This window comes from Nicotiana sylvestris, chromosome 5 (genome assembly GCF_000393655.2).
Source record: "Nicotiana sylvestris chromosome 5, ASM39365v2, whole genome shotgun sequence".
Lineage (NCBI taxonomy): Eukaryota > Viridiplantae > Streptophyta > Magnoliopsida > Solanales > Solanaceae > Nicotiana > Nicotiana sylvestris.
The window spans coordinates 66904382-66976470 of NC_091061.1; the positions used below are offsets into that span (position 1 = coordinate 66904382).

Below are 72089 nucleotides of genomic sequence, written 5' to 3' on the forward strand. Positions count from 1 at the left end.
GACTTAGGGTTTCGTTTAGTTTCTGAGAGGTAAAGGGTTGAGAGAGACGAATGAGATAGGGAGGTAGGTTTCCGACACTTAAATATTACAATTGAGTCAGTTCCGGACCGTTTGATCAACTGAGATCAACGGTCCAGATCAAAATGAATGAAATGGTGTCGTTTGGTCTTTGGACGGGGGCTGACCGGATTGGGGCGGGTCTGGGCCAAAAAATTGGGTGGGTTTCAGGGCAAGAATGTTTGGGCCTGGGGTTTGCAGCCCAAGCCAACCTCTTTATTTGTTTTCTTTTCTTTTCTTTCCTTTTTTTTTCCTTTTTTTTCAATTTTCTTTTAGTTTCCTTTTAAATCAAAATTAAAAATAATCCTAAATTAATCACTAATCAAATTATCCTATTACATTAATTAACTCTAAATAACATTTACCACAAATAATTAACAACCAAATTCAAAGAAAAACTACCAAAATTCGAAATTAAAAATTAAAAGTGCAAAATAAACTATATTTTTGTTATTTTTCCCATTTTTATAAAACAAACTAATTTGCTAATTAATCCTAAAATGTAGAATTAAATCCTAAATGCAAATGCAACATATTTTTGTATTTTTCGTTAATTAAAAAAATAAAATGCCACGAAAACCCACAAAATTGCAAACACTGAAAGAAATTATTTTGTTTTGAATTTCTGGGAGTAATTCATATAGGGCAAAAATCACGTGCTCACAGAGAGTCACTCATTTGACCATATTTCTGTTGATGATGCCAATGTAGAGAAAAGTGCAATAAAGTCATGTGAAGAAACATAAAGTATTATATTTTAAGACTTTAGTGTGTGTATATATAAAGTTGTAAATAGCAAGGCAATTCTAGAGTTGGGACGCATTGGCCCGAATTTTAAATATTTTTCAATATTATATGTGAATGATGTCATAGAAATTGAGCCAATCGAGCCTTTGAAGAAGTCAACTAACGAGGAACATGGTTCTTACATTCTTGAATTTGTCGTGCTAGAGAGATAGAATTACATACCTAATCTGAAGGTCAAGAAGTGCAGAATACTATATTGGTTACTTATCCCAATTAGATTTGTTACATCCACCATTAGAGCATAACGGAAAGATTGAAGCTAAATCTCGAGTTCAATTCATAAGTTCAAGGTAGAGGCAAAAAGTAGTTCAAATCGTGACGTAAAATCATGCGCTTATTGGGAGGCAATCCACCTTTACTGCTTTCTTTTATTTTTGTTTAATTACTTTTTATTGTGTTATTTTTGTAGTATTTATTTTTATTTTACAGGAATATGAGTATGGGAAGAAAAGCCACAGAAAGTGTGCAAAAGTGAGCCAGATAGTTGGAACTAAGTGCAGGGTACCCACACAAAGGAACCTGCCTAGGAGAAGTCTGAGTACCCCATGAGCTGCTAATGCTTCGGCCTTTGGCCTTTCAGGTGATTTTTTTACCATTTTAATTTTTATTTATGTATATTGTGGATACTGTACTCTTTAAATATTGTTATGACCCAGAATTCCCACCCTCGGGACCGCGATGACACCTAATATTTTACTTGCTAGGCAAGCCAATGTTAGATATAATTATTAATTATTTTTAACAATCCAAATCAATTTACCACAATAAAGTTGAATAGTCTGAAATAAGGTAAAAAATTAATAAACGACGAAATCCAAATACAATCCCAGAACTATTGTCACGAATATATGAGCGTCTAGAGTACTACAAATAATAGTCTGAATAAAAACATAACTGTCTGAATCAAAATAAACAACTGAGATGGTATAGAAGGGGACTTCAGGGCTACGAACGTCGTGCAACTATACCTTAAGTCTCCGCCAGTAGCTAGATCCGGACAACCTCACTGAACGCTACCGGGACCAACTCTGGTATTTGCACAAGAAGTGCAGAGTGTAGTATGTATACAATCGACCCCATGTACTCTGTAAGTACCGAGTCTAACCTCGACGAAGTAGTGACGAGACTAAAGCGGCCACTTACAATAACTTGTACGCAGTAATAATAATAATAATAATAATAATAATAATAATAATAATAATAATAATAATAATAATAATAATAATAATAATAATAATAATAATAATAATAATAATAACAGGGAAAGAAAATAGGAAATGAAAGTAGAGCAGTTAGTTTATGAAAATGAATTCAAACCTCACTATCAGAAAGTCCAGAATAACAACCTCGTAACCTCATATAAAAATACTGAAACTAACACAACAACAACAAGTACAATACACACAACCCGCTACGGCGCAACCCGATCCCACTGGAATATCCTTTATCAATATCTAGCATAACGTAAATAATCCGTTGTCGCGCGCAACCCGATCCCAGCATATCATCAATTACCAATATCATAATCCTCCCTTATTCCACCATTTCAATTTATTATCCTCCAATTTTTGTTGCGGCGTGCAACCCAATCCACAAACAATTTCAATAAACATAAACAATCCAATAACTCAATTTATAGGAATTTCTACAATCAAAGGGTATGAGTGCAAGGCAATAAAGGAACCACGTAATAATCAAAGGAATGTAACAAATATTATAAAAACAACAGGACAAGTAAAGCACGTAACAATTAAGGTGTGCAAGTAAAACAGTTAAGGCAAGTAGCAAATAAGCACGGAGTCATGTAAGGGATGAACAATTCAAAACAAAAATAACTAAATGACGAATAACAAATTACGGCATAGAAAGCAATTACAACATGTAACAATTAAGGCCTGAAATAACGAGAAACTATGGAAACAAATATTTTGTATATACACTCGGCACCTCGCATATATGCCATTTTTACAAATAATCCACACAACACATAGTTCACAAATTCCTAATTCCCTCAAGTCAAGGTTAGATCCAACACTTACCTCACTCTGCAATCAAATCAAAGCTCAACCGGGGCCTGTCCTCTAAAATTCGCCTCCAAACCAATCAAATCTAACCAAATATAGTTCAAACAATTCAAAATAAGCTTTAGAAACTACCAACGAGTGAAAAAGATTCAATCGTTAATGATCTTGGAAAAAGCCAACCTCGGGTTTGCTTAGTCAAAACTTGAGATTCGGACCAAAAGCCAATTACTCATTCACCCCCGAGCTCGATTATGTGATTAGTTTTGAAATCCGACCTCAACTTGAGGTCTAAATCTCAATTTCTCAAAATTCCTAATTTCTACCTAAATCCCTAATTTCTACCATGAAAAAACATGGATTAAAGGTTAGAAATCAATGGGTGTTGATGGAAATAGAAGAAAACAAGTTAAAATCTACTAACATATGAAGTTGTGATGAAATTTCTCTTCAAAATCGCCTCTAGGCCGAGCTCAAACTTGGAAATGGTAAAATGAAGAAAATCTCGACTTTGGAACTGTTTAAAACCTGGGTGTCAGGTGTTCTTCGCGTTCGCGAAGCACCTGACGCGTTCGCGAAGAGCACTGGCCAAATGGCCATCGCGATCGCGATCAACGCTTCGCGTTATCGAAGGCTTAGCCCCCCTAGCCTTCGCGTTTGCGAGCCCAACCCCGCATTCACGTAGGGTTACTGACCAGCCTACCCCCAGATCCCATAACTCATCGCGTTCGCGAGGGAACAACCGCGTTCGCGAAGGGTGAACCCCCGATACTTCACGAACCCGCGTTCGCGTAGAGGAAATTCCTCCCCAACCCCATTTATCCTTCGCGATCGCGAGAGTAGTTTCGCAATCGTGAAGCACAAAGCACTAGACATCAGTAAATAGCTAAAACCAGTAACTTCCTAAGTCCGAAATAGTCCGTAACCTATCCAAAACTCACCCCGAGCCCCTAGGGTTCCAAACCAAACATGCACACAAGTGTAATAACATCATATGAAACTCTTTTGTGCGATCAAAACACTAAAATAACACCCAGAACAACGAATCGAACATCAAAATGTATGAAATTTTCAATAAAACTCAAGAACTTTCAAGTTTACAACCGGACGTCCGAATCATGTCAAATTAACTCCGTTTTGCATCAAATTTTGCAGACAAGTCATAAACAGTAATATAGACCTATACCATATTCCGGAACCAAAATCCAAATCGGTTAGCAACAAAGTCAACCTACAGTCAAACTTAGGAATTCTTTAAACCTTCAATTTACTAGTTTTCAACAAATCACATTAAATCAAGTTAGGGACTTCCGAATGCAATTCCGGGCATACGCCCAATTATCAAATCACGACGCAGACCCACCGGGATCATCAAAATACTAATCCAGGTCCGTTTACTCAAAATATTGACCGTAGTCAACTCAAATCATTTTAAGGCAAAAGTTCACATTTTTTTAATTTTTCACATAAAAACTTTTCGGAACAAGATACAGACTGCGCACGCACATCGATAAATGCTAAATGGAGCTAATCAAAGTTTCAAAATACGAAAATAAAGCTAAATCCAAAACGACCTATCGGGTCATCACAAATATGGGGTGGGAGACTTTCTTCGGCTAGTTAGTTAGTAGTAGGAATATTGTTAACTTGTTTTTTTAGTAGAGTATTTTAGGAGTAGTTTTAGTATCTTTAGTAGATTAATTTTTTTAAAAAAATCAAAAATAGAAAAATCAGAAATAGAATATTAGATTTTTCTGACGAAGGATCTCTTAGACAGTTTTCTTGAGAGATTAAAGCCTAAACAAAAATATAAAAAACATCTTTTTATTTTTTTAGGTAATAATAATCCCCCTTGATTTTTCTTCGTGCCTCGATTCTTTTGCAAGGGACGCAACTTGAACCAGGTGACTTTTTTATTTTTGTTTTTAGAGGAGATTAAGACTTAAGAAATAAAATGGAGGAAGAACGCTGAGACTCCTAGGCGCCTTTGACTTGTTTGATATATAGTAGCATATTTTAGCCTTGGTATGAGTATTACCTTCCCTATATTTAGAAACTTTTGATGATGCTTTAATAAATTGGATAGCATGCTTTATGACGTATATGGTTCGTATTCTTGAATCATATTTATTTTATACTTTATGCTTAATATTTCTTGTCTCTATGAATACTTGCTTTGATTTGATAGGTGACCCCGATCATCCTTGGTAAGTCATGTGATGATATGTGAAGTGAGTATTTGTGTAGTTAATATTTTACGTCTGAGTCTTGAACTTGCCTGTTATGTGAGTTGGAGCGAAATCCTAGGTTTGCTTGGTTTGAAAACTAATTTTAGGCATTCTTTGATCTTTTTATGTTTTATTGCTTATCACAAATAAAATCATCCTTAGTCAACCTTTTTGAGCTTATATACCTTTTTATTTAGCCCCCGTATTATGATGGTAGGCTATAACCCCGTATTTTAGTCACTTATTGCACTCTAATTTATTGAACTTTACTTGTGTTGAGCTTTAATAAGTAGTGTTTTGTACTGATTGTGTGTTTTATGCTCTGTAGGAGAAGATGCCGAGTTAAGAAGATGTTTTGGAGATAAATCGAATAATTGGAGATTTCAAGTCTGAGTAAAAGCTAAGAAATTAAACCGGGATCGCGTCCGGGGCTCGTGGACCGTCGTTGCATATGAAAGTTGGAAGAAAGAGCAAGGGCTAGAGCAAAAAAGTACTAGTGCGTCGCATAAGGCATGGCATTAAGTGTCGCATTAGTACAAAATTTTGTCAGAAGTTTGAGAAGTTCAGAGACTTGGAGTTTTTGGGTCTAATAGAAAAATACACTAATGTTAGGCAATTGCATGGCATTGTGCGTAGCATCAGTACAAAATTTTGCCAGACAAGCTAAGTTTAGAGAGTTTACAGCCAAGCAAATTGCACTAATGCTACGCACCCTGCGTAGCATAGTGCGACGCATGAAGTGTAAAACGTTTGTAGGTTTTTTCATTTCGGCTCAAAGAGGATAGTTTCATCCATATTCATTTTTACTTTGTGTAAATAAACTTGAAACATGTTTTCGAGAGTACTTTTGATATACTTTCGCCCTAAGGACGCTAAGGAGGAGTGGGAAGAACACAAGAACAAGGATTTCATCATTCCTTCCTCACTCAAGACCCCAGTTTGGATCGAATTTATGTTTTCCTATACTTTAATTATATTTGTGATGAACTTCTCCATATCTATGGAGTAGTTCCCTTTAGGGTTTGATGGATTTGATGTATTGATGATTGTTTGTAGATTATAACTTTAGTTTTATGTATTGAATCGTTTTGGAAGATTTAATTATTGTATATATATTCACTAATTTATGTAATCGAGAGAGGCACAACTTCTGATATCTTTGCATTATATTGTTGGTTGAGTTCATAGATTCTTCTAAGTAATTGAAATAGGATAGTTGAATTATTGATTAAACCTAATTAGGAGAATAATCGAAAGAGGTTTTCCTATAGACCAATCCACTACACATTCTTGCATATCTTTACGTGCTTAAAATTGGTTCATCTCGTGAGGTTAAGACTTAATTGAGAGAGGAGTTTTTGTTGAAGATTTGAACTAATAATTGAGTGAATTCGAGAGACTCACTTAAACATTAGAAGTGAATTATCTAGAGTTAGATCTTGAACAATTATCTTGCACCTATCCTGTTAAAACCTTATCTTCCCCATCGATAAACTTATTTGCTTATTCCTTGTCTCGATAGTCACTAGTCAGTAGCTTTAGATTCTTAGTTAACTTTTATTATTAATCATATAAATCTCAACTGTTGATCCTCTGGATAGAAATCAAGCTAGAAACTACGGGAATGCTATTTAAATCCAATCCTGTGGATACGATATTATACTATACTATCTTTGATTAGAGAGCATAATTTAAGTATGTGTTTTGCGTTCGTCATATTATAAACCCGTACTCTTTTGTTCTTAGTTGAATTATTTTGATCCGTTTACCTTTTAAAGCACTTGAATTGTAAAAGTGAGTAGTAGAAAAAGTAATGAGGAAACTTAGGTAGTGGTTGAGTGGAACCAATAAAAGAAAAAAATGTGCACTTGTATTTTAAGAAAAATACCACTAGCGGGGAGTGCAAAGTACAAAAATAATTATAGGAATTGATTCGATCTTCTACAAAGGAATTGATTCTATACAACCCAGAGGTAGAAAAAAGATTGCTACAACTGAGGAAGGAAAGTGATCTCATCGAGACATTAGAAAAGGTTGGGCAATCCTTAACCCAAGAAATTATGGCCGGAAATGGTGATGAAGAGGTAGACTTGGATGCAAGAGAGGTAGCCCAACGATGAGAACAAGCTGCACGAGAAGCTGAGGAAGCAGCTACTAGAGCTGCAGAGAATGTCTATGAAGAAGAGAGGGGTCACAGAATTAATCAACATCAACCCTTGGTTGCAGACCAGTTTGGAAATATAACTCCCAGGTCTGGGAGATCACTTGGCAATTATGTTAGACCAGTCTACAATCAAGTATTATACAGTGTTAGACCACCTCCAATAGTAGCAAACAATTTCGAGTTGAAGCAAGGGTTGCTTCAAACCATTCAGAATTAATGTGTCTTCAGAGGGAAGATGAACGAAAATCCAAACATATATCTAATGGAATTCGAGGAGATTATGAGCACACAATTGGGTGTCACAAGATGCAGTGTAATTCTGCCAGAAAGAGACTGAGTCTGTTTCTGAAGCATGTGGGAGGTTTAAGGAGATAGTTAGAAAGTGTCACCATAGTGGAATTGAACTCTGGATGCAACTCCAGGACTTTTGGGAAGGATTGACACCAGCCTCTCGTAGAACATTGAGCAATGCAGTTGGAGGCCTTTTGATGAAGAATACTCCAGAGGAGATAGTCACAATTCTTGATGAGTTATTTGAAGATGCCATTCAGTGGCCCTTTGAGAGTGCTGATAGAAGAAGATCAACTGGTATTCACCAAGTTGATACTAATATATATGTGCAGGTACAACTTGATGCTATGGCTAAAGAAATACGAAAGCTGACCTTAGCCACGATACAAAATGAGCCTCACACAGCTTGTGATATATGTGGAAAAGACACCCTACTCATGAGTGTCAAGCCTCAACTGAGGAAGTGAATGTTGTGGGAACTATAATTTTAATGCAATGGGTCAGAGACACCCCGATTTTTCATGGAGTTCACCTGGGGGTACTGCAAATGCATGGAAACAAAACAACCCCAGATTTCATGGACAAGGAGCTCCTTGTTTTATGAATCAGTCGAGGCAGTAGTTTCAGCCTCAATAGCCCAATTAGTCTGGCCTAGAAGATCTCATAAAGGCCTTCATTATGAAAACTGATGAAAGATTTGAAATACAAGGGGCAGCAATTCGAAATTTAGAGAAGCAAGTGGGACAGATTGCAACGATATTATCTGAGAGGGTTATAGGAACTTTCCCTGCTGATACTGAAAGAAATTCCAAAGAAACGGTGAATGTTATAACTTTGAGAAGTGGGAAATTGTTGAAATATCTCACCCCAATACAAAAAGATATGAGACTTGAAAAAAAAATGGGGAGCAGCTGAAAAGAGATATTGATAAGAAGAAGAAAGGCCAGATGGAAATCGAGAAAAAAAGAAGGAAGAAAACTCGAGAAGGGAGGAACCTGAGGAGAGCAAGCATATGCCTGCTCTACCTTTCCCCCAAAAGCTAAGCAGAGAAAATCTAGACAAGCAGTTTGAGAGATTTCTGGATGTGCTGAAGCAGGTTCATGTAAACTTACCATTCACATAAGCACTCTCACAGATGCCTGCTTATGATAAATTCTTGAAAGAGATCCTTACAAAGAAGAGGAAAATAGAGGAGACCTCAGTGGTGAAGCTCACAGAGCATTGCAGCGCGATATTGCAAAATAAACTCCCACAAAAGTGTGGAGATCTAGGGAGTTTTACTATACCTTGCACTTTAGGAACTATTAATTTTGATAAATCCTTATGTGATTCTAGTGCCTCAATTAATTTAATACCCTTATCTATCTATAGGAAATTGGAGAAGAAGATTGGAGAGATAATGTCTGAACCCATATCTTTGCAGCTGGCAGACCAAACAACTATAATACTCGAGGGGATAGTAGAAGATGTGTTAGTTCGGGTAGATAAGTTCGTATTTCCTATGAATTTTATAGTGGTAAATATGGAGGAAAACAAGGAGGTCCCCCTCATCCTAGGAAGACCATTCTTAATGATGGGTAGAGCTATATTAGATATACACTAGAGAAAACTCATGCTTAGAGTGGGTGAGGAGACTGTGACTTTTAACATGGATGTAGAAAAGGGGGCACAAAAGGACAAACCAGCTGTGTGTGTTGAGTGGAAAGTAAATGGCTCGAAAGAGAAGGCTCCGGTGAACGAGAAAGATAAGTGTGGGGTGTATCCAAAGAAGACTGAGAAGAAGTTGTCTGCATGGATGTGTGCATTAATTCGGGCGCGAGGAATGGAGCCCGACTTCGACTCAGACCCCGACTAGATGTTCAGGAAAGTTTTCTTTACCTTATGATTTTTAATTGTGTCATGGGGACATGCCACAACTTAAAGTGTGGGGTGGGGGATATTTTTATGTATGTATGAATGTATATTAGTTTTCTTTTTGTTAGTTGTAGGAGTTAGAGATAGAAAAAGTTTGGAAAAATAAAAAGAATTTTTTTTTAAGTTTTCGATTTTTCCCGATGATGGATATCATCCACATGTTTCTTGAGGGATTAAAGTCGAAGGGAAAAGACAAAAATATTTTCTTTTGTTAGGTAGTGTAACAAGTCCCCCTTGTTTTTTTGTGCCGCAGTTCTTTTCTAAGGGTTTTATTTGAACCGGGTGTAGTTAGTCTTTTTAGGAGTAGGAACCCTTGTGCTATAATTTGAATTGAAGGAAATATCTCTTGACTTTATTATACCTTGAGAATAGTGAGTGCTTTAGTTGTGACGCTTAGGCTCAATTTTTGACTCTTGCATAAATACCTTAAATTCTATGATCTTAACTTTGCTTAACTGCTTTGACTAGAGTGTCTTGATGAATCCGATCCTGAGTGAGTTATGTTCCAGGTGTGTGTGTTTTGTGTTATTCTGTGCATTAAATTTGATTTTTAGAACTTGCCCCGTGTGTTTGCAAAGCGAAATAGTAGTTTTATTCAGTCTTGGAAGTGATATAGGCGTTTCTTTGTTGAGCTAGTTATATGCTTTTACCCACCTACTTGTTATGTATCTTAGTTAATCCCTTTGACCCTGTAAGCTTGTTTCATTGGCAGTCACATTACAAGCCTTACTCATTTGTTTGAATTGACCATCTATTTGAACCTTTAACCTCTCGTGAGCACTTGAATTTTTTATGAACTTACTAAAAGTTAAAGTTTGGGGTGTTAGTTTGGCTTTTGAGTGAAACTATTGAAATAGGAGAAAGGTGCATTATTTTGAAAAAGTAAGAGCCACTTGAATTGAAAAAGAAAAGGAAAAAAAGTAGTTGTCTTGTTTCTAAAAATATTCCTTGATAGTGGTAATTCTTGATGTATTTGTGCTTAAAGAAGTTGGGAGTAGATGTGTATTGATGTGAGGGTGGAGTTATGGTTTGATAGAAGTGTGAGGTTTTGAATGGTTAATTGTATGTATTAAAGTTCTTAGGGATGTGTAGTCACTCTTATATCCAAATGCTCCTACCTATCACGCAGTTTACATTACAACCAAATAAAGTCCTACTTGATTCTTGACTGAATGAGATCAATTAGAAGAGTAGTACACTACAGGCAAGCCTATGGTACGTCTTTTGTGGCACATGAATGTTGCTTCTGAGAGTGCACGAATTCTTTCTATTTTGAGTTCCTAATTGCTCTTACATTTTATTATGTGTGGAACTACTCTCTATTGTTGTTTGAGGGCACTTGATTCACGAAGCAAAGGTAATGTTATTGACCTCTGTGTCAGAGTAAGTGAGAGGGTGATAAAAAATATGTGGTGCTTTTGAGTCAAATCTTGAGGTGAGGATGTTACGGTATTGTACTTAATCTGTTTTAAATATTCTTGGTGTGATGAGTTAGGAGAGTTGTTTAACAAAAGGTCATGTCTATGTGAAGTGTAGTTTGATTGCTCGAGGACGAGCAATGATATAAGTGTGGAGTGTTGATGGTAGGCTATAATCCCGTATTTTAGTCGCTTATTGCACTCTAATTCATTGCACTTTACTTGTGTTGAGCTTTAATAGGTAGTGTTTTGTACTAATTGTGTGTTTTATGCTTTGTAGGAAATGATGCCGAGTTAAGAAGATGTTCTGGAGCTAATGAAATAACTGGAGCTTTGAAGTCTGAGTAAAAGCCAAGAAATTAAACCAGGATCACGTCCGGGGCTCGTGGACCGGCATTGCATACGAAAGTTGGAAGAAAGAGCAAGGGCTAGAGCAAAAAAGTACTAGTGCGTTGCATAAGGCGTGGCATTAAGTGTCACATTAGTACAAAATTTCATTAGAAGCTTGAGAAGTTCATATACTTAGTGTTTTTGTGTCTAACCGAAAAATACAATAATTCTAGGCATAGTGCGTGGCATTGTGCGTAGCATCAATACAAAATTTTGTCAGACAAGCTAAGTTTAGAGAGATTACAACCGAGCAAATTACACTAATGCTAAGCACCCTGCGTAGCATAGTACGACGCATGAAGTGTAAAAAGTTTGTAGGTTTTTCTGCTTCGGCTCAAAGAGGGTAGTTTTGTCCGGGTTCATTCCTACTTGGTATAAATACACTAGAAACACGTTTTTGAGAGAACTTTTGATATACTTTCGACCTAAGGACGCTAAGGAAGAGGGGAAAGAACACAAGAACAAGGATTTCATTATTCCTTCCTCACTCAAGACCCGAGTTTGGATCGAATTTATGTTTTCCTATACTTTAATTATATTTGTGATGAATTTTTCCATATCTATGGAGTAGTTCCCTTTAGGGTTTGATGGATTTGGTGTATTGATGATTGTTTGTGGATTATAACTTTAGTTTTATGTATTGAATCATTTTGGAAGATTTAATTATTGCATATATATTCACTAGTTCATATAATCAAGAGAGACATAATTTGTGATATCTTTGCATTATATTGTTGGTTGAGTTCATAGATTCTTCTAAGTAATCGAAAGAGGCTAGTTGAATCATTGATTAAACCTAGTTAAGAGAATAATCGAAAGAGGCTTTCCTAAAGCCAATCCACTATGCATTCTTGCATATTTTCACGTGCTTAAAATTGATTCATCTCGTAAGGTTAAGACTTAACTGAGAGAGGAGTTTTTTCTGAACATTTGAACTAATAATTGAGTGAATTCAAGAGACTCACTTGAACATTAGAAGTGAAATATCTAGAGTTAGATCCCGAATAACTATCTTGCACCTATCCTGTCAAAACCCTATCTTCTCTCACCGATAACCTTATTTGCTTATTCCTTGTATCGATAGTCACTAGTCAATAGCTTTTGATTCTTAGCTAATGTTAGTTATTAATCATTTAAATCTCAACTGTTGATCCTCTGGATAGCAATCAAGCTAGAAACTACGAGAATACTGTTTAAGTCCAATCCATATGGATACGATATTATATTATACTATCTTTGATTAGCGAGCATAATTTAAGTGTGTGTTTTGCGCTCGTCATATTATAAACCTATACTCTTTTGTTCTTAGTTGAATTATTTTGATCCTTTTACCTTTTAAAGCACTTGAATTGTAAACATGAGCGCTAGAAAAAATAAGGAGGAAACTTGGGTAATGATTGAGTGGAACCAATAAAAGAAAAAATGTGGCACTTGTATTTTAAGAAAAATACCACTAGCAGGGAGTGCAAAGTACAAAAATAATTATAGAAAAAAGAGAAATAATTTGCAAATAAGAAATATGGCAAACGAAATAAGTACATCTTGTCCTTGCTGGTAAATGTAAGTTAAATTAGTGCTTAAAGAATGAGAAAATGTTTGGGAGTGGCCTTGCTTGGTGAAGTTTAAAGTTGGGTTGAAGAAAGTTACGCTTAAAATTGACTATGTGATGTCTTAAAGTGCTAAGGAGGGTTAGCCACTATTATCCAAATTTATGTTATCCGTCCCTTAGCCCATATTATAATCCTGACAAATTTCTAACTAATTTTAGACTGAGGGGGCCTATGTTAGTAGAAATTTACGTAATGAGCAAGCCTATAGTATTCTTTGCGAGAGTGAGTGATTTCTTTCGTATGTGGGAATCCTCAAAGTACATTAGAGAATTTGATATAAATGTGTGGACTGCTTACACTTTTTGATTAGGTTTACCAGATCTATTGGAACGGTTTACATTCTAATGGACGCCATTTGTGTCCTATTGCAACGGTTATGGTAGGCTATTGTAACAGTTCATTTAATACAGAAATATAGCTCCTATTGTAAATATATATATAATAACACTAAAATTTATATAAATCACAAAATGAAACTATTAATAATATAACTCGTCCAACAGACTAATAATATCCATAAAAGTAAGGGGTAGTTTGGTAGGATGCATTAGATAAAATAATGCATGCATTAGCTTTGTGTATTAATAATACCATGTTTGGTAGACATTTTGAACTTATGCATTAGTTATGCAAGCATTACTTATACATCATATTTGGTATTATCCTATGCATAACTAATGCATAGAAAACCATGATATTAGCAATGCAATGAGTTTTAATGTATGCATTAGCTTAGTTAAAGACAAAATTGTCCTTCAAAATTTATGCTCGATTAAAATATGCTAGTTATTATATTAATGCAAGTTTAAAATAATCCAAATAGTGAGAAATAAAATTATAGCTCTATTAAATAAATAAATACTTAACATATTTCTTTTTTTATAAATCGATATAGGTAGACAAATCAAATAATTTTTTTTAAACTTTTTCATATAAAAACATTTCTCAACATGTCTCTTTTAAAAAGTTAGAGTGATGGACTGGTTTTGAGGGCATTTTTGTAAATAAGCAATTTTTTAAGAAATTGTGCAATGCTTTAATACATCAAACCAAGCAATGGATAAGAAATATGTCACCATAACTAATACCAGCATAGCTAATGCAAGCATAACTAATACCAGCATTACTAATACACCCTATTGAGCATTATTCTTATGCACCCTACCAAACGACCCCTAAATGTTCTACCCCAAGTGCATAAGTTTAATACATTTCAAGATAGTAAGTTTCAAAATGTTGACAACAAAAGATTCCTAGAACATTCATCTATAGCAATTCAAAATTCATCTCAAGTAAGCTACTAAAAAAGAACATATCAAATTAATCCCATTATAGGATTTAAAAGGAAAAGAAGCCAGTTTGCACAAATTTGGTTTTGTGACCTCTAGCTAATTGCAAATCTCGTCACTCATTACTGTCCGAAAAAGGTGTATGCTTAATTCCTGATATATGTTCCATCTTTAACTACCCTGTTTCTAATATGTCGCAATTAGAAGCATTGACACGGAAAAGAAACAGCACATCAATTCCTGGCTACTCAAAAGGCAACTGGAATCTTTTATTCTTTTGGAGAAGGTAAAGTTAGGAAACTGGAATCAAATGAAAGGCCTGTGATTCGCAGAAGAAATCAGGAAAGTGGTCGTTAAATTGTTACTGGACAAACCCCCAATCTAGTGCACCCAAAATATTATATATGTTGAGAAAGATCAATGGAACTAAACTTCTAATTAACAATGTATATAGTAAGCATTAGAAATGATTTTTGACCAACAAAAAAGTTGACATATCAGCATGAAAAATGTAATTATCTCCCAATATTTCCACTGATAGTCCCATCTTTAATGGAAGCTATGAGCTCCCAAAGTTCTTGAGGGGTAAGTTTAATCTCATTGATAGTCACTTTTTCATTTTTCATACATGCAGCAATATCACCCATAATCCAATTGGTAGCAAGCTTTACATCGGCACCCGCTGCAATTGTTGCATCAAAAAATTCTGCAATCTGAAACATCCAATTATTAATGGATTTTGGACATTTCTACAAATAAATAATTGAAAAAGTGAAGACTTGAGTAAATTAATCTGACATACTGCAGTAGTATGAAAACTAAATTTAGCATACCTGAGCACCTTCCTCCCATAGACGAGTTTCCTGTACAATTTGATCAACCTGGCCTTGGCTATGTAGAAGCACCTGTCTTGAAATTTCATAATCAATGGCCCTACTCACCGATGAGAAGGAGTTCAAGTTTTTAATTTTCACCTGATGCAAGATGAAATATATCAGTTCATCACATACAATGCTGACTTACCAATCTGCAAATTAAGCTAAACACTTATAGGGGAGAATTTCCAGCACATAGAAAAGCAACAGTAAAAAATTAACGCCAGATGAAGCAGAAACATGATCCATAAGGCAGAAGAATCCATGTTATTGACATGAAAGTTGCAATAATGGGAAAATTGCGGTCACTCTAGCAACAATTACATAGGATAAAGTAGTCATTCACTTAAAGCCTTGAATGGCATGTAATATGTATTTTAAGGAATTAAGAGAACACGAGAATTCATTTGCTAAACATCTCTATGGTTTCAAGTTTCTCCAGAGAAGGTGGTTTACACCAAATGAAACTGAAATGATGTTCATTCGAATATAAAAGGTCATTTTCGCTAAACTTGGCATGCAAATCTAGTCTCCTGTGGGACCAACCAGAGACCATGTTTCACATTAAAATGACAAGTAAAGTTCCTTACTAAGTTTAATGCTAACACAAGAATTTCATAAATAGTGAAACTGAACTTGCAGGTGTGGCTAAATCAAGTCGTCCACTGAACTTATTATAGAGGACTATTTAAGTCAACCTGCAACAGAGAGCCAAATAAATCAACAACCGTCTAAGAATCATAGTGAATCTTGAAACCATAAGGAATTCTTTATCAATAGAAGTAACAAGTATATTAGATCAAATAATCTAACTCCATTCACGCAAATATACAAATAAGTTACACAATTTGATATAATCATCAAAGGAACTTAAACATTACAATGTGATGCATCTGATAAATGCAAGAATGTGCTATCTGAAAGAAAGGGGCAGAAAATAGAAAACGAAGATGACGAGCACAAGATTGTTTAAATGAGTAAGGAGGAGTTCTTTCCTGCGAGTAACTCCCACCATCGGTATGAAGCAGCTTCCCTGCATCTTCTTCCATATGCACTCTGGTAACACCAAACTTTCTATGGCAACAACTTTACCAGCAACTTGAATTTGCAATTTCGACACAAACAAATCTCTTAAAAGTTATTAAACTTCTTCAAAGTTAGAGTTGTACACGAACATTAATAGAGGAAAATGGGAACTGTCTAATTTTCACATTGCAATCAGCAAGCAGACTACATTAGGACTATAGCCGTTGTGCTTGTATAATTAGCAGCTAGATAAATGAGCTCTAGCCCAAGGATGAAAATTGAACATACTTTAACAGCCTGAATTTATTCCTTAAAACGTAAACAAAGATGCACAAACGTTACAGGATCGAATAGTACTAACACTGTCCTGCCTAAAAGAGGCAGATATTTGCTTCTAGCTCAACCTCGAGATGATACAGCAAACGCTTTTACGAAGCACAGGATGGCATACCACGGCCTCTGCCTCTACCACCATAACCATAACCATACCCATTTCCTCCATTTCCTCCATATCCTCCTCTTCCATAATATGAACCTCGAGAACGTATACCACGTCCAGGACCACAACCACCACGGCCACCCCTGTATCTTGAGAAATCTCCAAACGTCTGCACCCATAAAACAAATTAGCTCATCGAAAAAGAACCATAGTCAGGAAAGTAACGCATAAGAATCAGATATACCTCAACGTCTATCTTCCTTTGCTTAGAGAATCTGATCCTTCCATGATTTGGGCCATTATCAAGTGCATTACTTGACAAAGAGTCGAAAAAATCATCCTTGTTGTAAACAGGCTACAGAAAGAAAAGATCTTAAACATAAATACAAAGCTAGGCAAGATATGTGAACAAGGGGTATGCATAAGAATTGAGGTCGAAGAGAATTTAAACCACCTTCACATCAATCTTAGGAAGATCATCATCATACTCATAAACAGCAGATTTCGAACTCAAGGCAGCCAAATCCAAACAGCAATAACAGATAAAGTGAAGTAGTCATGATTTTTCATTAAACCAGATCTGAACAAAATACAGACGTAAGAGAAGATACCTACTGGAGCAGAAAAGGTACAAAACAAAGCCAAATAAAGGCTGGAATCAATTCGAGTGGAGCTCAGCGAGGTATCCAGCAATAAACAGCAGATTTCGAACTCAGTTTTCAGCTTGAGAGAGGAATGGCGGCTCCTAGGGTTCAAAATGGGAGGAGCGTTCTGTCCGTCTCTACTCTTCGGCGGCGGCTAGGTTTTTTCATCAAGCGGAGGGTATGGTTTGGTGCGAGTGAGGGAATGGAGAAGAAGAGGTCGGCGGTGTTATTGAGCCATCTCCTCGTAATTTCCGATGAAACTGTAGCTAAAATGAATTAGGGGTTTATATCTATTTGGTATTTTATTAGTTATAAAAAATAAAAATTAAAAATCAGACTGTGGGCCCCCTCATTTTAGCGGGTAATAGAAAATTTGGGTGAAAAATAAGGAGAGAATTAAATGACTGTGACAATATTTATCCCACCGTTACTATAGATATATTTATTGCAACGGTTATACAAAACGTTGCCATATCTACCTCTATCGGAACGGTTTTAAGACTATTGCAACGGTTCGGTTGAAAAGTGTCCCAGCAGTTTCCAATAATAACCGTAGCAATACACCATCTATAGCAACGGTTACTGATCCGTAGCCAAAAAAAGCGTTGTCATAGCTCCAATTTCTAGTAGTGATTTCACGATACATAGGTAAAATTATTAAATTTTTTGGTTAGGGCAGTTGTTCAAGCCAAAAGTGCATTATGTCATTGAGTTAGTTTTTTAGGCTGGTTGTTTTGAGCATGTTGTCTAAGTGTTTGAATATTTTTAAAGTTTGACATAAGAAGAGGGAAATGTCTAGAGAATACATATATTAGAGTTTAATTGTTGCTATCAATCATGATGATAAGTGTAGCTAGTGTGTTTTGAATGGTAGAAGCTTGATTTTGTTTCGTCTATTATAGTTGTGGTTTGTTCGAGGACGAACAAAGGTTTAAGAAGTTGGACATATTTGTATACGTTTTGTTAGTACCTTACTCGCATTTTTGTCCCTTTTTTAATATGCCCAACTTAACTTGATTATTGCATTTTATACTTATCTTTAAAGATGGAAGTAGAGAGTAAAGCGGATATTTTGAAGTGTATTTTAAATGATTGGCTAATGATTTTGGTATACGATCAAAGACACATGACATGCAAAGAATACAATTTAATTGACAAATCCCAAATCACATCAAGACAGTCGAATACAAACAGAAAGGAGGAAGTCTTAAGGATTACGTGGGCATGGATGAGACTAAGTGTTAGCTGATGTTCATTACAAATGAAGTGTTAATTGGAAATAAGAGTTTGGCATCCCACCACTACCAAGAATAGAGTTAGACAAGGAACAATTGAATTTACAAGCAAATTGAGATCATCAGCGATAGGCAGCGCGAGGCTGCTATTTCACGGCGCCTCTTAGACCGCGAGGCCGAGGTTGGCCATCGCGATAGGCAGTGTGACGCGCCAGCGTCCAGTTCCGATGCTATTCCATCTTCTTCTTTTTTTTTTAATTTTACTAGGTTATTTCATCGAGATTTTTTTCTATATCTATAAATACTCACTAAATACGATTTTTATATTACTTTTTATCGAGAGACACGGAGGAGCCATTGTGGAGGACAGAGTTCATTGGTTTTTATATTTTTTCTACCAAACTTAATAATTTTTATGTTTCTTTGGATGATTTGTCGTTTGGCTACCACGTCTATGTGGAGCTAAAATTCACGTTCTAGGGTTTTAGTTCTTTCATGACTATTGTTGTTTCATTTGATTTATCGTATTGATTTATTTATTCAATTTCAAGATTAATTAGTTGATTGCTGGATCACCAATTGAATACTATCTACGAATCTGGAATTGAACTCGAAAATGAAAATTCAAGATTGCACATAGGATTGAGTAGAGAAAGTTCTTGAACCTGGAATTTTGGGAATAGATTTGTTGGTTAGAATAGACATATACCTAATTGTTTTGCTTGGTTATTATATAGAAATTATGAACGCATTCTTGTTGATTCTAATTTCATAGACATATAGGCGATAGGTTAGCTTGAATAGGCAAGTACAAACTCAACAAATTCCTATGAGCAATATTAACCATGTCAACCAATAAACAAGATAAAGTAATTAATCAATTCAAGCGAAGAATATAATCGAATTGTTAGATAGCCCATAACATAGATCGTTTTCATCACATTGACAATATAAAAATATGCTCTTCCTTTATTCAGAATTCACTAATTTTTTTTTACTTTAATTAGTTTGGAGTCAAATACTTCTAAGTTTAATTCTTATTTAGATAATCAGGATAGTCTAATTTAGTCAATAGTTGATAACAAGTCCTCGTGGGAACGATACTCTACTTATTATTTTATTACTTGTCTATCGTGTATACTTACGTGTACATTTGCTCGAACAACTATACATTAATTTCTTAAAATTTTGCGCTTACATGAGTCATGTCATGGGCGGCTTTCCAGCCATGCCCCATGACCCCATGGACGCGCCCCATGGTGTCCTGGCAAGCCTCCCAACACCTAGTGCCATGGACGACCCTGTGGTCTTGGCCACGTCAAGTGACAAGTGCGCCTGTCCTATGTCGCCCCATCGATAGCCCTCGCCAGTGCCTAGCCGCAGAAAGATGCCAACAGCATCACGGGCGCAAAATCTGATGTTAAAGACAAGGTTGCCGCCAACGGACCTGCCTCTACCTTGTAGTCTTTTTTATTGTAAATATAGAGTAGTTTTACTTCCTGTATTTCCATTATGTCTCTCTAGCTTAGTTATGTCAAGTCCTGTAACTTTAATTTTTTTTAGGCAGAATAGCCTGGGAGATACTTGTACTAGTTTCAGATTGTCATCCCGGTCTCTATACTCCATAAAGTTTCATCCAAATACCTCAACTTGATCAACATAAGACTTTTAAACCCTTCTGACAGTTGATCGAGCTTATGTGGCATTGATATGGCTGAAGTGGAGAAAATGAGTGACTTACATGCACATTCGGTGCGTGAGTTGATGATTTTTCTTTATTAAAAAAATACAAAAAATAAATAAAGAAATACTAGCATAGTTCCCCTCCACCCTTCTCTGTTCTTCTTTATATCTACCCCCTTCGTTCTCATCCCCCCCTCCCCATCCCCCTCCCCATCCCCCTTCTATTTTCCTTCTTCTTCAGATCCCCTCCCTTCCCCTTTTTCTTCATCTTTCTTCATCGTTTCTTCCATTAGATTTTCTCCTTGGTGTGTTTCTTCCATCATGTCATATTCCCCTTCTCTAAGGCTCCTCTATTTTTTTTGGTGGTCTAAGCTTTTAAATTTTTTCACAACTCTTCCAAATTGGGGTAGAAGAATAAGTCAAAATTCAAAAGAATTAATTATCTGCTCATGTATTTTTCAAGAGGATTTTTCATAGATACATAACTTTCTTTAAAAGAGGAGTGAAGGTGAGATTATAAGAAAGAAGAACTCATATTGGAGGTGGTGGTACTCATGGTAGAAGAGCCATGGCAGGTGGCCTTATTCTTTTAAGAGGGTTGAGTGGGTGGATTTGAAGAAGGGAGGAGGGTTTTTCTTTAATTTTAATTATTTGCTTTTCTTTTTTTATTTATGAAATTAAAATTTTGTTAAATAATATTACTTTGGCATAGAATCTGATGTGGATGCTAATTTGTCATCCACATCAAGCAAGTAAGCATCACACAAATCCGAAGGAGTTTAAAAGTCTTGTTTTGATTAAGTTGAGATGTCTAGATGAAACTTTATGGATTGTAGGGACCGAGATGATAATCCGAAATAAGTACAAGTGTCTCCTAGGCCATTCTGTCTTTTTTAAGCACTATTAAGGGGGATTAGTCAAACTTTCAAGCAAAAAAGGAATTCTTTGTATTGGTGTCCCCCCCCCCCGATACCATGTTGCTTTTTGTAATAGCTTTCATTAATGCAATCAAGCTTTCTTTCATTCTCTTTCTCTTTTCTATTCTCTCAGTTGCTCTTGACATTGGTTTTCCTGTTCGGCACTGACAATATCGTCTAGTGTAAGGAAGGTACCCCAATTGGCGGATAGTAACAGCACGGACATTGATTTCTTAGTTTTATGTGTCCCTTCCAAGAAATCTCTAAAAGGCGTTGCGTAATAGTTGGTATCAGAGCCTAGGCTCGACATCGAATGAGGGACACATTATCATTACCACCATTTATGATCATGGTGAATCATGGGGACTGCATTACGATCCTTAAAGAGACGATTAACATATAACAACCCATCATAAATACGATGATTGATCTAAGAACTAGCCTAGTGCAAAGATTGGATGACCTAGATAGCTAGAAGCGGCAGGTCAAAAGTGAGATTGCAAACATCAGTCGCGACTCTGAAGGAGACCGGCAAACAACACCCATAGAGGCAACCAAAATTTTCAGTAAATTCGAGGGCCTCCAACAGGAGCAGACTAAGGATTTAGCTTATTAGGCACAAAAGGCAGACAGGGTGACTACCATGCAACATACCATAGACAACTTGACAGGCCAACTCAATATTGTCAATGATGCATTATAAGGCCTACTTCGAGGAGGCGAAAACTAGATCGGGGGTGCCGTGAACCTCGCCGCCCTTGTGCCACAAAAGTTAAAGATTCCTGAGTTAAACCCTATACTGAAAGTATGTGCTGCACTCTTTTTCTCTTTGACCAGTTTTTGTCCCAATCAGAATTTTTTGGCAAAGTTTTTAGTGAGGCAACAATGTAAAGCATACTACGAAGGAAGGATCAATAGCAAATGCAAGACTTTTAATATTAGAGCCTAACGTTCTTCCACTGATTGATGACCATGAGCTCATGTTGTAAACAGCTTGTGGATGATTAAATAATCTTTGATTCGATGGTGAATCTCGCCTCCCAAAACTCAAACAGATTATTTAACAGTTTACAAGTTGTCTCCACCAATGAAGCAATAGTATAACGTATAAAATGAAGGAAAAGGCCTTTGGTGAATGCAAGACTTTCAGTGTTTGAATTCTCATATTTAGCATTCGAACGCTGGGGGGAACTAATATATGTTACAGCACCAAGAGTGCCATGCCGACCGACAATTGTTAGAACTAGGATCAATATCTTATTAGGACCGGAGACTGCATGATCAGCCCAGTAAAAATAAGTTGTGCAAGTTAGCCACATGTATTGGTAGGGTTATTTACTTAAGTAAATGAATATTTATGTAAATGTACTTTTAAAGATAGAGAGAATAAATCAAAGTCCTTTTATTCTTATCTTATTTCTTGTCCAAATGATAAGTTAATTTTATCATTTGAGAGTTAACAAAAACTTCAAATTCTTGTGTAATGAACATGAGACGTCCTCTTCAAGAGCACCGCAAATATAATGGCCCTCTCTTATGAAACCCTCAGAGTAAAGGGTAGTTTCTGGAAGTGTTTATGCCCGGAATCAAAAGTTATCGGATGCAAAAATATTCTCGAAGCTTCATAAATTAAATGTTAAACGGATATTTTTGCACAACACTTAAGCAAAAAGTTATTTTATTTATTAAAGTTCCAAGCTCAGTAAAAAGGTTTGGCATAATTATAAAAGATAAAGAAAAAAAATTATATATTATTCTTTGCTGCTAGACCCGAAGGGAGAGAGTGGTTTTCATTTCCCCCGGTGAAAGAAGGTTGTGCTGCTGCCAGTTCGGGGCCTTTATCCTCTTCGGTCTCCCCTTCGGTTCCGAAATACTCAAAACTAGTATTCGAGGAGTCAGTTGCATTGGGCCGAGCAGGAAGGTTCTCGTTAGCAGTTAACTCTAGTTCTCAGGCCTGGGCAATACACTCATCGATATTGACAATGCCTTCTTTGGCCTCCTCCAAAGTCTTCCTTTTCATATGATACATAGCGTAGTTTTTCCCGATGATAAGGGAATCGTCATGGTTTTGGAGTTTTGCTTGGAGTTGGTAAATTTTGGCCTGAAGTTCTTCATTTTCAGTCTTCATCGCTCTGAGTCCGCTCAACATTGGTAGTTGAGTAAAGTCGAATTTGCTTCATGACTCTCTTGAGCATGTATTCCATTTGGCCCTCCTCTCCTCAGTATCAGTGGCCTTCCCGGTCTTGGAGCATAAGTTGGCCTTCAAGTTATTAACTTGTTCCTCGAAGTCAGACTCACGCTCGGCAGCGACGATTACAACATCATGAAATTTGACCCACTTAGCCTTAGTCTCTTTGAGGTCTTCATGCAATTGGGTAGCTTCCTGGCTATGGGCTATTTTATCTTGTTCGGTTTGTTGTAACCAAGCTTCAAGCTGTTCACCTACAAAACTTTTGCCTCTAGCACAGGAGGAGTTCGATGAGCTGATTTCTTTCAGCCAAAAGCTAATCCCGCTCGGAAGCAAGTTCTTGTTTATCTAGGATCAACCTTTGCAGGCCTCAGAAGCAAGGAGTTTGTCCTAAAAAGGTCAAAATAAAGGTTATTATTGCAAAATATAAACGGAAAAGAAGATATGAGGAAGTTAGAATGATACCTACACCGAACAATGCATACTATTTTTTATCAGACACTCCCCGAAAAGGGAATCCATCTTTCTTCAATCCTTCGCTGAAGCTAACGACTTCATATAAACTCCATCGGCTTGGAGAGAATATGGCACTCTTTCAAAACTGAAAGAGTGGTGCTTCGCCTTCCTCGAGGATCTTGGGAAGGTGTCGAGTAAGTGTTCCCCAAGTTATTGTGGTCTATCGAACGTGGAGGAGAGGCATTCCCTACTTGTTCAGTTGACACCAGTGGAGGAGATGTAGTTGGTGCTGGTAGCGAAGGAACAATTGTTGTCGGTGGTGTAAGCACGTGATTTTTGCTTCACGAAATTTACTCCAAAAGGGAAAATCAAAAATATATGCATGTGTGTTTTTGCCATTGAGTGATTTTATTTAATGTTAATTATTATAGGTGTTAAAATAATGTGTATAAATTTATTTTTAATTTATTTAGGAGTTTTGTTTAAATTTTGTCAATTAAAGTGGAAAGAAAAAGGAAAATGAGGATACTCGGTTTTGGGCCAAGAAATTAAAACAGAAATAGGCCCAAAATGAGCTGGCCCAATAAGCAAAATGGCCCGTCTCCTTAGAGGTGTCCAAATGACACCGTTCTGTCCCAGTTAAGCTGGGCCGTTGATCTCAAATGGATCAACGGCCAGGATCACACCCCCAGAACCGTTAACATGACCCGGTCCATCCCCCCTACCCGGTCTCACCCACCATCACACTCAAACAACGTCGTCCTTCTTTAATGAATAGATCCTGGCCCTTGATCTCACATGATCCAACGGCCAGGATCTAAACCCCTAAATCATATATAAAGCCCAACCTTGTTACCCCGCCCCCTATCCAAACACCCCCCGGCTTCATCGTCTCCCAGAAACCAACCCTAATATCCCAAACCCTAGCCGCCCCTGTGCACCTTCACCATAAAGCCGGCAGCAAGGACGCCAGTGACCACCACCTTAACACCCTAGGACCTCCTCCACCCTCTGAACACAGATCTACTAGCCGTGGGTCTCGAATCTTCCCCCACCATCTCGAATCTTCATTTGAAGATTCGAGCCTGACTGCGATCTACACCAACCTACCCCAAATTCATACCAGGTGTCCCCTTGACCTTCCTCGTGACCAAACCAAGCTTGGTTTGGTCCGAATCTACCCACAAATCCCAAAACCCTAAATTTGAAGATCCGAACCCTAGAACAAGAATTTGTGGAGACTGTTTGGATTTAAACGGAAGTTTGGGGTCTAATAGGCCCTAATCGAAGTGTTCTCGTTCGAGAACACCTTGATTAAAGTTTGTTCAGCCTCAAATAGACAAATCCAGTTCAGGCCTGGGTCGTTTGTTGTTGAGCTTCCACAGTGAGTTTTCCTCTTCTTTTCTATTTTGTTTGAGTGTCGTTTGAATTTGATAACAGGTTTGGTCAGTGTCATCAAGTTTTCCATTTATGTTGTTCCTTTGTTTTGTGCAAAGTTGTCTGAAGCCATTTGATGCCCTGTTCGTGTTGTTTGATTAATCGACTGATTATTTCATGTTATAATTAGTATAGTCGATTAGATAAATGTCGTCGATTAATTTCATAGGATTGAATGTTCAAATATTCTGATTCATATAACTTCACATGATTGATCGAACCGTTGTTGTTAATTGGATGCTTGACATTATTTGAAAATGGTTTGTAAATGCAATACAAACAATTAAAATTCAATCTAGGGCAGCTTGAAATTGAACTTTCAGAAGTTCAAATTTCCTGCTGTTGAAGCAGGGCAAGACAGTGATAACCAGGGGCTAACATGGGTAATTTGGGGGTGTGAAAAGAACAGAAAAGATTAGTTTAAGTGAGCTGACAATAGGGTACTGAAATAGGATTAAACTAATGTAATAGTGGGGAACCAAACTTGGTAGCATGGAGACTGATTAAATAAAAGGGCTGCCCATACCTTTGGGCAGAACGACACATGCTAGAAGGCTGTCAAATAGATGGGCATGGGGTATTCTTTTGATTAGTTTAAAGGAGTTATGGGCAGGAAAGGAATGAGGGGATCAAGGCAGCTTGGTGCTTGCCATTTCTGCCTATAAAGAGGACTGTTTAGGACAAAGAAAGGAGTTGGAAAAAATAGCTGAAGGTTCTGAGAAAAAAAAAAGAAGAGGGTTAAGGTTTGCATTTTTAGGTTAAGCTTTACATCAAAGAGCCTTAACTTGTCTTTGCTCTTGAGTGTGTAACAAAAATCAGAAATCACTACTTCTCGTACTAGTCTGTGTACTGTTGGCACTGCTGGATTTTCAGTTTGGTAGTGTCCAGTTCTGTTGGCTGAATATTGTTCCATCAGTATACTCTGGGAATACTGTTTTGGTTTTAAGCAACTGTCGCAACTGGTTATTCTTATTGATTTCTTTGGGTTGTTGCTGTTTGGTTTTCTGGAATCGCTGTCGGGTTTTCTCTTAAATTGTTGTTGAGCTTTGGTCTGTTTTTCTTGGACTGTCTCTTTTACTGTTACTGGTTTGGGGCTGTTTGACTGAGTGTGCTGTTGTTTATCTGCTGTTGCTGTGGTGTTGCATACTGCTTTGCTGATCATTCCCTTTCTTCTTTTGCTTTCCTATACCAGGTACACGACTGATACACTGTCAATGTAACTTGAAAGTTGAGCATGAATACAAAAGAAAGGAGTTGAAGTTGTTTATTTTCATACGTAGCCTGTATATTGAACATTATATGGTGTATAATAGTTTACATTTTGCGTGGATAGTGGAGGTAGCCCTCCTATATAATGAATGTCGATGTATGGCAACTTGATATCATATTGTGTATATAGGCTGGTAGATAAAAGGATTGACAGTGTAGATAGGCTATACCTTAGACTTTAGATATGTTTGTGATTAGCATATCCGTTAATGCATGTTAAGTATGAAACTATCCATTGTTAGTTAATCTCATTTCCTTTGATAAGCTGCCTCGTTATAACTGGCAAACCATACCTTTTGGAACAAATAACACAAGTCTACATTTCAACCTTATGAATATCAAGCCCAAATCGAACGAACTAAACAGGCCTTCATCGGAAAAGCAGTGGCCCAGGTCCAGCCAATACTGTGTGGGTTGGGTTTGGGCCCATAGTATCCAGACGGCTGCCCATGTACGCGGTCGGGCTTCGGATTTTGCGAAAGCATTCGGAACCCCGCTATAAATAACCTGCAACCATGTAACTAAGTAGGATCATTTTTGCTTTCATTAGTAGAGACAAACGTAACAAGAAACGTAGCCACTATAGGATATCCTTTAAAAAATAAAGATGAGATGAGCCCCGACAAACAAAAAATACACAAGCTGCGGGGCCCTCTAAATGTATATATTAAAATACTTAGAACTCGGGACAGGCCGTTTAGCGAATTTTACGGCCTTCCCCAAAAATAACAATACGCTAGTTGCTTTAGGCGCGCCTTTAATAATTTATTTTCCTTAATTCGGGTGCACATTTATGTGACCCAAATCCAAATCTCAATGGAATCGAAATGTGTCTCTCATCACGGGTACATTGATTGTGACGTGGTCTGAGATGCACTTCCATGACGTTGCAAATCTTTTTTTAAAAATAATGGATGAGACGAGCCTCGACCCACATAAAACGCACAGATTGTGGGGCCCTCACAAAATGAACGTGTCAATTACTTAGAACTCGGGATAGGCCGCTTAGCGAACTCCACGGCCTTACCCAAAATAATAATACGCTAATCGCTTTAGGCGCGCATTTTAATAAATCTTACCTTCTTAAACTCGGGTGCACATTTATGTGACCCAAATCCAAATCTCAACGGAGTCAAAGTGTGTCGACGACCACAAGTACATTGATTGTAACGCGGTTCGAGATACATTTTCACAACGTTGCAATTCTTGATAAAAATAACAGTAAATGATAAAAGCGGTTAAAAGTTAAATTTCGCACATAGGTTCAACATGTATTAAATCAGATAATCAAGCCAAATATGATAGTTGAGCGACCGCGCTAGAACCACGAAACTCGGGAATGCCTAACACCTTCTCCCGGGTTAACAGAATTCCTTATCCGGATTTCTGGTACGCAGACTGTAATATGGAGTCATTCTTTTCCTCGATTTGGGATTAAAATTGGTGACTCGGGACACCCTAAATCTCCCAAGTGGCGACTCTGAAATAAATAAACAAATCCCGTTTCGATTGTCCTTTAATTGGAAAAAACTCCCTTGTCCCCTCGCGAGGGCGGAACAAAGAGGTGTGACAGGTGGGTATGAAGTTGTTGGTGTAGATGGAGAAGAAGAAACTATAGTATAAGGAGTGGTAATTGTTGCTTGCTTAGAGTTGATGGTAGAAGTAGGTCAGGGGCCAAGCTCCTCTGACCGGAGACGGTAACCGGGGTTCGAAAGCGAGAGTTGGCATTCTCAACCAAGTCCATTTCCCCCAAGAGCGCCTGAACTTCTTCTGCTGGTGGGTTTTGGAGCTCTGCCAACTGAGCATCCGGTTGAGCTGCTGAAGATCTTTTTCTTATTTGAAGGGAAGCAACTTCATCACTGGCTTCCTCTTCATTGTCAAGGACCACTATGGCCGGCTCAGTTGGTATTTCTATTATTTTTTTTCCTGAGTCACAACCGAGGAGGAATGTCTCCTATTCAGTTTCTTATTTTTGGGCTGGGGACTCTGGGATGAAGCACCTTCATCGGGGGCACAAGAAGTTCCACGAGCCCTCCTCCGATTAAGGGCATCTTGTAACACCTATGTGGACTTATAGGGTCATCAAGAACCTCGGCGTTGGAGCACATGGAACCCCTCGGAAGCCCTGTATGAAGCAAAAATATAATTAGTAATTTATTCTTAAGGTTGTTGTGCTCGAATAAGGATGAAAGAAAGAAGAATTTAAGCTTATCGTGGTTTTTGCCCTTCCACCCGTATTTGGGAGTCGTTTCTTTTCACTGCCGAGATTCTGGAGTTGTAATATCTAAAATTTTCTGGATCCAGTGGTCCAGACCATAAACCCGTGGTGGTTCCCAGTGAGTAGCTGAAATGAAAAAATTAAAAAATCGACAATGAAAGGAATTCTCTTTTTAAGAACACGAACACTCGAGAACTTAAGAAGGACATTCATAATTCCGGGAATCCTGGAGCTGTGGCCAGGATGATGTCCCTAGTAGAAACGACAATGAACTGTTCCATTTACCCACAGGCATTGTCATCATCTATGCTGGTGAGAAGAGCGTGGTGGCCATGCTTGCCGAGGTTTAATACTCCCCCACGGAAAATCTTGGGGGAGTAAAGATTAATCATGTGTGCAAGAGTTAGGGTTTTCTCGGTCTCGATACACAGTTGACGGAAACAAGCCACCGTACGCCATATGGAAGGGCCTACTTGTGCCAAACAAACTTGGTACCATGGCAAAACTCCAAAATTATTTGATCGAGTCCATTAACTAGCCCCAAGAAGAAGGGACCCACAATGAAGGGGTATATATAGACATACATGAAAACCACCTTCGAATATGTAACTCGTTCTACCCCATATGGGGCAAAAATTTCAACATTATTGTAGTTGCAGTCCTCCTTTACAATGGGGATGTTGGGAGGATGAATGGATGAGGGGTACCTCGAACTGGCCAAAACCTGCTACTTTGGAAATTTGTAGGTGCGTTTTGCTTTTGGAGATCAGATACAGTGGTAAGATAGAGTGGTATGATGGTATTTACAGTTGAAGGTTCAATTTCGACATCAACCTCTTTGTTCTTGTGTTTCTTTGGACCTCCACCAAAGACAAAACCAGAATTCTCAAAGATGGTGGTATGAGAAGATATGATGATAAGAAATCCGTGAAGAGGTTTTTACTGAAGAGTTGAGAGTTGCAAAAAATCTCTAAGGAGATTTAAAGAAGAAGAAGGAGTTGCGAAAATAATGAAAGTAAGGAAGTAAAAGTGATGAGTAGCGGAGAAGTTATAGACGGCAAAAATCATGGTCATGATTACCTCGAAAACGAGCAAAAATATTTGCTGAATCACAAGGCAACACGTGTTTGGGGTATTAAATATGAGAAGACGTGCATCCCTTCAAGTGTCAGAGACAATTTAGAAACTTTCCCGCTAAAAAACGAATCCTCATCTACTTCTTGGTAACACCGAGTGGCACCACTGAAAAGTAGGGGGACTATCTGTATGGGGTGAAATTGGTTGATAACAGGTTGTCGAATGGTAAGGTGACACGTGGAACCGAAGATAGGCAAAAGACGACTCAACAAATAACTGGCACCGGGTGCGAAGTGTGTAACCGGTACCGGGTGGATCTCGAAGGAGGAATAACTGATAATAGAGATTCAAAGGGCTGGCATCGGATAACATTTAATAAGTAGCCATTACAGAGAATATCTGCATTCAAAGCCAGCCGTTATGCATTCATCGATGATGTTTTTTTTCTCATTCAATAGGAGCTTGATTTTAGGATTTTGTCTCCCTAAGTAGAGCTATAAATATAGCAGGATTAACAACCGTTGCAGGACATGAAACATTCTACACACAAAAGCTATAATTTATTCTCCTGTTACACTGAATCCAAACACTTGAAATATTCTTGCTCTTTTCATCGAAAAGGCTAAGTCTTTAGTCAGGCTTGTTATCTCCTTTAATTTTATTCGTTAATCTAATTTTCGTTCTTATTTATTTATCGTTTTTGGATCAAATCAATTCTCTTATCTATAAACCACACTATAAGTTCATTTGTACCGTTTTACCAGTAAACATAAACTAACAAAAACTTTTTGTTCATAAGATTTTTCCATTGCACCATTAACGTTAACTATAAATATTTCCAGTAAGTTTTCTAACTTTGAGAAGAAATTTAGAGTTTTCGATAAAAATATAAGAAAGACCAATCTAGGATCCTAGAGAAGATGATATTTCAGTTATTGCTGCGATCTTATCTCTAATAAATTGAGAATATGAAGAGCATAGCGGTAGTGAAAAAACATAACAAATTTTAGCCATATTTCTTCTTAATATGAAGGAGTTCAACGTTTTTTTAAGAAAAAAGGAAATATATAAGTTTTAAGCGATGAATGTATTTATGTCTACCCAACTCATAATCTAGAGTTAGCAGTCCTTGTGTTTGCACTTGAGATCTGGTGCCATCGATTTTATGCTGAGTCGAGTTACCATGCTACCATCTGAAGTTAACTGGAGGTGGCTCAAATTACTTCAGATCTATGATATCGCTATTTTATATCATTCGAAAACTATAGCAAACACTTTGAGCCAATCATCTATCATAGTATCATTCACATTACAACTGAGGTATGCCTGCTAACGTTATGAATGCGTCCCAATATAGTGAAAATGAATTCATTAAAAAGAGAAGCAGGCCCAAATATCTGCTAAAGAACCTGTTAAATGACGTTGGGGACCCTGGCTAAGACAAGGCTACATGGATATAAATTGGGATAGCTGTGGAGAAGATTTTTATGTCTTTTCTTTATTTTGTCTTAGCTCTTATTGGAGCATTTCTAGAACCTTCCTCCATTCTTGTTTCTTTTTATTTTAGTTCCTTGTTCTTAGTATTGTTCATGGTTGGAATTAATAGAAATTGTCTCTATCTTCTTCATGGATCCATTATAGCTAGCTAAAGACGTTCAAATATACACTAACATTTGTCTTACATTTGCTCTCTGCTTTCCTTTCGGTCCATAAAAGCCTCCATTATTATCTTTTGTCTCAAATATATTTCACTAACAATTTACCGAGAAAAGTTGGGTCTGATTTGGCAAATAGATGAAAGTCATATAAGGGTATGTTTATACCCTTTCAATTATTTAGTATATATATTTCCTGAGCAGGTAAAGATGCTGTGTCCGATAGACACTCAGCTTAAAGACTGTTCTCGATATACACTCAGCTCAAAGAAAGATGAAAAAAGAAGCAGTAACAACAAACAGTAATAAAAGCAAAATAACAAGAAAGCTGAAGCGAAAGAAAGAAAGCATAGGAATTTTAAAATAAAAAAGTGCAAGACTAACATTAATATTATTGGTATGGAAAAGAAAACTCACTCCTATATATATATATATATTATAAAATTCAATTTGAAAGTTTATGATTAAATTCGAATGTTTTATTTGATGTTGGGAGACTTTTATGGATCGAAAGATAAACAAAGGCACAAATACAACACAAATTATTTCATGGTAGGTACTAACGTTTTCCCTAATAATAATAATTGTGTCTTTCGCGTGGCAAAGGATATAAATTTCTTCCCGGTTTAGCAAAGATACTTTTTTTCATTTTTCTTAGAAGTCTCTTCAAAACCAAGAGTCGCAGCCAGCAAAGTCTCGCCCATCGTCTTTTCTTAACACCTATCCGAAGATTCATTCATTTGCAGAGCTAAAAGGTAATGTTGGACCTCCATTTACAGTCTAATGTCTTCAAATTCGGTTTTCTTTTTGTTATTTCCACATTTTCCTATCAATTTCTCTCAGATCTTGGTTTTTAATTATCTGTCATGATCGTACACCACTATGCACCCAGGATATAGGAAACAGATGATAAGGGTTTTGACTTCTATTGACTTTGATTTGACTGATGATTCTGATATGTGAATTCTGAAGTAGGTTTTAATTTGCATAATTGGATCTATGAAATGGAATAACAACTACTCAGGCAGACTGTAGCTATTGTTTTACAATTCTTTGCAGATTTCTTAATGGTCCATCAAGAAAATTGATTAATATATAGACGTGTATTTGAATAAAGAAAATGTTAACGTAGCTCATTGGAAATGTTAAATGCTGGACTGGCCCATTTTTGATATGTGTCCCTTGTTTTTTGATTTGTTCTAGTTGTGTACAATATCGGAGCCAGGTATGAGATTCAAAATATAATGTCAAGATCACAAGATCTGAATGAGCTCTACTCCTCCTCCAATGGAGGATTCAGAACTCTCTAGAATGTGCAATTCGAAGAGAGAGAGAAATGAATAATGAGGAGTCTATGATTTGGAAATGTGAAACTCAAGTAATAGCCTGTACCCTTTATACACAAACAACAAAAATATAACAGCTAAACTAAGCACTAACTAAGCTTGACAACTGCTTGACGACTGGAACTTCACTAAAAATAGACTAATGCTATGTTGACTCAGCAATACGTATACAAGTGTGTATAAATATAAAATACTCCCTCCGTTTCAATTTATGTGAACCCATTTGACTGGGCACAGAGTTTAAGAAAAGAGAGAAGACTTTTGATCTTGTGGTGTAAAATGAGGCACATATATTTTGTGTGGCTATAAATCATTGTGTAAAGGTAAATTGTTTCCAAATAAGGAACGGGGTCATTCTTTTTGGCACGGACTAAAAAAGAAATTGGTTCACATAAATTGTAACGGAGGGAGTATTATCTTAATACCCTCCCTCAAGTTGGAGGTGAGGCAATCATAGCCAACTTGCCAAGAACAAAGGAATGCTTCACCCCAGTGAGAGCTTTAGTGAGAACAAATAACCTATGTAGCCATACTAGTTCACCTACCACCTTCCTAAGTGCTCTGTACTCTTGTTTCTGCTGAGGACAAGGAAATGGTTTCCTGTTTCTTAGACTTCCAGCTCACAGGGCTGCCTCCTAGAAGGACAATGTAACCAGACACAGACCTCCTAGAATCAGGGCAAGCTACCCAGTCAGAATAACAGTAAGCAGTGATGGAAAGATCTGATGCATTGCTGAAGTCTAGGCCCAAAGTAGGATCTTTCTTAAGGTACCTCAACATGTGATAGGTTGCATGTAGATGGGGTTCCCTGGGCTCTTGCATAAATTGGCTCAAATGTTGGACCCCATAAGCTATATCTAATCTGGTGTTTGTAAGGAAATTCAACTTCCCAACTAATCTCCTGTAAAAAGTAGGATCAGATAAGGGAGAGCACTCTTTAGCCTTCAATTTCATTGTGGGGTCAAGAGGAGAGGTCCGGCTAGTTGAGTGCAGGCAATCATATTCTTTCAGAAGATCCAGAACAAATTTTCTCTGTGAGATAACAATACCATCTTCCTTGTAAAGTACCCTAGTCCTAGAAAATAGTGTAGCTGTCCCAAATCTTTTATTTTGAACCTATCATGTAGGAAAGCTTTGAGCTGACTAATTTCCTCTAAATCAGTCCCTATGAGAAGAACATCATCAACATAAACTGCTACAAAGACAATTGAAGAACCTTGCTTCTTGTAGAATAGAGATTAATCATGCATGGAATGTGTGTATCCTCTTGTGTATGAGGCCTCAGTCAACTTATCATACTATTGCCTACTAGCTTGTTTCAGTCCATAGAGGGACTTGTTCAGCTTGCAGACCAAGTTTGGTGACTGTAGCTCAAGCCCTGGTGGAGCCTTTATGTAGACTTCTTCATGCAGATCTCCATGGAGAAATGCATTATTCACATCTAATTGGTAATCTGCCATCTTTTCTTAGCTACAATGGAAATTAGGAACCTAACAGTGGTCATCTTGACCACATGAGAAAAGGTCTCAGTGTAATCTATTCCAACTTGTTGTGTGTACCCTTTCACAATTAGTCTGGCTTTGTACCTTTCTATGCTACCATCTTCTTTATGTTGCACCTTGTACACCCACCTACAACCAATAGCCTGCTTCTCCTTTGACAAAGGGACTAAGTCCCAAGTATTATTGGCATACAAGGCCTCAAACTCTTGAGTCATGGCACTCTGCCAAGCAGGATACATGGCTGCCTCTTCATATGAAGTTGGCTCTCTATCATGACAAATATTTCTTACAACATGCTGACTATTAGGGTGCAAGTCATCAGGAGCAATGTGATTATTTTGTGAAAACAAAGCATGGAGGGAAAAGATGGAATTACATTTCAAATTGGGCAGATTACATACATAATCACTCAAGTGAGAGGGGAGTCTAAGCTCCCTGCTAGATCTTCTTTGGCCTAAAGGTTCTATGGTAGAAGAATGAGGTTGAGTGGCTGGAGGTGATGTGGGAAGGTGTAAGTGTTCAGTGTGAGTTTGTGACTCAGAGAAAGAGGGTGTGTTAGAAGGAGAAATGGGTGACATATCAGGTAGAGGAGTTGTGGTGCTGGAGGAAGAAAGGGGGAACTGATTGTGTCCCCTTGATCAGTTGTAGGAGTTGTAGGAGAACCAATAGTGTAATCAGGTAGGTGATCTGTAGAGGAAGCTGTAGGAAAGAATGGGGGTAAGCCTTGTTCATATGAAGTGAAAGTGAAAGGGAAAATGGTTTCATGAAACAAGATATCCCTGGAGATAGATATTTTTCTAGTAGCTAGACTTAGTACTTCGTAATCCTTTGTTCCAAATCCCACAAATACATGTGGAGTGGCCCTTGGTTCAAACTTGTCCCTGAGAGGTTTGGGCACAATAGGATAACACAAATAGTCAAAGCTTTTCAAGTGAGAATAAGTTGATTTCTTGTCATACAACAGTTCCAAAGGACATTTGTTCTTTAAGGGAATTGTTGGTAGCCTGTTGATTATAAAGGTTGCTATAAGGACACATTCTCCGCAGTACTTTAATGGTAATTTGGACCGAAAAAGGAGTGCCCTGGCCACTTCAAGAAGATATTTATGTTTCCTTTCTACCACCCCATTTTGTTGGGGTGTATAAGGACATGTTTTCTGGTGATTTATACCTTTTGATTGAAAGAAAGATGAAGCTTCATTGCTAGTGAATTCTAGGCCATTATCAGTCCTTACACACTGGATATTGGTTTGGAATTGATTCTCTACCATGTCTAGAAAGGTCTTTATGACTTGAAGTGCATTGCTATTGCAACTTAGAAGATGTGTCCATGTTGACCTACTGTAATCATCCATTAAGGTGAGGAAATACTTGAAATTTATTATGCGTTGCCACATGATAAGGGCCCCACAGGTCAACATGAAGAAGCTCAAAGATTTTTGTGGTACTGGTTGTTTTCTGAGGGAAGGGGAGTCTCGAGTGTCTAGCCATGGGACAAATAGAACAAATAAATGGTTGTTTGGGAGAGAAGGATGCATGTATACTAGGAATGCCTCTCATTTTATTGAAGGGTATATGACCAAGTCTACAATGTCACAGAAGATCCACACTATCTCTGAGAGAGGTAGAGGAAAGTAGAGTAAAATCACTGTCTTTATTATTGCAAATAAAGTTATTTACAGTAGGGTGGTGGGGATGGGATAGACAGTGTACTGCATTCATATCACTAGCATGACTAGAAAAACAAGGAAGTGCACTCTTTGAAACAGAAATGAGATTACCTTTCTTTAGACATTGGGAACATAAAAAATAGAGCCCATCATACATCTTACCAATCTCCAGAGGCCTCTTCAGTGAAGGGGCATGCAGTAGACAGGAAGTATCAGAAAAGGAAGCAATACACTTGAGATGCACTGCTAATGAACTTATGGAGACTAGGTTAAACTTGAAGGATGGTATAAACAAGACCTTATGTAAGGTGATTTTGGGGGCTAGATGTACATCTCCAATTTGGGTTGCTTTAACTTTGTAACCATTTGGTAGTTTAACAAGCAGGGAATATGGTAGATTTATAATGTTTTGTAGGTGAGTTTTATTGAAAGTCATATGATGTGAAGCTCCTGAATCCTATGTTGCTCGGACTCTCCGAAAATATGGCCGGATACGTGTCGGATCTTCCAAAAGTAGTGTATTTTTGAAGGATCTGACACGGGTGCGGCTACATTTTGGAGAGTCCGCGCAACATAGCCTGAATCTAATATCCATAAGTCAGCTTTTGCATTGAAACAGTTGCATTGATGGATTATCAAAATCAATGGAAGAAGTGCAAGCAATCATACCTGCAGAATTCACAGAAGCTCCACCAGAAACACTTAGAATTGTTTTCTCCTCCATTCCCAACTTGAAAATGCTAGAGCAGACTGAGAATTCGTCCATATTGCTCCTTTGAAAAGCTCATGTTCTGATTGTCTCTTTGATGTTCTGGTTCATCTGTTTTGGTTGACAATATGTCTGATGACATTTCCTGCACACTTGCAACTGCGTTTGCCTCAGTGATCTTCCCCTTATTGAACCTCATGTTATTGTTACTGTTGTTATACCCCTGTGAATTCTGCTTATACTGCTGTGAGCCCTGTCCAAAACCTTGAGGGTATCCATGTAGCTTGTAGCATCTGTCTTTGGTATGTCCTGGTCATTTGCAGTGGTCACAAAATGGCCTAGGCCTGCTGTTTGAAGTCTGATTCCCATCAGGTGAGTAATTTGTCTTAAAGGTTCTTCCTCCTATATTGACATTCAACGCAGCAGAATCAAAGTTTAATTGATTTCTGGGTTTGAATTCTCTCTGCTTCTCCTCTTGTATCAGCAAAGCAAATGCATGTGCCATGGAAGACAATGGGTTCATCATGCGAATGCTTCCCCAAACAACTGTGTAAACCTCGTTAAGAAATTGTATGAGTCTTCTATCCTGCACTGCCTTGTGCATGCTTTCCTTTGCTCTACAAGGGCACGCACAACTACAGTGAGTTTTAACACTTAGTATATTCAACTCTTCCCAGAGTTTCTTCATATTTGTGTAGTAACCCGTGATGTCAAGCACTCCCTGACTCAAATCGTTAATCTCTTTCTGGATTTGATACAACTTAGTTCCATTTGTTTGATCATATCGATCTTCCAATTCCTTCCACAATTTGACAGAATTATTCACATACTCAACACTGTGTGCAATGTCCTTTGCCAAGGAGTTCAGAATCCATGAAGTAACCATGTCATCACACCTCTCCCACTAGCGAAACTGTGGAGAGGTCACATCAGGTCTTACACACTCTCCGTTGATAAAACCTAGTTTATTTTTCACTGAGAGAGATCTTAACACTCCTCTTCTCCAGGAACGATAGCCAACTCCATCAAAAGGGATAGGTACTAAAACAGAACCCGAACTATCAGATGGATGAATATAAAGAGGACTAGTTGCATCAATTACCGTTTGTGTGGTCGCCGCCGTTGTCGCCTCATCGGTTTGATCCAGAACCGCCATGAGAATATCAAATCAGCTGGATTACTGCTCACACAGCTGGAATTAAGCTCAAAAACTTCTATTCACTGACGAATCGTTGGTGGATGCGTTGATTTAAAGTTTTCCCCAAATTGTTTGTTTGTGAAAGAAAAACCCTAGCTTATTCTGTGATTGAAAACGAAAGGACAAAGGAGAGATTCAACAGCGTGATCGATGAAGAAGACCTCCGCTCTAATAGCATGTCAAGATCACAAGATCTGAATGAGCTCTACTCCTCCTCCAATTGAGGATTCAAAATTCTCTAGAATGTGCAGTTCGAAGAGAGAGAGAAATGAATAATGAGGAGTCTTTGATTTGGAAATGTGAAACTCAAAGAATCTATTACCGAGTACTGTACCCTTTATACACATAAGCAACAAAAATATAACAGCTAAACTAACAACGCACTAACTAAGCTTGATAGCTGGAGCTTTACTAAAAATAGACTAATGCTATGCTGACTCAGCAATATGTATACAAGTGTGTATAAATATAAATTACAATCTCAATATAATCTCAATAAGATTCAAAATATAAAGAAATAAACTCACGAAGAAGTCAAGGTGATTCAACATTTACCGTATATGCGTAAAAGATATCTTGACCTTGTATATACAGTGTAATTTTCTGGCGCAAGCGCCCTAGCTCCACCCCTGGTTGTATAGACAATGGGAGGGAAAAAAAGAAAATTCTTTGAAATGTTTTTGTTAAAGTGTACCTTTGCTCACATATCATAAAATTGGAATGATGTGGAAAGATGACATGGACAATTCGAGAATTTCTTCCGAATTTTCTATTTGTTCATCCATTAGCCAGAATATGTTCTTGGTTTTTAGGATAGTGATTGTATCATGTTTTGATGAAGTTCAAGGATGTCCTCCCCCCCCCCCCTTTCTGTAGTTGTTTTGGTTAAGCATGTGAAAGAAGTGGTTGTCCATTTTGTCTTATATCGTCTCCAAATAGGCAAGAATTAGTGAGGAGTGTATTTCTGGTTTAAAATTGTTGGCTAGATGTTTGATTATGATATCCTCTATTTAGCACCTTTAGGGAATTGATGGCATCCAAGATTCAGCAACTACAATCTAAGGCCTGCCAAGCTTCACAGTACCTCACCAAGCATGGTACTACCTACTACAAACAGTTGCTGGAGCAGAACAAACAGTATATTGTTGAGCCACCCACCATTGAGAAGTGCAATGAATTGTCAAAGCAGTTGTTCCATACTCGTCTTGCCAGGTTATACTCTCTCCTCTTTACTAGCTTATTATATTGATGTTAATGTTTTTCGTGATTACGTATACTTAATTTGGACTTCTTGTTTTAATTTGCACATGAACATCACTACCTGAAATGCTTTCTAGACCCCCAGATTTGGGAAAGAGAATGATGATTTGGATGAGAATTGAATCTTCCACTGCCTGGATGTAAGGCAGGGGCCAGGGAGTTTGATCTTATAGCGTTTTATAATTTTAGGATGTCACAGTATTAAATTTTTATGCATTATTACTGCATAAACAATTAATTTTGATGTATGAATCGAACTAATTAAATGATAGACTTTATAACTCCTCTTATGTTGAAAAGAACAAAGCAAGTTATTTCTCGCCCTTATATCCTCTAACATGTAAATACGTTCTAGTTCATTATTTGTCACTAAATCTATGGTGGTGTATTCGGGTCGGATACCGAAACACACCGGACTCACTTTGGACATACCTATGCCATGTCTTTGGAAAATATTTTTATTTATTTTAAATTATCATTGACAGGCATATCCTATTTTTGGTACACATTAGGTGTATTGGGGCACTAGTATAAATTTTAGAACTAAAAGCCCTTGCGAGTTGGGGCCTAAAGCGTCTCAGAGCTTACCAGCTGCATAGGACTTCCTCAATTTTTTGGTAGTTATTATTGGTAGTATTTATGATAAACAACTTTTTAAATACACACACACATGCATAAATATAATTACACCTCACATTCTTAATGTATCCCTGTAGTTTTAAAATTATTGGATTTTTGTGTCTGTCTCCCTGGCTGACAACCCTCTTATCCTTTAAGTGTTTCACATGTAGTGAAATTCCTAATTCACTGGTTTCATTATACCAGTAAATATAAAGCCCTGAAAATACTATTTATTGTTACATTTTGCTTAATTCCTTGACCACCACCTGGCTGAGATGTGGACTACAATATTCTTCTATTGGACATGGTTGATTCCTTGATGGATTATTGAACATGTCCTTGTCGGAGAGCATACTAAGAATATTCTTGTTGACACGGGACACACTTTTAGAGTTCTCATGGTTCTTGTGCCCAGACTTTGCAGCACTAGTGTGATGTAGTAGCGTACATCTTTAAATGGGGAAAAAATTCACTAGTAGCCCACTGGTGACATTTATTCATGATCATTACTGAATTTCTTCTTTTACTCCTGTCAGCATCCCTGGACGTTATGAGTCATTCCAAAAGGAACTTGATTCTGTGAAGCACATGTGGCAGAATAGAAAGGATTTGAAGGTTGAAGATGCCGGTATTGCTGTTTTATTTGGCTTGGAGTGCTTTGCATGGTATTGTGCTGGTGAGATAGTAGGAAGAGGATTTACATTCACCGGTTACTGCGTCTGAGATCTTCAGTTTCATAAAATTCGTTCGGGCAATTGACACTGCTGTAAGGTCTGTCTCATACTACGATATGACTGGGATTCTATACAAGAGTTTGTGTACACCAAAAGCTTTTGAAGCTGAGAAATTGCAGCATAAAATTTTTTCACAATAATATGCCCATTTTGTCTTTTCCACTCCAGTGAAGTGGCTTAGATTGATTTGTGCAATAGTGATATTTATCTGTTGAAAGTTACTGCTACATGTGAAAGCACAGGTTGTTCTTGCCATTGTTTCTTTCATTAATATGCTCAGTAGCAAACTTTAAGTTTAGTCAATAAAAAGAAAGTAGCAAACCGTACAGTAGGAATCTATGATGTGCGGACTCTTCGTTTTTGGTGCCGCACCCGTCTCGACACGGACGGGAGCGGGCGCGGGAGCAGGATACATCCCGGATTCGGTCAACTAACTTCGGATACTTTGACCTGAGTCCATCGACAAATTTGGGGGGATATTGAGATTTTGATTTCTCAAAATTAAAAATAAAACAGATTTAAGGCATGGAAAATGACATACCTTCAATATTGTAGTACTTTTGTCTCATATTTGTTGCTTTGTGTTTCAGAAAAACCAAGAATTCAAGGGGTCGTGTTGTGAGTTCGGACTTCTTGTAAAAAGTAGCAACGATATAGATGGAGAGTTGATGGAAGGCCTTGAATGACTTTCTTTTTCTCTTTATAGCTCTATTTTTTATAATTTTGAATTTTTTAGCCGAATCCCGCACCTGTATGCATACCTGCGCAGCCCTGAATCTTAAAATTTGGATTTTGCCTAATCCGACACTCAGATCCGTGCCCGTATTGGATGCCCGCACCCAAATCCGAGCAACTTAGGTAGGAATGACATCCATTGGTACCTAGTAAAATCTACTGACCTGCTTAGGTTGATTGAATTTCTTTAATGAGAGTTATAATTGTACAGTGGCAAAGCTTTATTTCCAGGTGTTGGAAGTGATAAAATATCTGTGTTTGCTGCAAGACATTAAGCTTCTAGCTGTGACTAGAGAAGATTTCTATAATCTCTTGACACTCAATATTGGTTCTTTTCTTTCAGTTTTATGATGATGCATTTTGGTAGTGATAATGTTTGGAGAATATTAATTTAGTGATGGTTGTCTGACCGTGATATGAGCTTCTCCTCCGGCTTAAGATCATGAATGGTAGTGTCTTCTGCTCCGCTTTGGGATGGTTAAGCTATTCATAATGATTTTGGCTCCACTGGAATGATTCGACTGGTTGGTAGTCAAGAAAACTTAGCGAGTGCTTGCTGACTGATACTCTCAACAAGGTTGTAACTTTGGGAGTCTTATGATGTTCTTTGTAATTTCATTCCAATAGCGTGGTTCAGCTTTGAGGTTCATCTTCTGAGCAAATATCTGGCTATGCAGGCTTTTGTTGGTCTCTTTTTCTCGGTAGTATGATAACAACTGTGGCCTATTGGTCGATGATTGAGAGGAGAATCACGAGGTCTGAGGTTCAAATCCCAATGGAGACAAAAAATACTTGATGATTTCTTCTCATCTGCCTAAGTCTTGGTGGCTATGGTTACTCGGTATCTGCATCGATGGAATATAGTGGATACTCGGTAGACTGGTCGAGCTTGGCGCAAGTTGACCTAGACACCAACTTCATTAAAAAACAAGTAGTGTAACAGCTCTTATGATGAGTAGACTACCCATTAGGGATGGGGACATAGTTTGGGCAAACTCGAAATTCAAATCGAAATCCATACTTTTTGGATTTTTGGATTATGTATTTAATTTTTAAAATTTTTGGATTTTGAATTGGATGTTGTATTTGGTATTTTGGATGTTTGGATATATGAAAATTCGAAATGCATATACTTTATATTTAGCAGCTACCCATAAGACATTAGTCCCATTACCTATATGCTAATAATAATAAGTCTAATATCCTACCAATTAGAAATTATCACATATATTCAACATCAATTCCTAAGTTACTATCATAATATTTTCTATTGGGATATGGTTTTACTATTGCTAATTTTTATTGGCTTTATTAATGTCTCAATTAGATTCCATGGTAATGATTTTATTACTTGAATACTTTATTTAGATGATTGTGGTAAGAATGAAGAATTTTTTAGGCAATTTAACATGAATGCTTTATTTGGATTTTAATTTTTGTAAGAAGAAACATCTCAACTTATAGGCTCAAAACTGAAAATCCGAAATATCTAAACCAATTAATCCACAACCGAACCTAAATTTTTTTGATTAAATCCGAGATTATTTGGAATGAATTTGGATTGTCATTTTTTCAATCCGAAATTTGAAAATCCAAACCAAAATATTTATATAAATCCAAGCGGCCTTCATTGACATTATTAGAAGGTAAAAGCTGCTTTGAAGAGTTTTGGAAGTTAGAAAGTTTTAGGAGCTTCATTGATTTGCCCTTGTTCTGATATAGTTTTTACCAAATGGATATGAGAGCTATGAAATCCGCGTTAGAGTTAGCTGGTTTGCGGATGTGAAACGGTTATCTTTCAACTTGAAGGGGTATTTTGTCTATTATCCCACAAATGCTTGTCTTTAAATTTGTATATGGATCTAACTAACTATCTATACATATAAAAATGAAAAAAAAAAGATAGCAAAACCTATCCAACCTACTATATCCTTTACATAAAAATAAAGGTAAGAAGCAGTTTTATCCATCTCTAAATGTACAACCAATAAATTATTGGATCCATATTAATGCAACACGACTAGATGAAGACTAGCACCTACTAAAATAAAGGAGAATAAATGATGAAGACTAAAAAACAATTTAAGGTGGCATTATCCACGGGGAACCCACCCGATTAGGAAGATGCCATTAAACATCACTTATCCAGCTCTGGAAGGACGTGAGTGGAAAATTATCACCGAATTTGATCCCAAAACACACACGACGGAGTTACCTTATTGATGAGTCCTGGCCGTGTCGATTTGTGGTTCTATTGGAAGATACTGCTAAGGTTATATATATACTCGATATTTGTTCTAATAGAAGGTAGCATGTATTTAATAGAATAGTCGAGGGGTGCTTAAGCTAGTTTGGATATTACAACTATTAAAAGAAAAAGAATATGTATTTCGCAGTGAAAATATACGCTCACTAGCAGGATAATGAAATGAGCAAATCTTCATGCATACTTCCTGTTTCTCAAGTTTCCTCAGGATGTCAACCGTGACGAGCCCGAAGTGGGTGGTGTTTGTGTGGGGTGGGTCCGTGGATGGGTTTGGGGGAGACATTGTTATGTTCAAGATTGCACATTTCTTTATAGTGACGCTGAGTTAGACCTGATGATTCTTTTTGATGCTATAAGGAGTCTATCATGCTACAATGAAAATCTATAGTTTCCTTCTGTATACGGGTAAAACGGAGTCCGTCGCATGACTCGACTTTCCGGTGAGCCGAGCGGAGTGGGAAGATGACTGTAACGTATCAAAGTCAGAACGAAGAACCCCTCATATCAGGGATCGGGCAAACACCTGTCCTCGGTGGTATCGGGGCCATACCCTCGAGGTCCGATTTAAGGGTTGAGACTTCAGAGAACATCACCGAGCAACTGCACACGACAAACAAAGGGCCGTGATATCCATATCCAACCGGATACCACGGCGCGAATCTCAGCTTATATTAGTGATCGGCGTAACGGAAGATTTTTACCTTTTATCCATAGATACATTGTAACACACATATCAAAGAAATATACTATTATTTTCTCTATTATTCAAAGTTCTCACTCTTGTTCAGCAGTTCTTCGTTATTGTGAGCCCGGGATAAAAGGCAGGCATTTCATTAAGCTGTTACTGAGTCCGGGATCACTCCCCTTAATTGGTTTGAAAATTTATTACGTCCTTTATCTGTTTAATCTAATGTTATTTATCATTTGTACTGAATTAATCTACATATCTTTAAAACCACATATAAATTTTATTGTTATCCATTTTTGAGAGTAAACAGTTTGGCGCCCACCATGGGGCTAAGAATAATAGTGGCATGATACAAATTTCCATAACACACTTTATTTTACACTTGTTCTTTGACTTATAATTTCAGGCCAAATTAAAAATGTCAAACTCCTAATCTACTCATTTGAACGTTGATGTTGAGTCTGGTCACCATGGCGAGAACAACAACGTGGTGCCCAGCAACGAGGTACCCCCTATTGATCCCAAAAGAGTCCCAGTCGCGGCTCCGATCGACACTAACTCACACGTGGCTATCAAAGAAAACTTGCCTACTGACCCTGAAAATAGCATTCGTGGGGGAGCCCGGTCGATAGCCCGGAGTACACACAATGGTGAAGGTGATAGGATCAACTTGCGGGTGATCTTCGAAATGTTGCAAGCTCAAAAGGCAGCGATAGCCTAGTTGCAATACTAAAGCCGCACCCCCAGCAAAGTTGAGCCTGAACCATCCTGGGAAAATGCCCACAGAAATGAACCGCCACAGAAAGGCGGGGTAAAGCAGAACTCGGGACCAACCCCGAGATAATAAAGATTGTTGAGGAACTGACAAAACAGGTGGAATCGGGAGAAAGAAAAATCGAAGCTAATGACAAAAAGGTGGAGACCTATAACTCCAGGGTCGATCAAATCCCAGGAGCACCACCGATACTGAAAGGCCTGGATTCCAAGAAATTTGTCCAAAAGCCTTTCTCTCCGAGCGCAGCTCCTAAGCCGATCCAAAAGAAGTTTCGTATGCCCGGAATTCTGAAGTTTCATGGATTGACTGATCCAAATGAACGTGTGACCTCCTACACGTGCGCCATCAAGGGGAACAACTTGGAAGATGACGATATTGAGTTCGTCCTGCTGAAAAAGTTTGGAGAGACCTTGTCAAAGGGAGCTATGATATGGTATCACAACTTACCCCTGAATTCTATTGACTCATTTGCTATGCTTGCAGATGCCTTTGTAAAAGCACACGCCGGAACCATCAAGGTCGAAACCAGGAAGTCAGGCCTTTTCAAAGTAAAACAAAGAGATAACGAGATGCTCAGGGAATTCATGTCGAGGTTCCAAATGGAACATATATATCTGCCTCTGGTCGCGGATGATTAGGCTGTTCAAGCATTCACCCAAGGACTCAACCCCCAAAGCTCATTGGCTTCGCATTAGTTGAAATAAAATTGGATAGAATACCGGTGGGTAAATTGCACAGACTTCCATAACTGGTACTAATCAAAAAATTAAGGTCGAAGACGATCAACTCGGGGCCCTTTTTGGGTCCGTTTATCCCATTAGAACTGGTGAAAGATCCAAAAGAATCATCGATCATGAACCAAGATCGAACAGAGATTGGTATCAACCATATAATGGAGATTGAAGGGGTCATGGGTTTGGACGCAACCCTACGAGGAGTGAAAGAAGAAGCGATTGAGGTCATAATAACTGGGGACTCATGAGCAAAATGGTTTCGACAGACCCATCGGGTCTAAAGAGGCACCAAGGTTATCAGAGTACAACTTCAGCGTCGATGTTGCCGGCATCGTATCAGCCATCGAACACATCAAAGATACTCAGTGGCCTCGACCACTGCAATCCGATCCTGCCTAAAGGGAGCCCAACCTAATATATAAGTATCATGGTACTCACGGCCACAGAACCGAAGACTGTCGACAACTGAGAGAAGAAGTAGCCCGATTATTCAATAACGGATAGGAACCTCAATACGTCATTAACATGATCATTGGTGGAGTTGACGTCCCCCAAGGGCCGATGTAAAGCGCAATAAGTGTTCATTACAAGGGAAAAATAGACTCGAGATTACGTATCGGAGGGAACAATATCTTTTAACGACGAGGATGCTGAAGGCATCATGCCACCACATAATAATGCACTGGTAATATCTGTACTCATAAATAAATCTCGAGTTAAGCGTGTGTTAATTGATCTAGGTAGCTCGGCCAATATCATTAGATTGAGGGTCGTGGAACAACTGGGTTTACAAGACCAAATAGTGTCTGTAATCCTAGTTTTAAATGGATTTAACATGGCATGCGAGACTACTAAAGGGAAGATAACCCTGCCGGTAAACACCGTCGAAACCGTTCAGGAAACAAAGTTCTATGTGATCGAAGGAGATATGAAATATAATGCTCTATTCGGAAGGCCATGGATTCACAACATGAGGGCAATACCCTTGACACTACATTAGGCATTGAAATTCCCCACACTGGGAGGGATTAAGACTGTTTACGGCGAACAGTGGGCCGCGAATGAAATGTTTGTGGTTGATAAGGTGACCCCGATATCTGCACTCTCGACATCAAAGAACCCGAGTTCGATTACCAAGGATGAAACCAAAAAGCAATCACCGACCCCGACCCTGACCATACAAAAAAAGTAGGACACAGGTGGGGACGATGATTACGGAGTCCCTAGATCATTCATATCCCCTAACGATTCTGATGCCACCAAGTCAACGGTTGAGGAGCTGAAACATGTCATATTGATCGAGCACTTGCTCGATCGGAAGGTATACTTGGGAATGAGGCTAACTCCCTAACTCAGGAAGAAACTCATTAAATTCCTTATAGCTAACATAGATTATATTGCCTGGTCCCACCTTGATATGACAGGGATCCCGCCAGAAATAACCACTTACAACCTAAGCTTGGACCCGAAGTTCCACCTAGTTAAACAGAAGAGGAGGCCTCAGTCCGAAGTCAAGCACGCATTCATCAAAGACGAGGTATCCAAACTCCTTAAGATAGGTTCCATTCAGGAAGTTAAATACCCGGATTGGTTAGCAAACGTAGTGGTAGTGCCTAAAAACGGAAATAAATTAAGAATGTGTGTAGACTACAAATACTTGAATAATTCATGCCCTAAGGACTCTTTTCCTTTGCCTAACATCGATCACATGATCAACGTGCCGGCCGGCCACGAGATACCCAGCTTTCTCGATGCCTATTCTGAGTACAACCAAATCCGAATGGACCCGGGCGACCAAGAAAAAACTTCCTTTATCACTAAATACGACACCTATTGCTATAATGTGATGGCGTTTGGAATAAAGGATGCCGGTGCCACTTACCAACTCCTAGTAAATCGGATGTTAAAAGAACAAATAGGAAAATCAATGGAGGTTTACATTGATGACATGTTAGTTAAGTCCATGCGAGCAGAGGACCATTTGGAATATTTGCAGAAAATCTTCAACATACTGAAGAAATACAATATGAAGCTGAAACCGGAAAAAATGCGCATTCTGTGTCGGGTCCAGGAAGTTCCTTGGATTCATGGTATCCAACCGGGGAATCGAGATCAATCCCGACAAAATCAAAGCTATAGAAGCTTCACCGTTATGGATAATGTCAAGGCCGTTCAAAGGCTAACCGGGCGTATAGCTGCCCTGGGTTGGTTCATATCAAGGTCCTCCGATAAGATACATTAGTTGTTCTCGTTATTGAAGAAGAGGAATAGCTTTTCATGGACCCCGGAGTGCCAACGAGCTTTGGAAGAACTGAAACGGTACCTTTCGAGTCCACCTTTGCTTTATACTCCGAAGGCAAACGAGCAGTTGTACCTGTACTTAGCGATATCCGAGATAACGGTAAGTGGAATCTTAGTTCGGGAAGAAGAAGGTAAGCAATTTCCTCTATATTATGTTAGCAGGACTTCGGGAAAGCTGAAACAAGGTATCCTCACCTGGAGAAATTGGCGCTCGCTTTGCTAAGCGCCTCAAGGTAGTTAAGGCCATATTTTCAATGCCATCCCATATGTGTCGTAACTACTTACCCATTAAGGAACATAAAACACAAGCCCGAGCTCTCGGGATAATTGGCCAAATGGGTCATGGAAATTAGCGGGTATGATATCGAACAACAACCCCGAACTGCCATCAAATCTCAAATTTTGGAAAACTTTGTGGCTAACTTCTTGCTAGCCTTAATACCCGAAGTTGAAAAGGAATTGTTGTTAACCTCGGGGACCTCCTCAAGGATCTGGACCCTCTTTACGGATGGTGCCTCAAACGCAAAAGGGTCCGTACTCGGTATCTTGTCGAAGCTGCCCACGGGTAACTTAATTAGGCAATCTATTAGAACTGTGAAATTGACTAACAATAAGGCCAAGTATGAAGTCATGATTGCAGGTCTCGAATTAGCTAAGATCCTGGTGGCCTAAGTGATCGAAGCTAAATGCAATTCCCTCCTTGTGGTAAATCAAGTCAATGGGACATTCGAAGTGAAAGAGGAACGAATGTGAAGATACTTGGATAAACTATAGGTAACGCTATACCGATTCAAGGAATGGACTCTACAAAACGTGCCTCAAAATCAAAATAGCAAAGCCGATGTTCTAGATAACTTGGGGTCATCGGTTGATGATGATGAATTTAGCTCGGGAATAGTCGTACAACTTATGAAATTGGTAGTGGAAAAAGGCCATGCCGAGATAAACTCAACAAATTTAACCTGGGACTGGAGAAACAAGTATATAGATTACCTAAAGATTGGGAAGCTGCCCTCAGATCCAAAAGAGTCGAGAACCCTACGTACGAAGGCTCCTAGGTTTAGCCTATCCGAAGATAATACCCTGTTCAGAAGAACGTTCGATGGCCCACTCGCTATATGCTTGGGGTCGGGAGATACCGAATATGTTTTGAGGGAAGTTCACGAAGGCACCTGCGAAAACCATCCGGGGGCAGAATCGTTGGTTCGTAAGATAATCACAACAGACTATTACTGGATTGATAAGGAGAAAGATGAGAAGGAGTTCGTGCGAAAATGCGACGGCTGTCAGAGGCATGCACCAATGATCCATAATCCCGAGGAATTACTCACTTGCTTCTGTCGCCCTGGTCATTCATGAAGTAGGGAATGAACATCGTCGGTCCCCTACTATGGGCATCTGGTAAGGCCCAATTTATGCTATTTATGACTGACTATTTATCTAATTGGGTTGAAGCTCCAACGTTCGAGAAGGTCTAGGAAAAAGAAGTCATCGACTTCATTTGGAACCACATCATATGCCGGTTCGGGATACCAGCCGAGATAATATATGATAACAGGAAGCAGTTCAGCAGCAACAAGGTAGCCAAATTTTTCGAGGACCATAAGATCAAAAAGATCTTGTCAACACCCTATCACCCTAGTGGGAATGGTTAGGCAGAGTCGACGAACAAAACAATCCTTCAAAACCTTAAGAAAAGGTTGACCAATGCTAAAGGGAAATGGAAATAAATCCTACCCGAAGTCTTATGGGCATATCGCACAAGCTCAAAATCCAGTATCGGGGCCACCTCGTTTTCATTGGTCTACGATGTCGAAGAACTAATACTGGTCAAGGTGGGAGAATCGAGCCTCAGGTTCCAGTCTGCAACCAAAGAATCTAATGGCGAGGCTATGAGCACGAGCCTAGAACTACTGGATGAGAGATGCGAGGCTGCTCTAGCCCGACTGGCCACCCAAAAATAGCGGATAGAAATATATTACAACCAAAGAACCAACCTCCGACATTTCGACATCGGGGACTTGCTATCAAGAAGAGTAACATAGAACACCCTGAACCCGAACGAAGGGAAGATAGGACCGAACTATGAAGGTCCGTAGAGTCATTAGGATTACCGGTAAAGGTTCGTACAAACTCGAAGCAGTAAACGACACACATCTACCAAACAACTGGAACGTGACCTATTTAAAACAATACTACTGCTAAGGTAAGCCATCATTCATTTCTTTTATTTTATTTTGGCTAACACTTTCAGGCAATAGCCAAAGGAGAATGTAGTTGATTAGGCCTGAAAACACACGTTGCACACTTTTTCCCTTGAACTGGTTTTGTCCCAAATGAATTTTTTTGGCAAGGTTTTTAACTAGGCAATAATAAATCGTGCTAACTTAGAGTCGAAGACCGGTTTTAAATCGGAGTCAATGGTCGCACCAATAGTATCCGAGTCCACTCGAAGATCAACGTCAAATACTGGGGGCCATCACCCTCGGGTCATGTTTTTTAGCAAGGAAGGAAACTCTGTGCTCGAATAGTTGAGGCTCGGTGGTTAGGATTCATTGTAAGGGCTAAACGGTCAAATGAACCGTGCCTGCGTAGGTCACACCGGTCGCAATACGAGCTTTTATACAATCTTGTACGTTACGCACAGAAATGAAAGAAAGTTTCTACCTTGCTAACAAATATTTTTTGCTTCTTAAAAGTATCGAGCCTAAGGGCTATTCCTACCCAAGAACTATTGAGCCCAAGGGCCACTCCTATCCGAGCCCAAAAAGCTATCCCTACTCGGGGACTGCCATCCTTGATAAGTTCAAACGGCTTGGGTCATAGAAACCTGGAGGCACAAAACCTATTAGGCAGTGCCCAAACCTAAAACGCTATGGCCACCCTAAAACTGCTCGGAGGCGTTCGAAGCCCGTAATCAAAACATAAGACCTTCAACAAAATTCCAAACTTGTTCAAAGGTTACCCTCGGCAAAATTATAGTCTAAAAGAATTTAAACAAGCATTTTGGGGAAAGCTTCTGGTCACTCCGAGCCCCCATAAGTTTAAAGAAAAAACTTGCATTGAGAACAAGTCTTGTTCGGACCTCCGAAAAATAACTTATTACTACGTTTTATTCCGTGCTAAGGCATTTGAAATCTTTGCAATTATAAAAAAGATGCTAAAGTTAATATACTTGAAAATTGCCAAAAGAGAATATAACTTTATATATACATTCTAGAATATCTTTACAAAGGCCAATAGAAACAGCCTCAACAAAATAACTGTACAAAATGCAAAAACAAAGACAAAAATTCCTAAGGCACCTACACCTGATCTTCACCAGAACCCGCCTAGTCACCAGAACTATCGGGGCTTTCTCTATCTTGGGGTTTGTCGGAGCCCTTAGAGCTTTCTTCATCCTCGGGTTCAGCCAACTTCTTAGTCTTGACCTAGAGACTTTTCGCCTCCTCAATCTCGGTCGATAGGTCGACTTCTGATCGGATCCAACCCTGCACTACTACAAAGTAGCGAGAGTGGTCGAAGCAGTTTTGACCCAAGAAGGTCGGGATCGATTTCCACAAGGAGCTAGAAATGAGAATTGAGTTTCTATCTAAGTTAGAGATGCGTAATTGCTCTTAATTTCACTTTTAATCATAGTTGGTCTCTTTATTACTTCTAATTTTATGCTAATAAGATTCTAAATTAAGCTAGGAGTGAAACGCTTGAAGGTTGTCTAAATAGTTAAGAAGGCACTATGGAAATGACTTTCTCCTAGGTGGATACTTGACGGGTTCTCGGGTCTAAGGCTAGGTTGTCATGTTGGGGATTATGATATAACCAATGCACTAAACTTCTCACTCTATACTTCTCGGTAGTTTGAGTGATTTTGCCTTGATTGGCTTTCTCAAGACCAATTGGGTATGATAATTTGTACACACAATTTAGGTTCAAGTCGGGTATTACTATCTCTAGGTTTATCCCTTTAATTGGGGCTCAATCTCTTGAATACGCCCCAATTCCTTATTGGACTAATTTTCCTAGACTCAAGTTCTCTTTCTCAAGAAGAACCCAAGTCAAATAGGCACAAATTAGTGTTTGCAACCACTACTTCAACGTTGAAACCACAAATTAGTCTAAATATCAGACACCCATAGACATTCAAGCCTTAAAACACAAGACCCATCAAATACCCACACTAGGGTTGAGCCATAACCCTAGCTAATGGGTCTAGCTACTCATGATAATAGAAGAAAACAAAGAAATAGATGAAGAAAAACCCATAATATTTAATTACAAGTTAATACTTGAAGATTCAATGATAAAACTATTCTAAAATTACTCAAAATGGGTAAGAAACACTGTTCACTAGCACAGCTAGAAGTTAAAATACAACTGATGACCTAAAAATGGGAAAATAAACTATTTATACTAGGCCAAATTTTCTGGACAAAAATACCCCTGCGGGGGTAGTGTGGTCCACACAAAATTGAGTGCGGCCGCAACGAGGCTTCTTGGTTTTAATCTCTGCTCTCTGAACTTGGCCACCGCGGGCCGCACAAAATGCACTGTGGCTGCGGTGGATTTTGTTGCGGTCCGCACAAAAAGGACCGTGGACCGCATTGGTGTCAACCTCAAAATCCCCAACTCTCTGAACTCCAGCTTTGCGGACCATACAATATCGAGTGCGGCCACGATGAAGACAATGCGGTCCGCACAAACTGCTTTGCGGCCGCATTGCTTGAGTGTCTAAAATGAGCACCTCTCTGAACTTCGTCACTGCGGACCGCACAGAATGGAGTGCGGCCACATTGGACCTGTTGCATTGTGCTTGGACTTGTTCTTGGTACTTGTGCATGTTTCACTCCTTTTTGAGCTGATTTTGACTAATTGTCACCTTGTTGACCAAACCCTGCAAACAAGTACAATATGTAGGCCTTTGGGACTATTTTGTACACATTTTTAATCAAAAGTCAAGTAAGAAGGAGTGTAAAATGCACCATAATTCCTAGTTATCAACTCCCCCAAACTTAAGCTTTTGCTTGTCCTCAAGCAAACAAAATAAGACCCACCCCTTAAGAGTAAATCCAAAAAAATTTAGCTGACCTAAAGTGACCTCATCTAGTATCAATTGAGACTAACAATTGCCCTAAATTCAAATGAATCATTAACAACATTCACTCTTTCAAGCATCATGGTTTTAGTGCGACACAAGAGCATCAAGAGTTGACTCAACCCATCAAAGAAACTCTTTCTACTACTTTGGTAATTGTGGAACCCAAACTCATACATCCTCAACTCTCCCTAACCAAACCTCACCTTTAAGATTGTAGCACTCAGAACGAGGATAGTGGAAACACGCTCATCTCTCTCAAAGAAAGGTCACAATTCTAGCTCTAAGTACCATAAGTTTGCCCCTTATGTGAGTCACCACTAATGTAAGCTTCATTCAACTCAAGATCATATAGGGCTTTTATGGAGATATAGTGAAAGCTTTTGGTTAGGGTAGGAAATATTTAGTCTAAATAAGTTCCATTTTCCCTTTAGCACTTCATTTGCTTCATTTTGGCACTCATTCACTTAACTTTTTAAGTCATTTGCTTCTTTTTTAGGGGTTAGAGAGACACACTGTCACTCTTTCTTGTTCATTTCAAACTTTTTCTCCTTTCTCAACTTTCCACGCCTTTTATCTCTTTGATTTTATTGAATCCCTTCATTCTTTTCTACATTGAACATTCTTTTTGTCTTTTTCATTTTCTTTCTTTTTCATTGTCTTTCCTTTTCTTCATTTTGTACCTTTTACCACTTTGTTGCATTCCTCGTCTCTCCTCCCAAACTTATACTTTTGCCTTGTGCTAAGGAAAGATCGGGTGCCAAGAGAGGGTATTTTTAGAACGGGTAAAGGCTTGTATCGTGGTTCTTGAAAGAAAAAGGTCTATGGCTCATAAGGGTTGACTAGGGATATTATCATTGGTAGGCTATAGAAGTGTTCAAGATAACATTCGGATCAAAGAGAGCCTATAGTCATGTCTCAAGTCAAATTACACTTAGGATTTCGCCTAGACAAACATTCAGGGCAAGTTTTAGACTAATGGCTCGGGACTTGGACTTGCAATTCAAATTCTCACTACGCAAGCTTTGGGATTGCTAAAGAAACAGAGTCGAGGGCCCACAACAACCTCATCTAAGATTTGAGCAACACAATGGTCCCGAAAAACCATTTGATGATTATCGGCCAACACAAGAGTCTCAAGGTCACCACTTTCACCATCCTATACACAACAATTTGTTTTTGACCATAGGATCAAAGGAAAATGTGTTAGGCCCAAGTGAATCTTTGCTTGAAGCACCCTTACCAACTAACTACTAAAAAGCAAAAAGAAAACAGACTCAGACCCTTAAGAAGGTTGTCATGCCATCCATCATCGGGAAGAGCCACCTGATTCACACAAATTCCACCTTTGGAAAGAACCTTGGCATTAAAAAAACCAAAGGCTTATTGCAAAAAACTCAAAACAAGAAGCTACAAACATAAAGTAAGAAGCTATGAAAGGAAAAATGCGGAAAGTAAAATGAATATATACAAGAGGGGATTTAGTCGAATATACAATAGGGAGAATGAATATATACATAGGAACATAACTTTATATACAAACCAAAAGTAAAAGTACAAAAAGTACAATAAAATAATAAAATTATGTACAATCCAAAGTTAAAAAGAAAGCATAAAAGAAAAAAACAATGTAATATGTACAGTCATCCAAATAGGGCTACCCCCTCAAATGAAAGCTAGCATTGTCCTCAATGCAAACTAACCAAAATAAGCACAAAATAAGAAAGAAAGGAAAAAAAAAAGAAACTCCCTATTGACCATCCGTCTGCATAGGATCCTGAGTCTGGGTCCCTGGGTCCTCTCTCTGCTCGGGAACCTGTGACTGGCTCCCTGTGATCTATGTCTCCACTGGGACCTGGGCCTGGACTGAGTCCTGGGCCTGGACTGAGTCCTGGGCCTGTAGTGGAATCTGGAGCTAGCTAGAGGAGCCTCCCTACGGGTCCTCCAACTCTATGATAACATTGTCAGTACGGGGAATCACCCTCTTCCTCTTGGGTGGCCTCTTCGTCTCCTACTCTGGCTGGGGCTGGGCTGCTGGAGCTGGGTCATGCAATAACAGATCCAGAGGCAAGTGATCTGCCTTCAACCTCTCTACCTCCACCCTTAGCTCCTTCACCGACTCCTTTGAAGCACGAGTCTCTCTCATTTTCTTTGCCTCCGTATCAATCTCCTTTAATGCCTTTCCATGCGAATCAACATCGTCCATGATCAATTTTTGGTTCTCTAGGAGCTTCTTTTGGTTGTCCAAAAGCTCCTTGAGAGTGTCCTCCACGGACTGTGGGACCTGTGGCGGAGGAGGTGCTGATTGGGCTGCCACTGAAGTAGATAGTACAGACAGCTTAGAAGTGGCTGTCTACATCCAGTTGTTGATGCTGGCAAGGGTCTGGTTCAGGCGGTGCACAGTCAAAGGATATGCAGTGGATGAGGGGATATCTGGAGCTATAGAAGTGGAGGGTCCTGGGGCCATGTCTGTTGTGGCAGAAGGAGGCTGAGTAGGAGCCACTACTACTACTGGCTCTTCAGACTGGCCAGTTGAAGTAGTGGCTTTGCCCTTAGGGTCCTTGAGGTTGTCGGGACCCTTGGTGCTGTACCAGGAGAACAGTGCCTTTGCTTTCACTTTCACATCAAATCTCCGCTTCTCCACATCTAGGTCCTCGAAGTACATGGTCAGGAAATTGGGAAAGGGGTAGGATCTATCACCTTCATTCACCACCCGTGTAATCACCCTCGACATCACATTCCCGATGTTGATCGGGTACCCCACCATGATCGATGCCACCAATATAGCCCGGAGGATAGGAATGGAGTTGTGGTGAGTGGTGGGGTCTAGTGGCTACAAACAAATGTCTCCCACCCCTTCACTTCAAAGTTAAGGGTCCGCCTCAGAATTTTTACCCCCGCTATCAACCATGCTGGGGTGGTACCTGGGATTGCCAAGTACTCAGCTATCCATGGCCGGGCATCCTCCCCCAAAACTGCCTTATCTAAGTATAAGGTCTCATCCTCCTCCGGGAAGCTCAGGTAATCATTTATTGTCTTGCCATCAAATTTCACCTTCAAGTTCCGCACCTTAGTCACTGTAGTGCCCTTATTGATGTGGGAAACATTGGTGTAGAACTCCTTGACTAGGTGCTCATTGGCATCCTCCACATGGCCTATGAATTAGTCCCAGCCTGCTCTCTCTTTGAATTGCCTCAACACATTGGGGTTGTGAGGCATGAGGTCCTTTGTAATGAATTTCCGCTCCGGTATTAGCTTTCTCTCGAGCCACCACTCTCTGAACTTGTGGTAGGACACCTCACTCACAAATTTGTCTTGCCATGCCACCAGATTTCTGGTTCTCTCCACCTCTCCTACTTGGGGCTTACCCGCTCCTACTTCTTCTCCTTCTTCTTCTACGGGCCCCTCCCCGAATAGTGAAGCTATAATGAGGTGGAGTATTCATTGGCACTGCCTGTAGCTGAGCCCTTAGATGACTCAGAAGATATGCGTACTGATGCTTGGGCAGTGGGAGAGCCCGAAGGTGTATCCCTCAATCTGTTTCTCTTCGTCCAGTCAGGAACATACTCTGGCACGGAGTCTGAGTTAGATGCCTCCCGGGAAGGCTCATATTAACTCCCGGATTGGTCAATAGCTCTATCAGTAGCCTTTATGAGCCTTCTGGTGTTTTTGATGTTTTGCCGGGCTTGCGGGGTCAATCTAATCATTCCTTGTCCCCTACCCCGGGAGGACTCTCCTTTCCCTTTCTGTTTATCATCTCTGCCTCATGATTTTACCATGATCTACAGAGAAAATACAGTTAAACTTTGTTAGTATCAGCAGAGTCAGTGGAGCATTGCAGAAAAATTGCAGACATTCAGAAGTTGCAGACAGCGAACCGCTCAAAATGAAGTGCAGCCACAAAAAAGCTACCACGGACCACACAAAATGCACTGCGGTCCGCACTGAGGTTGGGTTCAAACTACCCACTCTCTGATTACAGGCATTGCGGACTGCACGAAATGAATTGCGGTCCACATTAAGGCACCGCGGATCGCACAAAATCCATTGTGGCCGCGATCCTCAATTGTCAGCTTTCAGAACTTTTACCACCGCGGTCCGCACAAAATAGAATTGCGGACCGCACAGCAGCACCGAGGACCACACAAAATCCAACGCAGTCCTTCTATCTAAACTAGAGATGCGTAATTGCTCTTAATTGCACTTCTAATCATAATTGGTCTTTTTATTACTTCTAATATTATGCTAATAAGATGCTAAATTAAACTAAGAGTGAAATACTTGAAAGGTTGTCTAAATAGTTAAAAAATGCACTAGGGAAGTGACTTTCTCCTAGGTGGATACTTGATGAGTTCTCGAGTCTAAGGCTAGGTTGTCATGTTAAGGATTATGATATAACCAATGCACTAAACTTCTCACTCTATACCTCTCGGTAGTTTGAGTGATTTTGCCCTAATTGACTTTTTCAAGACCAATTGGATATGATAATTTGTGCAAGCAATTAGGTTCAAGTCGGGTATTACTATCTCTAGGTTTAACCCTTTAATTGGGGCTATCAATCTCTTGAATATGCCCCAATTCCTTATTGGACTAATTTTCCTAGACTCAAGTTCTCTTTCTCAAGAAGAACCCAAGTCAAATAGGCACAAATTAGTGTTTGCAACCACTAATTCAACATTGAAGCCATAAATTAGTCCAAATATCAGACACCCATAGACATTCAAGCCTTAAAACACAAGACCCATCAAATATGCACACTAGGGTTGAGCCACAACCATAGCTAATGTGTCTAGCTACTCATGATAATAGAAGAAAACTGAGAAATAGATGAAGAAAAACCCATCATATTTAATTACAAGCTAATACTTGAAGATTCAATAATAAAAGTATTCTAAAATTACTCAAAATAGGTAAGGAACCCTGTTCACGAGTGCAACTCAACGTTAAAATACAACTGATGACCTAAAAATGGGAAAAGAAACTATTTATACTAGGCCGAAATTTTTGGACAAAAATACCACTGCGGGAGTAGTGCGGTCCGCACAAAATCGAGTGCGGCCGCAATGAGGCTTCTTGGTTTTTAATCTCTTCTCTCTGAACTTGGCCACTGTGGGCCGCACAAAATGTACCGCGGCCGCGGTGGCTTCTGTTGCGGTCCCCAAAAACGATGCCAAAAAGTGATTGGAGCCAACCCTGCACTACTACAAAGTAGCAAGAGTGGTCGAATCAGCTTTTACCCGAGAAGGTCGGGATCGATTTCCATAAGGAGCTAGAAATAGAAATTGAGTTTCTATCTAAGTTATAGACGTGTAATTGCACTTCTAATCATAGTTGGTCTCTTGATTACTTCTAATTTTATGCTAATAAGATTCTAAATTAAGCTAGGAGTGAAATGCTTGAAGGTTGTCTAAATAGTTAAGAAGGCACTAGGGAAGTGACTTTCTCCTAGGTGGATACTTGACAGGTTCTCGGGTCTAAGGCTAGGTTGTCATGTTGGGGACTACGATATAACCAATGCACTAAACTTCTCACTCTATACCTCTCGGTAGTTTGAGTGATTTTGCCCTAATTGACTTTCTCAAGACCAATTGGGTATGATAATTTGTGCACGCAATTTAGGTTCAAGTCGGGTATTACTATCTCTAGGTTTAACCCTTTAATTAGGGCTATCAATCTCTTGACTACGCCCCAATTCCTTGTTGGACTAATTTTCCTAGACTCAAGTTCTCTTTCTCAAGAAGAACCCAAGTCAAATAGGCACAAATTAGTGTTTGCAACCACTAATTCAATATTGAAACCACAAATTAGTCCAAATATCAAAACCCATAGACATTCAAGCCTTAAAACATAAGACCCATCAAATACCCACACTAGGGTTGAGCCACAACCCTAGCTAATAGGTCTAGCTACTCATGATAATAGAAGAAAATAAATAAATAGATGAAGAAAAACCCATAATATTTAATTACAAGCTAATACTTGAATATTCAATGATAAAACTATTCTAAAATTACTCAAAATGGGTAATATACACTTATCACGAGTGCAGCTGGAAGTTTAAATACAACCGATGACCTAAAAATGGGAAAAGAAACTATTTATACTAGCGCCGAATTTTGTGGACAAAAGTACCCCGGCGGGGGTAGTGCGATCCGCACACAATCGAGTGTGGCCTCAATGAGGCTTCTTGGTTTTAATCTCTGCTCTCTGAACTTGGCCACTGCGGGCCGCACAAAATGCACCGCGGCCGCGAGGCTTCTGTTGCGGTCCACACAAAAAGGACCGTGGACCGCATTGGTGTTAACCTCAAAATCCCCAACTCTCTGAACTCCAGCTTTGTGGACCGCACAATATCGAGTGCGGCCGCGATAAAGCCAATGCGGTCTGCACAAACTACTTTGCAGCCGCATTGCTTGAGTGTCTGAAATGAGCACCTCTCTGAACTTCCTCACTGCGGACCACACAAAATGGAGTGCGGCCGCATTGGACTTGTTGCACTGTGCTTGGACTTATTTTTGGTACTTGTGCATGTTTCACTCCTTTTTGAGCTAATTTTGACTAATTGTCACCTTGTTGACCAAACTCTGCAAACAAGTACAACATGTAAGCCTTTGGTACTATTTTGTACACATTTTTAATCAAAACTCAAGTAATAAGGAGTGTAAAATGCACCATAATCCCTAGTTCTCAACTTCCCGGGCATGGATCTTCTCGAGGGTCTCCCCCCGAGATAGCTGCCTCACGTACTCGGCGGTAGTTTTCAGGTGAGCGTCAGCTGCTTTGACATCAGCCCTATACCGGACCGCCATCTCTTCAGCATCAACCTTGGTTTCTTCCAACTTGGACCTCGTTATTTTGTGCTCCTTGCCCAGGGCATCCCGTTCAGCAATGGCTGAGCCCAGTTGAGCTTCAAGGTCCTTGTTTTGCCAAGCCCGTGCATCGGCCTTCTCTTCTGCCGCTCGGACTTGAACCTCTATCGATGCCAGCTGTGCCTGGGCTATCTCCTTCTTCGAAGCTAGTTGGTCCATTTTTCCCTTCCAAACATCGGCCATGGCTTGGACCTCATTCATTTCAGCTCGGAGTTGGCCTATCCGATAAATCTTCTACCGAAACTACGAGGTATGGTCATTAGTTTCCATGGCTAAGTCTTCATTGCTAACTTCGAAAACCTTTACCTTTTTGAACAAGTCGGCATGCTCCTTCTAATCCACATTCAGCTCGGCCTAGAGATTCTTGACGACCCTTTCGTGTTGCTCGCTGAGAAGCTTATACATGTCTCTTTTCTCGGCAAGCTCCTTTACCTCAACCTCGAGATGGTTAACCTCGGTCCGATACTGAAGAAAGCTTTTGTTATGGAGTACGGAGGCCTGCAAAAGGGTAAAAGAAAGAAGACATGAGAAATATCAAGGACTAAGTCAAAGATCGAAAGAGCGTAATGATGCCTTACCCGATTTAGTGCCTGTTGCACCTCATTGAACAGGCACGGTACGTCCACCCCATTCATTTTTTCCTGGTCTTCTTCGGTCACTAGGCATCTAAGGTGGCTCGTTACTCCCATGGGAGTAGGAATAACCCAGGCATCCTCTAGGACAGTGATGATTATCGACCTCTTACAGTCGGGGTCCACACTCGGGGTGAGGAACTGGTTGTCTAGCTTTGGGCTCGAGTTTAGCCCTCTGACCTCTAAAGATGGATCCTTTCTCGGTACTTCCATGTTTCCTAGCCCGAAATAGTCTTCCAAGACAGACGAGTCCACACCGTCAAAAAAGGAATGAAAGGGTTCGTCCACGCCATGGGCCCCTTTGTTAGATTTCTCCTTCCTTGCTTGGGCTTCTTCGAGCATAGACTCGGTGTAAGAGGGCTTCCCTGAGATCTCAATTGTAATGGGTACTTACTTCGGTGTAGAACCGGTATCCTGGGAAGTCTCACCCCGGGGATCCGCATCGGCTTTCTAAGTTAGAGGGGGGTCGGTCTTACAAGTCTCCCCCTTGAATGCCTCCCAATCCCCAGGATAAGCGCTCGTCTCGTGAGTTACAAAAACAGATTCCTCCTCCAGTTCGTCCCTGAACCGAAGAAGGGAGTCGGAGGTAGGCACATTTGAGCCGGAGCCCCTCCTGGGCTTGCAGAGTACCCGCTTCTTCGATTTCTTTGCCTCGGAGCACGGGGTGCCTGATGGCTTTATTTTTCTTTTCTTCTTCCCCTCTGTGGTACCAACAAAGGGATCAACGGGCAGGGGCACATCTTCATCCCCTCCGAAAGGCCTAAGTTCGGTGGTCTTAGGCAAATCTACAATGACAAAAAAAGGATTAGTGTAATATAAAACGGAGATGTAATACTGGCTATTCGGGAAGAGTCCTTACCATGAGAACGAGCTTCCCATCTGCCCTTTGAGAGTCCGTGCCCCATGTGCTCGAAAGTAGGACATCTGAGTACAGATGCCCTAGATCCATTCCTTTAACCGGGGGACCACATTCGGAACTCGGGCAACAGCTGCATAACCCCGAACATAAATGAGAAGAATGAAATAAAAGAAGAAATTTTGATGAAGGAGTTGCACTTATGAGACACATTCCATTCCTCAGGGAATGACATGTATTCTTGGGGGTCAAATCCTCGGTCTTCACTCGGACGAAGTGTCTCCACCAGCCATGGTCTTGGTCTTCGTTGATACTGGAGAAGGAGGCCTTACTGGCCCGTCATATAAGCTTGATCAGTCCCCCTCAGAACATTTGGGGACTGTATAATCAAAGTAGGTGGTCGATCATGAATCGATGAGATTCAGTCTTGTTCATGAAGTAACAAAAGAGGGTCACAATCCTCCATAGTGATAGATGGATCTGCCCGAGGCACACTTCATACCTCTTGCAAAATTCAAGGATGATCGAGTCCACCGGGCCCAATGTGAAGGGATAAGTGTAAACACTTAAGTACCCCTTCACATGGGTAGTAATGGCGTCCTCGGGCCTGGGGACTACCATATCCTTGCCTTCCCAGTCGCAATCCTTACGAACTATGGGAAGAGCGTCCTCGATCACCAAACATATATATCTCGAGACCCCTTCACCCTGGTCCTATTTGCAAGAAGGCTTCTCGACCTTGAAGTCATCGGCAATTGGGTAGCCCTTGGGGATAAACGCCAAAAAGGAAGGCTCGACGCCTGGTTCATTAGCAGCCGCGATGGGGGGAGCCATTTTGAGGGCAACCACCTCAGGGTTAACTGCTTCAGTACCAGCAGCCCGTTGAGAAGATGAAGAGGCAACTTGTTGAGGAACGATTTTCGATATTTTTGCCATTTTCATCTGGGGGAGTGTTTGAAAATTCGGAAAATAAACACGAAGTTTTGAAAAAATGGCTTTTGAAGATGAAGAACAGGGTATGAAGATTTGAAGAAATTTTGGGTAAAAATCTTGAAATTGCTATGAAGATTGAAGAATAGGTATGAAGATTTGAAGAAGGTTTTGATGATGGTTTATGCCTCGAAGATTGAGATTTGGTCGGAAAGTAGAAAAAGGACAAAAGAAGGAGGCTTTTATATGGAAACAGCCAACGCTTCGCATTCGGAGGCTACATGTCGGTTGCCACACCTCCTTTTTCTACCCGAAAAGGGGTATAAGGGAGTTTTTTCAATTAAAGTGACAATAACCAAAATGGGATTATTTATATTTAAATTCAGAGTCGCCACTTGGAATAATATATGGTGTCCCAAGTGTTACACCCCATGTTTTCGTACGTGAAAGTACGCCACAAGTAAATTGATATAAGATCGGAAATGAGATGTTATGTCCCGCATTTTCATACATTGAAGTTTCATTGTAAGTTAATTGACATAAGTTCGGAAATGAAATTTATTTTGGGATTATAAGTATCACGGTATTTAAACAAAAGGATAAGTAAATTCGTGAAGGTGAGAGGGTAAGCAAATCGAAAAAAATGAGTTTCATCGAAGTTTGTCATTTTTTGATAAAATATGGCCCAAGATAAGATACCCGGTATTTATGAACTAGTACCATATAATGTACCACATGGCCATGATAGTAAGGTGTATAAAGTGTATTAAAAGTGAGTATCATTTTAAGTAATTGGAGATAATTCTTAATTATGTGAATATTTGGGTAATTGTGAATTTTTGGTGAAAAATTAACCATGTAATTAGGAAAATGAGTGGATAAAATTGGGATAAGATTCAATACCTCCAAACGTGGCAGCCAACAAGATCTATAAGGGTGACTCTTGAATTAAAGTGCAACATGGCACATTTGGATGATTAATTGGGGTCTACCATTTTTGAAGAACTAAATTTTAAAGTCCTAAGCTTCATATTCTATAACATTAGAGAACTTATTTGGAACTCCATAACGTGAGCTTCCTTTCAAATAATGTGAGCTTCATTTCAAATAACGTGAGCTTTCCATATTAGCAACATGAATTCTTCAAGCAATTCCTACAAGTTTTCGATAGAACATATTACAACCAAACAATGACAACGAGAATTATTAGAACATTAGCAACGTCTAAGGAGTATGGTACAACATTTTTCAAGATATCATACGGATTTTTCTCTACTCCAGGTATGTTAAGGATATCCCTTCTTTCTTTTGGCATGATTCATACGATACGAACGAAACGTGCAAATGCACAAATTCCATGAATGACTCTATACATAGAAGTATTAGAGATATCTATGTTCTTAAATTTCCGTGTGTTATAATATTTTATCATCTGTTCATGGGTCTCAGAAAAATATGAAAGTTGAAAAGAGTTTACTTTATGATATTACTCAAAGGCAAAATGGTCGTATGAAGCTCCGAGTACTTTTCATGCATTACATTCATATGCATTGACCCATGACCAGATGGCGTTATATACGCGTATATATGTAAATATATGTATAAGGGATATGGGAAAAGGTTACGGCGTTATATACGCACCACCACCTGATCATCTAGTATATGATGATGATGTTGCCCACAATGGCTGAAATTTGATTCAAACGACGTTATACACACACACACACACACACACACACAGATATATATATATATATATATATATATATATATATATATATGTACTCAAACGACGCTATATACACATATATATGTATGTACTCAAACAACGTTATATACGCGTATATATGTATGTATATATATATATATATATATATATATATATGTATATGGGATATGGGAAAGGTTATGGCATTATATACGCACCACCACCTGATCATCTGGTATACGATGATGATTTTTCCCACAATGGCCGATATGATTGTGAGCACGTGATTTTTTGCCTTACGAAAACTACTCCAAAATAAATCAAAAAATAAAATAAATTTCTTTTACTGTGTAATTTTTGAATTTTGCGTGGTGTTAAATACTTGTGTTATGTCCGTAAGTGTTTACTTTGTCATAATAAAATGAAAAAATAAAATAAAATACATATTGCATGCATATAGGATTTAATTATGCATTTAAAAGATAATTTAAATAAAATCACAAAAATATGCAATAGTTCTATTTTAAATATTCCACTGTGTGATTGATGTCTTGTCTATGTGTTAAATAATTGTTATAGAGTAATTAATATATTTTTGAAGTTAAAATTGTTTTATAATTAAAATTAGAAATTTAAATTAGAAAAAATGAAAAAAAATGTATATATATACAAAATCGGACCTGGATTAAAATCCAGGCCCAAATGAATTAATTCCCCCCACAGCCCAATCCAGATGACCATGTCCGGTCCAATTCAGCTACGCCAAACGACATCGTTTGGTGATCATTCATCAAGGGCAGTTAGATTAGATCAATTTAACGGCTGAGATACACTACCCTTACCCATAACCCGTAACCTGACCCTTTGACCCAATACAGGCCGACCCTGAACTTAGACCAAACAACGACGTTTGGTTAAGTGGATTGATCTCAACCGTGCATCTTAATTGATCCAACGGATGAGATCAATCCACCCCACCCCTATATAAGTTCCAGACCCCTACCCCGGCCCCCTAACTAAACCCCCCCTCTCTACTGTTCATCATCACCTTCCTCAGACCCCCCTAACCCTAGCCGCCCTAGGATCCCACCGCCTGAAACCCGGCGGCATCAACGCCGCCGGCCATCAAAATAGCACCCTAGAATCCCCTGAACATCCTATACACAGATCTAACATTGGTTTCCTTCGAATCAGGCCCCAGCTCTTCGAATCTTAAATCGAAGGTTGGCCTGAAAACCTTATCTTCTCCGGTGACCTCCAAAATAACACCACAGTTTCTCCTAAATTCCCTCACCAAGGATCTGTTAGTTGCATGGTTCGAATCATACTGGAACTACTCGAATCTTCATTTGAAGATTCGAGTACAACCTGACCTTATCCCAACCTACTTCAAACTCACACCAGTTACCCCCCTGACCTCCCTCGTGCCTAGAACATCTTTGGTTTCCCTCGAATCTAACCAGAAATGAGTAAATCCCAAATCGAACTTTCAAGAACCCTAAAAATACCAGACTTTTGGATTCTGTCCAGATTGAATAAAGATTGAGGTTTAATCGACCTTAGTCGAAGTATTTTCAGTGGAAAATACTTCGACTAAGGTCTGTTTGATTTCAAACAAAGTCCAAATCCAAGTCGAGTTGAGTTCAGTTGAATTTAAAGGTTCAGAGGTAATTTCTGTTTCTTATGTGCATTCTATGTGTATTCTATGTTCGTTTCATTAGTTTGTTTAATTTTTCATAATTTTCTAGTCAAATTTTGTTATACTGTCCCCTACCCGTCAACTTGATTCTAAATGTGAATTGTTTCTGTTGATTGTGATTATGTACAATGTGTGTAATCGACTCGATTAAGTTCGTCGATTAGTTGTATTATGAATCTTGCTTTTGGAAATGTTGACTGAGATAGCCTGTTTTGAATAGATTATTTTGTTATAACCAGTTAATTAGTTATTGTTAAGCAGTTAGTTCTTGTTTAATAAACCAGTAAATTCAAATGAATGCTGTATATGTGTTGATTTCTGAGCATTGAGTTTCAGGGCATTGTCAGTATATTGACAATGCTCCTGTATTTGTTTATTTTTTGGTTCAGTTTTGAATCTCAGTCGAAATGATCCTGCATATTCTGTGTAATGTTAGTGGGTATTATTCAGGTTCAGTATTCAATTGAGAATCATCTATCTTAATTCAACTCTTGTGCATAAATGTGATGTACTGTCTTTAATACTAGGACTGGTTATAACTGTTAAAGCAGACTTTAAAATCTGTTTTGCAACATATTCTGATTTTAGTTTAAGGGCTGTAATTACAGAAGGATTTCAGGTTTATTTTAGAATGAAACAGTAGGGTAATGTGATAGTGTGCTTTCAATAATATGATAGTGGCTATAATTTAAGTAATAATGGGGAACAAGGGATAATGGGGCTGCTGAAAAACAGGATAAATAGCACTTAGTTTTAAATTATTCAAAAGTAGTTTTAATGGAAAAACTTTCTGATTTTAAAGGAGAAAAGGGTCCATCCAGTACAAAACTGTATAGGACCAGCCCTGTATAAATACAGGGAGCTGGACAGACTGAAAGGAGTCAGTTAGACAAAGAGAGAGAGAGAGCTTACAGACTGGAGAACAGATTTTGAAAGAGAGTTTAAGAAAAATACACCTAGAGTGAGATAAAAGAGTAAATCCAGCAAAAAAATCAGATTCTTCTCGGAATCTGAAGAGGAAGAAGAAAAAAAAAAAACCAAAGGAGAGTATTTGCACACACGCACACAGTGAATCTGAAACGGATGTAGAAAAAGGAAAGAAAAACCCGAAACATATTTTTTCTGGAATCTGTCCGTGTTTATTTATTAATACTGTGTGGTTTAAATCTGATTTTTTTATCTCCGTTACTATTGTTCTGGTTTCACGGGACTCGTTGATTGTGCTCAAAATCAGCTGCGTTATTTGGCATTTTCTGCCTGTTTTTGTTACTGCTGTAACTGCTGAAACTTACTTCTTCTACCTTCATTTCCAGGTACATATCCTTTTAAATTCTATGTTGGAAAGAGATTCAGTATGACAGATAAATGAAGCTTGAATTGTAATAATATCTTTATTCATTTGAGCTCTTTAATTAAAAATTCAGTTTTGTTTCTGGATCAAATAAGTGGTATATGTTGATAGGAAGACTGTAAGTTAAATGTCATTTCTTGAAATTTGTATAAGTGTTGTAACAAGGTTAATTTTCTAAATTTTCATTAAAGTATAGTTGTGATTAAGATTGTCAAGGTAGGAAACATGGCATAAAGTGGGCCATTATTTAAATTTTATGGTGTTGTTAGCTAAGTAAAGAGTAATGTAGAAATATCAAGAAAACTACATTACTAACTCTTGTTGTTAAATAAGGTTAAGATGGTATTGATGGTATATTTTTATAAAGATAATAGATGTGTGTATAAACGTTGGTGAAAGGTGATATGATATAGCTTTTTACGATGTTAAAACGTTATGAATGTTTACGACATACAGCTAGGTTGCATGTAAGGTAATTTTATTGAATTGACTTGTATAATAATTCCTTTCCTATAAACTCGAATGCCTATCTACCTTCATAAAATAAATTAACCAAATAATTAGGCCTATTAGATTAAAAGCGAGTATATGAGAATGAAAAGAGATGTACAAGCATAAATTGCCACACTTTATATCAATGGTAATTAGAAATAGAATTTGCATTAAGTAAATAATGAAAATTCTTGGAAAATATTTCCTTCCTTTATGAATCATTCATTTTCAGTTTCATATGCAATTTATTCTTTGGCATATATATATATGTCATATTTGTTAAAAAAAACAGTATTAATCATATTTTTATTCTGTTCTTTGAATTTGAATAGTTGGAATGAATATAATTTATATTCGGAAATTATAATCGACGGGCAACCTTTAATAGATTGCGAATTCTTTTCAAAGAATTTATAGGCCTCTAAAATGGGAGTTTCTCATTATTTTCACATAAAAAAAAATATATGAATATAATAAACAATTTGTGGAAAATCCCTAAACCATTACAAATATTTTGCGCAATTAGGGATGCGTTCGCGTACCCTGATTATATTTTTAAAAGCAAATTCGGATTATGCGTACGCGCAATTTCGAGCGAATATTTAATAAAAGGATTTTTTCAAAGGCGTTAAATCAATTTCATAAAAAACCCAAGATGTGCGGTTCACTATTAAATTTTTTTTTTCTTGATTCGACACAATTTCGAAAAAATGATTGTTTAATAAATATATTATCAAAAGTTATCGTGTACACGTACGCGTGACACAATTCCGCATTTTAAATTTATAATACGAATATACGTACGCGTAATTCGATTCAAATAAGGGTCCTTAATCACAATAAGTAAAAGCGGTAGAAAAATCACGTAACAAATGTATTTAATAAAATCAAGATAATTAAGCCAATAATAAAAACAGTTAAGCGACCGTGCTAGAATTACGGAATTCGGAAATGCCTAACACCTTCTTCCGGATTAACAGAATTCCTTACTCAGGATTTCTGGTTCACAGAATAATAAACAGAGTCATATTCTCCTCGATTCAGGGATTAAAATTGGTGACTTGGGACGCCTTAAAATTCCCAGGTGGCGATTCTGAAATAATTAAATAAATCCCGTTTCGACTGTCCTTCAATTGGAGAAAACTCCCCACGCACCCACGCGGGCTCGGTAAAAAGGAGGTGCGACAGCTCTGGCGACTCTGCTGGGGACAAAAGTGTGTTACTGTAACCCAGAACCATTGGTTCAGGGTTTAAAGAATTCGAGCTTAAAATATCTGTGTTAATTGGCTTTATTTACTATATGATTTTCAACTGTTTATATGCTAATATGCTAAATGTTGTTTTTTACCGCTTTAATATTATTTGAATTGTGAATATATACAACTGCTACGAAACCCCCTTCTTTCTGAGTCTTCTGAATTTATGGTGTACACGTGCGCGTGACCCACCTTTCTGTTAAAGTCATACCAAATAAGACGGAGTTGGGACAAGTAACTAGGCCGGGCAGACTTTCGTGCTCCCGGTACGTTGCCCCCGCTTCGGCTCAAACTGTCCGTTTGGGTAAGCCAGGTTTAGAACAATCAACCTAAGGTTTTACACTTAGAATAACTCAGCCATGTACCGGATCCCTAGTAGGAACGTCTATTTGCATCATACACATTTGGCCTTGGAGACTCAACACAGGGGTTGGGTCTGTCTAGGACAGGTGAACCCGAAATAAAAAGACCATCATGATGCATCCTACTTGCTATTTGTGCATTCATTAGCCTCGAACATGCTTGTTGACCAGCTTAAATGAAATCATGGTGAGAAGAGAGGAATAAAATGGGTTGTTTTTTTTTTTAAAAAAAAATTCAAAAAAAAAAAAATTCAAAAAAAAAAAATTCAAAAAAAAGAAAAGAAAAATAGTTTTAAATCTTGAAATAAAGGTATTTAATAAATAAATAAAAAAATTTTCGAATTTTTTTTTTAGTATAAATTTTCAAAATGAATTTTGACTTTATTAAAATTAAATTTCAGATACAAAATGAGCACCACACAAAGTCCCTCGTCCACGAGTACAGAAGAATTTCTATTTCAACTTCAAATGTGGTGGTATGATTTAGGCGAAGACGGTCAAAAATGGGTCGTCAAGCATTTGGGAAATCTCACGGACATTATGAAAGTCAAACCCCGTGATGATCTGATTGCGGCACTAGTAACTTTTTGGGACCCTGCTCACAATGTCTTTCGTTTCTCTGACTTCGAGCTTACTCCTACATTAGAGGAGATAGCTGGATATGCTGGTTTTGACGGAAGTCTAAGAAATCAAAGCTTGATATTCACAAAGGCTCCTTCGGTACATCGATTCTTCGGTCTTCTGAACATCAGCAGTCAAATCAGGAAAAGCAATGTCATCAATGGATGTTGTTCCTTAAACTTTTTATATTCAAGGTTCGGAAAGTCAGATGGGTTCGAAATTCATGAGAAAGGCCTTACCAATAAGCAAAACAAAGACACTTGGCAGATTCACCGTCGCTTTGCTTTCATGGTGGCTTTTCTAGGAGTCATGGTCTTTCCAAACAAAGAGCGAACAATTGATATTCGCACCGCAAAAATTGTGCAAATCCTCACCACCAAAGAAAATCACACCTTTGTCCCCATCATTCTATCAGACATTTATCGAGCTTTGACTTTATGTAAATCAGGAGCAAAGGTCTTCGAAGGATGCAAAATTTTGTTGCAAATGTGGGTGATGGAGCATCTCCAACAACAGCCCAAGATCATACAGTATGGGTCAAACAATGATAATTGCATCGAGAGCTATGAGGAAAGAACAAAAAATTATCAGGCTCCAGAAGGGATAGAAGCATGGGTATCTCATCTAAAGGCTTTAACGGCAAATCAAATTGAATGGACTCTGGGATGGCTCCCGATGAGGGAAGTAATACACATGTCAGCCTCAAATAGTTATCTACTACTATTGGGATTGAGAAGCATTCAGCCGTATGCACCACTGAGAGTCCTAAGGCAATTAGGGAGATATCAAATAGTTCCTGATGATGAAGATTTGAGTGTGCAAGTAATCGAATTACACCCAGAAGCCACTATTCCCGAGGCTCTACTTCAGCAGATGTGGAATGGGTGCCGATACTTGAAAAGTGATACTCAAGTCCCAGACGCTACAAAGGGTGAGATAAATCCTGGATATGCAAGGTGGTTTGAAAAACGGTCTCGCGTGGATGATGTACCAGAGCCTGAGCTAAGAAGGCCAACAAAAAGACCCCATGTTCAAAACTTCAATGATAAAATCCAAGAACGGTTGATCTGGGGAGAAAAGGAAAAAGGGTACAAAGCAACTATCCATGCCCTAAAAGAAAATCTAAGAAGCCTCAGTTTGGAGAAAGATTTGCAAGCACAAGAAGCCGAAGGCGAGAAAAAGAGTCTAGCTTGTGAGAATGAAAATCTTCATGCTCGATTCCAAAAAATGAAAAGAGTTTCTGAAACGCCAAAGAGGAGCTGGAAGGATCAAAAAACCATCGCCAATCTCTTTGAAAAAATGCAAGATTATGATTCCATTCTTGCGGAAAACGAAAGGGCATTGAGCAAAGCAAAAGAAAGGATCCAACAATTAAACGAAGAAGCCAGATCTAACAAGGAACGCCAAGATAGGCAATCCGAAAAAGACAAGGCACAATTCAAGAAGGAAAAAGACTATTGGATGCGATCAGAAGACCAGCTTCGTGCACAACTAGAAGAGGCAAGAAGATGCAACAGAGAACATCAACAAGCAGACCTCGACAGGGAAAGATCGCAAGCAAGATTAGAGCAGGCCAGACTCCGAGCTCTGTTAGAATCAGCTCTAGATCGTGAAAACCGTGTCAGAGATATAGCCACCACTCGTCAGCAGCAATTGCAAGACCAAGACCAACGTCTCCAAGGTTTCAGGGCACAAATCCACGACCTGGCAGTCTTCACATCTCAAAGTTATGTAAACTGCCAAGGAATGGATTATGAAAGGTTTACAGAGCATGCGCCCACTTTTGCTCGTCATCTAGCAATGGAGTTGGAAAGGATGTATCGTACGCTGGGAGGCCATCCAGGTCAAGCCCCACATTGAGCAGATAATCCAATATTTGACAACAAAAGTGGAAAGTGGGGCATGTTGTGAGATGTTAAGAATTGTATCTTTTATTTTGATTTAAGTGTGTGTGTTTCAAGCCATTTTCTTAAAAGTTTTCAAATGTAATTCCATCTTTGTGTAATGAATAAAAGTGATTGCCTTTAGTCCGAACTACGCAAGGTCTGATTCATGTGGGGGCATGATACGTAGGCAATCTCTAAGATTCGACCACCACGATAAAAGATATATATAATAAATAAAAGTGAATAACAATAAAAAATTTCAAGAAAGCTGGGACGACACAAGCAGCCGAGCAAATGCATAATAGAAAGGGATTATTTGTCTAGGAGCATTGCATCTCAACGTGTGATTATATATGTGTTAAACTCTCAAAACTAACAAGTTTGTTCATTTTCAGAATTCAAGCAGTTAGTTTCTCTAAAGAGTATACTGGCATATTATCACTATCACACAAGATCAAAAGGACCAATACCCGAAAGTATGTCTATCCC

The 72089-nt window shown here is 38.8% G+C and overlaps 2 protein-coding genes and 2 long non-coding RNA genes across 5 annotated transcripts; 1 reads left to right on the top strand and 3 right to left on the bottom strand.

Annotated features, from left to right (window-relative positions):
- Positions 1-14571: 14571 nt before the first annotated feature.
- Positions 14572-15193, bottom strand: LOC138891233 (uncharacterized). The gene is made up of 2 exons (XR_011407593.1): positions 15023-15193; positions 14572-14902 (listed from the first exon to the last, which is right to left on the bottom strand). It is a non-coding gene; the product is annotated as an uncharacterized lncRNA (long non-coding RNA).
- Positions 15194-16244: 1051 nt separating this feature from the next.
- Positions 16245-17453, bottom strand: LOC104226554 (uncharacterized). The gene is made up of 3 exons (XR_710866.2): positions 16984-17453; positions 16774-16884; positions 16245-16698 (listed from the first exon to the last, which is right to left on the bottom strand). It is a non-coding gene; the product is annotated as an uncharacterized lncRNA (long non-coding RNA).
- A 14376-nt stretch (positions 17454-31829) lies between these two features.
- Positions 31830-40602, top strand: LOC104226553 (uncharacterized). 2 transcript variants are annotated; one of them, XM_009778577.2, is made up of 3 exons: positions 31830-32063; positions 38756-38944; positions 40150-40602. In XM_009778577.2, the coding sequence occupies exons 2-3, from the start codon at positions 38763-38765 to the stop codon at positions 40334-40336; spliced, it is 369 nt and encodes a 122-aa protein (XP_009776879.1). In that variant the 5' UTR covers positions 31830-32063; positions 38756-38762; the 3' UTR covers positions 40337-40602. The 2 variants fall into 2 exon arrangements, with proteins under 2 accessions (XP_009776879.1, XP_009776878.1); XM_009778576.2 differs by having other exon boundaries at positions 31876-32063; positions 38747-38944.
- Positions 36848-37420, bottom strand: LOC104226556 (uncharacterized). Its single transcript, XM_009778583.1, has one exon. The coding sequence runs from the start codon at positions 37418-37420 to the stop codon at positions 36848-36850; it is 573 nt and encodes a 190-aa protein (XP_009776885.1).
- Positions 40603-72089: the final 31487 nt, after the last annotated feature.

Bases quoted from the DNA above. Each gene is read 5' to 3' on its own strand.
- LOC104226556 (XM_009778583.1), bottom strand. From the start codon at position 37,420: ATGGTTACTTCATGGATTCTGAACTCCTTGGCAAAGGACATTGCACAC.
- LOC104226553 (XM_009778577.2), top strand. From the start codon at position 38,763: ATGGCATCCAAGATTCAGCAACTACAATCTAAGGCCTGCCAAGCTTCA. The intron at 38,945-40,149 runs GTTATACTCTCT...TACTCCTGTCAG, and splicing joins TTCCATACTCGTCTTGCCAG to CATCCCTGGACGTTATGAGT.